Source organism: Erythrolamprus reginae, chromosome 4 (genome assembly GCF_031021105.1).
Source record: "Erythrolamprus reginae isolate rEryReg1 chromosome 4, rEryReg1.hap1, whole genome shotgun sequence".
NCBI classification, from domain to species: domain Eukaryota; kingdom Metazoa; phylum Chordata; class Lepidosauria; order Squamata; family Dipsadidae; genus Erythrolamprus; species Erythrolamprus reginae.
Window position 1 is genome coordinate 110367614 of NC_091953.1, and position 72089 is coordinate 110439702.

At 40.2% G+C, this 72089-nt stretch overlaps 1 protein-coding gene across 1 annotated transcript; it reads left to right on the forward strand.

Moving 5' to 3' along the window:
• Positions 1–23194: 23194 nt before the first annotated feature.
• SLC10A2 (solute carrier family 10 member 2) lies at positions 23195–50519 on the forward strand. The gene is made up of 6 exons (XM_070751854.1): positions 23195–23703; positions 30039–30157; positions 42691–42779; positions 44407–44582; positions 47588–47745; positions 50107–50519. Exons 1-6 carry the CDS (start codon positions 23267–23269, stop codon positions 50277–50279), a joined length of 1152 nt encoding a protein of 383 aa, XP_070607955.1. The 5' UTR covers positions 23195–23266; the 3' UTR covers positions 50280–50519.
• Positions 50520–72089: the final 21570 nt, after the last annotated feature.

The following is a 72089-nucleotide window of genomic DNA, read 5'->3' on the forward strand; positions in this document are numbered from 1 at the left end:
AAGAGCCTTTTAATCTCAATCTTTCTCTCTCTCTCTCTACCTCCCTCCCACTCCCTCCTCCCCCTTTCCCTCCTTCCCTCTCTCTCTCTCTCTCTCTCTTTCTCTTAGATTATTATGGCGGCCTTCAGAGTTGAACATGACCCTCGGAAGAAGGTTCTTTACTAACAGCTAAAAGGAAATTAATATGACACGAGGGAAGCATGCATAGGTTAATTTGCACACAGGGCATGATTTTCTTATTGCGGAAACAATTTAGCCATTGCTCAAGCGAAGCTACCTTCAACCATATCAACTGTATGTTCTTCACTTGACTGGCTAACAGATTAAACATGATAGAGCTGAAACAGTGGGAGCGTGTGTTTTTTAACTAGGCTCGGCAAAGTTAATGTTACACATTTTAATCTTTATAAAGCACATAATTACCTATCACACAGTAAGCAGTTTAAATTAAGCAACAGGTTGCCTGTCAAAACAGACAGCTGGTAATCAGACATCATCACCGTTTCTCTCGTAAGAGAACGTTCCTGTCATTTTACTAGTTTGTATTCATTGCCAACCGTTTGCTTTTAAATTTTTCTTCTTTAAACTAGAAACAATGTTTTGGACTGTTCATTGCCTCAGTGATTAGAGTGTAATACTGTTGGCTACTACTGCTGGCTGCCTGCAATTTGGCAGTTCAAATCCCACCAGGCTCAAGGTTGACTCATCCTTTCATCCTTCTGAAGTCGGTAAAACGAGGACCCAAATTGTTGGGGGCAATATGCTGACTATAAAGCACTTAGAGAGGGATGTAAAGCACTGTGAAGTGGTATATAAGTGATATGGCTATTGTGCCTCTGCTTTAAGAAATATAAAATAATTCCTCCATACATTTTATTGGAAATGAATCCACATCCATTTTCATTGAACTTTACAGACGGTTGAAAGCTAGAAACAAAGTTTACCAGCATTAGTCAATTCAAAGAATTTTGTTGTATGGGTATACTTTGTATATACATACAGTGATAATAATAACCTATTTAAATAAAAATGAGAGGGTGCAAATTAGGTAGACCACCTCCTTTATAATGTGTCACCTTCTTCTCATTGTTCAGCATAAATACACCAAAAAAGTGTTTTTGTGTCAGAACAAAAAGTACTTTAATCCAATTCTATTCATAGAAGAGATACGCTATCTAACTCTTCATTGGTCTTGCAGAATTTTATCTAACAATTGTTACAAATTCAGCTAACCAGGGGCCCTGCAAAGCTAATTCTGATGGCAAGATTACTATTCTTTTACTTAGAAACATAGAAGACTGACGGCAGAAAAAGACCTCATGGTCCATCTAGTCTGCCCTTATACTACTTTCTGTATTTTATCTTAGGATGGATATATGTTTATCCCAGGCATGTTTGAATTCAGTTACTGTGGATTTACCAACCACGGCTGCTGGAAGTTTGTTCCAAGGATCTACTACTCTTTCAGTAAAATAATATTTTCTCATGTTGCTTTTGATCTTTCCCCCCAACTAACTTCAGATTGTGTCCCCTTGTTCTTGCGTTCAATTCCCTCCTGGACCTTATTTAACCCTTTAACATATTTAAATGTTTCGATCATATCCCCCCTTTTCCCTCTGTCCTCCAGACTATGCAGATTGAGTTCATTAAGTCTTTCCTGATACGTTTTATGCTTGAGACCTTCCACCATTCTTGTAGCCCGTCTTTGGACCCGTTCAATTTTGTCAATATCTTTTTGTACGTGAGGTCTCCAGAACTGAACACAGTATTCCAAATGTGGTCTCACCAGCACTCTATATAGCGGGATCATAATCTCCCTCTTCCTGCTTGTTTTACCTCTAGCTATGCAGCCAAGCATCTTACTTGCTTTCCCTACCACCTGACTGTTCACCCATTTTGAGACTGTCAGAAATCACTACCTCTAAATCCTTCTCTTCTGAAGTTTTTGCTAACACAGAACTGCCAATACAATACTCAGATTGAGGATTCGCTTTTCCCCAAGTGCGTTATTTTACAATTGGAAACATTAAACTACAGTTTCCATTGCTTTGACCATTTATCTAGTAAAGCTAAATCATTTACCATATTACAGACACCTCCAGGAATATCAACCCTATTGCACACTTTAGAGTCATCGGCAAATAGGCAAACCTTCCCTACCAAACCTTCCCTCATGTCACTCTGTTTTTAAATTGGTTTCTATCATTTCAGATAAACACCTGGATGAATACGATTATCTGGATTTTTTAATTAGGTTCAACTGGGTGTCACATCTCAGACTGCTATCCCCTACACATTATTAACTAAAGACATATAAAGAACAATCTTCAAAGAAGATGTGAGGGACACTTTGCATTCATAGAAGGACAACCCCTTCCTACTTTACTTTGATAACTGAAATTACCTTAATGCTTCAGCAGATAGTGGGTTAATAAAGTAATATTAATAAAATCACAAATATTAGCTGCAGTTCTGCTGAATATTTTATCAAGGAAAGTTGTATAGAGAGGTATCTGTAGGTACCAGTGCACTAATTCAAGTAGCTCCATCCCAGGCAACACATGTGCAAAAGGTGTGGTTGTTGTGTCACAATGGCAAGGTGCTTCTTCAAACATTTCACACACACATACATGCCCACACACAATGTGTGTACGCTATGTATATCAAGAAACATTCCTTTGAAAATAAATGAAATTTTCTTGCTAAAATAATTTGACAAGTGCAATAATAAGAAAATGTTTCAACATTGACATAGATTGGATTCAGACTGATCTACACATCCCTAATGAGGTCTAAACATCCCCACCATCTCATAACAATCAGAGAATGTAAACATTTCATTCTTCAGACATTCTTAGATAAATGAAGGAAATAAAACCACTGGCAACTGGCAAGAAATGCTATATACATGGCATTCTCAAAAAACCATCTGCATAATAGTGTTCTATTTCACAAATGAAGCCCTGAGAGATTACAGTAGTGCATCTTCACTTAGAAATGGGGAATGACAAAACAAATCAAGCGGTAAATCCATGTTAGACAATGATAAATTGATTCAGAAATCATGGTTGGTTTGTTGGTTTGTTGGTTTGTTTTACAATCGGTTAGTGCTACAGTGATAGATAGCTTGAAATTTCCATTTGGATCCCAGATCCTAGATACACAGTGATAAGAATAATTCAATTCAATTCAATTTATTAGATTTGTATGCCTCCCCTCTCCGAAGACTCAGGGCAGCTCACAACAGTAATAAAAACAGTATAACAAAGGAACAAATCTAATAATAAAATTACATTAAAACCCCCCAACAATTTAAAAACCATACAACACATACATACCAAACATAAAATATAAGAAAGCCGGGGGGAGATGTCTTAATAAGAAATCCATTTCAATACAGATTTAGAATAGAATAGAATTTTTATTGGCCAAGTGTGACTGGGCACACAAGGAATTTGTCTTGGTGCATATGCTCTCAGTGTACATAAAAGAAAAGGATACATTTGTCAAGAATCATGTGGTACAACACTTAATGATTGTCATAGGGGTCAAATAAGCAATGAAGAAACAATCAATATTAATAAAAATCTTAGGATCCAAGCAACAAGTTACAGTCATACAGTCCTAAGTGGGAGGAAAAGGATGATAGGAATGATGAGAAAAACTAGAATAGAAGTGCAGATTTAGTAAAAAGTCTGACAGTGTTGAGGGAATTATTTGTTTAGTAGAGTGATGGCGTTCGGGAAAAAACTGTTCTTGTGTCTGGTTTTCCTGGTGTGCAGAGCTCTGTACCGACATTTTGAGGGTAGGAGTTGAAACAGTTTATGTCCAGGATGCGAGGGGTCAGTAAATACATTTAGGTTATATACTCTCCCATAACACTTTACAGAACTCTACGGCAGGGGTCCCCAAACTTGGCAACTTTAAGACTTGTGGACTTCAACTCCCAGAATTCTCCAGGCAGCAAAGCTGGCTGGAGAATTCTGGGAGTTGAAGTCCACAAGTCTTAAAGTTGCCAAGTTTGAAGATCTCTGCTCTACAGTTTACAATGTAAGCATTATTTGCATATAGCCCCTAACAATCTGGGTCTCAGAAAGATGGAAGGCTTAATCAACCTAGTGCCTCATAAGGTTCAAACTCCAGACTGTGGGCAGAATTTGCTTGCAATACTGCACTTTAAACCACCATGCCACCAGGGTTCCTTTATCTTTACCTTTATTTTTCTAAAGGAAATTCAACCCACCTTATGCTGTTATCTGTGGGTGCAGGTGTGAGAGAAAAAATTTCAAAACCAAGTATGACATTATGTAATTATATCACTGTATTTTATTTTGATTCTTTAAACATTAAATGAAAGTTACTAACCGTACCTCAGAGATATTGTAAGTTTGATTCCAAATCACTGCAATAAAGTGAATAATGGGATAAAGTGATCCACGTGAATTTTTTGGGTTTCTCGGGGGCATATAAAAGTTATATTTACACAATGTTGTGTCCATTAAGTGCTCAACAGCGTTATATCTTTAAAAAATCCAATGTGCCTACCTTAATTAAAAAATACTTTATTGCTAAAAAAATATGCTAATCATCCTCTGAGCCTTCAAGTCATAATATTTTTTGCTGTTAGAGAGTCTTATAAAAAATTGCAATATGCAAAGCACAATAAAGCAGAACGCAATAAAACAAGGTATCCCTGTATTGAAAACTTTTGTGAATTACATTCTCCAAATGTTACAGAATTGTTAGCATGAATTTTTTTCTCATATTATTATTGTTTGCTTTATATTGCTTAATAAATGGGTTGAAAATATAGCTATTAAACTCCAGGGTTTTTTATAGAACACAAAAGCAATAAGCTATTTGTCATGCACATAACTTTATATAAAGTATATGTTGGGGAAGTCTGGCAGTTTAATAGAATAAAATAAATCCAATAAACATAGGAGATTCGAGCCAGGCAAAAGATAAAACCTTTGTACATAATGCATAGTATAACTTTGGAATTCAATATCATGGGATATGATGCTGACTATCGGCTTCAAAAAAGGTCACAGACAAATTTATAGAAGTCATGGAGATCAATAGCTATTCACGCAAAAGCCACGAATTGGGGCCTCTGAGTAGTGTAGATGGTTCCATGCAGTTTAATTTCTAAAAATAAATACTTGAGTTACGACTGCAATTGAGCCATTCATAGATACGAGTTTAATTCGTTCCAGAAGGGAGCTTGTATGTCGAACAACTCGTATCTGGAACAAATGGCTTTTAGACTTTGTTTTTCCCCTCCGAGATAACCAGAAGCAAGGATTCCTGCGCCACCTGGTGGACGCTCGGTTCGTATCCCGAATTTGAACTCGGGTCTGGAACAGAAATTTCTCTCCCCTTGTGGTTCGTATCTTGGAATACTCGCATGTGGAGCAACTTGTATCTAGAGGTACTACTGTAGTTATAAGTCATGACATAAAGTGGCTCACCACGTGACTGGATCCAGTTTTGCAACCCTTTCTGCAGCAGTTGTAAAGCAAATGCGATGGTTCTTAAGCAATCCCATTGTTCACTGTAGGGTGTGTTTTGCCAGAAATCAAAAATAAACCTTGGTTTCCAGTAAAAATGTCTTAAATCAGGATCATGTGGTGCAAATGGCTGTGATTGTGGGCTTGTTGCCAAGCACCCAAAATGCAGCCACATGACTACAGGACAGCCCAGATATCAGAACTTTGAAACCAGTTCATAAATCCTTTTTTTCAAGGTCCATCATAAATTTAAATAGGCGCCAGGCAGGCAGTTATAAGTTGAATGCTTTAAAGATATGGCTCTCCAGCCAAACCTGTGTAGAACAAAAGCCATTCTAGAAGAGAGGGTTTTTATATCCACTAGTATTTTTCCTTACTGTTTTTAAAATTAAATTTAATGTTATTGTTTTTAAGAAGTGATGCCTTTATTATGATTGCTTTATTCAGATTTTCTACTATTCTCTAGTACGTTGCTCTAGGCTATTTTGGAAAGAAAGTACATGAAAAAAAAATACATTTATTTTTAAGGGGGGAAAATCAAGCTACTTGGACATTTCTAGGTCAAGTTATGAATGTCCTAATTGGGTGCACTCGCTTTTAAAAGCCTTAAGGCAATGCTTCTCAACCTTGGAAATGTTAAGATATGTGGACTTCAACTCCCAGAATTCCCTAGCCAGCATAGCATTCTAGGAGTAGAACTCTGTGTATTTTAAAGCACCTGAAGCTAAGACACATTTCCTTAAGGTACATCTTGAATGTAATACAGTGATACCTTGTCTTACAAACTTAATTGGTTCCGGGACGAGGTTCTTAAGGTGAAAAGTTTGTAAGACGAAACAATGTTTCTCATAGGAATCAATGGAAAAGCAATTAATGCGTGCAAGCCCAAAATTCACCCCTTTTGCCAGCCGAAGCGCCCGTTTTTGCGCTGCTGGGATTTCCCTGCTGGGATTTCCCTGCAGTCTATGGAGAGAGGCGGCATACAAATCTAATAAATAATAATAATAATAATAATAATAATAATAATAATAATAATCACAAAAATACGGAAGTCCAGAGGTGGGGTTTCCCATGGAGGGGAGCCTCAGGAGAATCCCAGCAGCGCAAAAACGGGTGCTTTGCTGGCAACGGAAGTCCGAAGGCGGGGCATCCCAGCAGCAGCGGTGGGTTTGTAAGGTGAAAATGGTTTGTAAGAAGAGGCAAAAAAATCTTAAACCCCGGGTTTGTATCTCGAAAAGTTTGTATGATGAGGCGTTTATAAGATGAGGTATTACCTTTCCAAATTTACATTTTAAAAAACCTATAGTAGAACTTACTTAAAGCATCCTCTTTACTCCAGAGCTGATTTTGCCAGAACGTATGAATTTCATAGATATAGAACTAAAACACATTCATTTGTAAAGACAAAGGCTACAGATTGTGCAGGCTGGTGCTTTTACAGTTTGTAATCTAATAATTCTAGAGTATGACAAGTCAAAAATTCTGTTGAGATCTTTCCCAAAATATCTAATGCATTTAACCAACTAAATAGCAAAATAAATGCTAAATATTTTGTACAGCCAGTCTTATATTAGAATGGTTCATGCAGTCCCATGATACATCTTGAGCTACTAATAGACAGAAATTTGGAAAAGTGTGAATTGTAATTGCAGATGTTTTGTTATGTTGTTCTTGTGCTGATTTTTAAAAAATTGTGATGGGTTTTATTTGACTATGCCCAAGAGCCCTTATGATTATATTTTTATGCTATCCAGTCAATCTCTCCATCAATCATGTTCCAGTCAGCTGTAAAATATAGCACATTTGATTTTTAGGCTGTCAGAAATGTAACAGCAAGTATGTGTTACCTTACCAATCTTATAGACACAGAGCTATAGCAAGCTAGGAAAGGACATTTGTTTTCCAAGAATTAAGGCAGTGTTGAAGATTGCACATTTATCTTAGGAAAATATATATATGAATGCATCAGAGTAATGGCTTTTTGATAGTGTATTTTGATTTATATACATTCATAAACAGTGACTGTGTTCCAAAAGAGAAAAATTCATACAAGTTCAATTGTTTTTGAATTGCAACTATTCTTTTAGCAATCATTCAAAATTACAATGGCGTTTTAAAAAAGGGATTTGTGAGCAGTCCTCACTCTTACAACTGTTGCAGTAATGTGATCAAAATTTGGTTGCTTGGCCATGGCCCTGTATTTACGATGATTGCAGGATCCCAGAATCATATGATCACCATTTGCGACCTTCCCAGTAGCTTCCAACAAGTGAAGTCAATGGGAAAAGCCAAATTTGCTTAAGGATTTCTTGACTCACTTAAAAATTGCAGTGATTCACTAAAAAAAAAAAACCATGACGGAAAGATCATAAAAGTATGCGTGGCTCAGTTAACAATTTGCATTGCTTAGCAACAGAAATTCTGTTCCCAATTGTGGATGTGAGTCAAGGACTATCTGTATGACATTCCAGGTTACAACCTTGAAGAGTGAAAAGTGTTTTTGTCAACTAGGTTCTAATTTGAAATCTGTCATGTATGTACCCAAAAGAGACAACGAAGATTATTGAGTGGCCCATCCACTTTTGCATTGTGCATCATTTTCATGCTATTTATATATTTTAAACATTTCCAACAAGGCCTTTAATAGATTCTACAGCAATGCTCAAACTATTATAAAATTTAAATACCATCACCTTACAAAATAAGAGGCTTCTACAACTATCCCACCAAATTAATTTAAAAAAGGAAACACTTAACATAACCTGATTTTAAAAACCTAAGAAAAAGACTAGGAAATAATCAACTAGATCTCTAATTTTGTTATATTTATTTATCTAATTTTATATTTATTTTTTAAAACACTTGACACATCCTTGGAATACTGCATCCAATTTTGGTCACCACGATGTAAAAAAGATGTTGAGACTCTACAAAGAGTGCAGAAAAGAGCAACAAAGATGATTATTGGACTTGAGGATAACACATATAAAGAATGGTTTTGCTGGCACTGGATTGTTATTGTTATGAAAAATTTTATGAAAAGAAGGACTAGGGGAAACATGATAGCAATGTTATTTTTGTTGTTGTTGTTATTATTATTATTATTATTTATTTATTTTTAAATTGGATTTGTATGCCGCCCCTCTCCGCAGATTCGGGGCGGCTAACAACAATGATAAAAAACAACATGTAACAATCAAATTTAATAAAACAACTAAAAACCCTTATTATAAAAACCAAACATACACACAAAACATACCATACATAACTTGTAATGGCCTAGGGGAAGGAATATCCTAACTCCCCCATGCCTGGTGACAAAGGTGGGTCCTTGAGTAATTTGCGAAAGACAAGGAGGGTGGGGGCCATTCTAATCTCTCAAGGGTTGCCACAAAGAAGAGGGAGTCAATGTATTCTCCAAAGCACCTGAGGGTAGAACAAGAAGCAATGGACGGAAACTAATCAAGGAGAGAAGCCACTTAGAACTAAGGAGAAATTTCCTGACAGTTAGAACAATTAATCAGTGGAACAACTTCCCTCCAGAAGTTGTAAATGCTCCAACACTGGAAGTTTTAAAGAAGATATTGGATAACAATTTGTCTGAAGTAGTGCTGGGTTTCCTGTCTAAACCGGGGATTGGATTAGAAGACTTCCAAGGTCCTTTCCAATTCTGTTATTCTATTCTATTCTATTCTATTCTAACATAAGAACATAAGAAGAGCCATGCTGAATCAGGCCGAAGCCCATCGAGTCCAGCATTCTGTGTCACACAGTGGCCCACAAATTGTCCATGGGGATCTTGAGCAGAAAGAGGAGGCAAGACCCTCCCTTTCCCCTGACCCCCAACAAATGGTACTCAAGGGAATCCTGCCTACCTCAACCTACATAGAGGCGGCACATGGACATCCATTTCAATAACTACCGATACACTTGGCATCCATGAATCTGTCTAGTCCTGCCTTGCAGCTATCAAGGCTGACAGCTGTCACGACCTCTTCTGGAAGTGAAGTCCATAAACCAATGACCCTCTGGGTGAAGAAATATTTCCCTTGCTTTGTCCTCACTTTCTTACCTATGAGCTTTAGAAAGTGCCCCCTTGTCCTAGTATTGTGTGATAGAGAAAATATTTTTTCTCTATCCACCTTTTCTATCCCATGCATGATTTTATACACTTCGATCAAGTCACCCCTTAAACGCCGTCTTTCAAGGCTGAAGAGACCAAGGCGTTGCAACCTGGTTTCATAAGGGAGGTGCTCTATTCTATTCTATTCTATTCTATTTGTAGGTTTTTCAAAACCTGCTCATTTTCTTTGGCTTTTAACAAAATGTTTTTTTAATCCTGCATTTAATTATTTAGGCTGTTTCCATTCAGTTTTCAACTTTCACTTGCGCTCTGTGTGTGTGTGTTTATTTTTTTCACATCATATACCTTGCATACATCTCAAAAACATGCCTAATTCTCTATTTCAAGTCATTCTATATTCATGTTAATACCTCTATCTTATTACTGAATTATCAGTCTGCATTCAAGTCTCTCTAACTCCCCTCCTGCACTCTCCACCTCTCCAATCTACCTTTCACTTGCTTTGACTGATTCCTTCATGAGATGTTATGAGCTTGTAACTATAATAGATTTTAAATGGCAGTCTTGAAGGCAATTAAGAAATGTATTAAGACAAATCAGCAGAGCTTTGGACAAATATTCTTTGCACTTGGTCATGTTAGTTAAGATTGATGGAAGAAGCCACGTCCAAAATATCTAATGGGTATCAGATTCACTACCCATGATGAAATAAATAGCCAAAAGCCAAATTTTGATTTGACAGCAAAGAGACAGCAAAGACAGTTCCAAATGATTCACTGTACCCCATCAGCACTTATACAGTTATACATTATGAATCTTCTCCTGGTGATTTTCAGATGTGAAGGACTTCAAATTCAGTAATCCTATGCTGGCTGGTAATCATGGGAACTGAAATCCATTAAATATCAAGTCCATGATATAGATACCATAGAAACCACCATTCATTTTTTTTCTGCATTGCCAATTATACAGCACTACTGTACATTACATTCACCACCAGTTGATGACCCCTCTTTTTATTTTATCTTTTTCTGGGGCAATCTCATATTATTTATTTATACTATGTATTAAGCAATCAAGGTCAATTTATTTCTCTAAAACAAGCAAATGTTTCCTACTTTATATCTTGTTGTTAGGAGATAGTTTTGTATTGTTTGTTTTCTTGAATGTACTTTTATTGGTCAATGATCAACATTTCTATTTGTCATCTCAAGAGTACCAGACTGTAGGAGAAGGAGGGGGGAGTTAAAAGAGGGAACAGCTTTGCAATCTCTATGTAGCCACAAGTGGTCTAAGTCCAACAACCTTTGAATTCCATTACCCTTATCAACCAGAAGCCAACCATTAATTGAGAAGATTTAGGTGCTTAGATCTTTTAGCAAAAGATTAGTTTAATTGGGTCTTCATGTGTGGAATCTAATCTTTCATACCTGGCATAGACTTATTGTATTTTAAGTAGATCCAATGCAATCTAATGTTTACAAGCAGTAAACAATATCCCAATCAAGGAACTACCAATTCAGACAAACTATCAAACAGTAAACAATAGCCTAATGAAGAAACACTGCCACCAACATGGACAAGGCAAGGCACTTGCATATAAACAGAGAAACACACCCTTCTAGCACTGATAATGTTACCTAGTTGGGTAATGAAACATCTACAAGGCAACCACCAAGTTCAGACAGCATTGAGGACTTCACAGTTCAATCCTGAGCTACAACATTCTCTTTTATTTGTACAATCTAATAAGCTTGTCACCGGTCACAGATCTCCATCTTCCCACACTGCTCCATTCTTGGGGATCATTATAGCATGTGGAAAAGGATCACGATTTGTCCTTTCTTATGAAATGAACTTTCATGCCTTCCTTAAAGAACTGAGACCTTCTGAATTAATCCTGACTTATATTTTCTTTCATTCTGCTTGCTAAAATGATGACAGGAAATTCTGTCAAGAAACAGGGTGTGTTATTGAATATAATTAAAATGTGGAAGTTTCATCAATACGTTACGATTTACCAGGCATGGATAATGTATCTGTCGTTATTTCAAAACTATTACCCTATATTTTAATGGCAAGACATAAGTTGGGAAGCTAACTGTTGTCGGATAACTATTGATTTCAGAAGTTGCTATTGATAAGATCAATTATTAAGCCAATTTTCTCTTCAGCTTTCAATTCTGTTTTAAATTTAAATAGACTCAGTCAATAAAAAGCATTTACTGTATAATAATCCCTGAAGGAACAATCTAGGTTTGGCACTTAAACAGAAGACAAGTCAGGGATTTTTAAATTATTCAAAAACAGATAAGAAGATGGAGATTTTCATTAAGAACATTTGAGAACATAATCTAATTTTGTCTTCTTCACTTTAGATCTTCTAAATACCATTTTCAAGCATCAGCACTTCAGGAAAATAATTATCCCACTTTTTGCAAGCTAATCTTTGCCCCAAACTTGTAAGATAGAAACATAGAAACATAGAAGACTGACGGCCGAAAAATACCTCATGGTCCATCTAGTCTGCCCTTATACTATTTTCTGTATTTTATCTTAGGATGGATATATGTTTATCCCAGGCATGTTTAAATTCAGTTACTGTGGATTTATCTACCACGTCTGCTGGAAGTTTGTTCCAAGGATCTACTACTCTTTCAGTAAAATAATATTTTCTCATGTTGCTTTTGATCTTTCCCCCAACTAACTTCAGATTGTGTCCCCTTGTTCTTGTGTTCACTTTTCTATTAAAAACACTTCCCTCCTGGACCTTATTTAACCCTTTAACATATTTAAATGTTTCGATCATGTCCCCCCTTTTCCTTCTGTCCTCCAGACTATACAGATTGAGTTCATGAAGTCTTTCCTGATACGTTTTATGCTTAAGACCTTCCACCATTCTTGTAGCCCGTCTTTGGACCCGTTCAATTTTGTCAATATCTTTTTGTAGGTGAGGTCTCCAGAACTGAACACAGTATTCCAAATGTGGTCTCACCAGCACTCTATATAGCGGTATCATAATCTCCCTCTTCCTGCTTGTTATACCTCTAGCTATGCAGCCAAGCATCCTACTTGCTTTCCCTACCGCCTGACTGCACTGTTCACCCATTTTGAGACTGTCAGAAATCACTACCCCTAAATCAATTTCTTCTGAAGTTTTTGCTAACACAGAACTGCCAATACAATACTCAGATTGGGGATTCCTTTTCCCCATGAGGGAAAGATAAATTTCTAACATTTAACTTGACAATCATTTCCAAACCAGAACAAGACTATCATCTGGCAAATGTAAAAATATTCCTCACCATAAACTGACCACATCATACATACTGTAGATCAGCCTCTTCAAATTTATTTATTTACTAAATCAATTTATATAGCTGCCCAGCTCACCAACAAATGAGAATTTCCTTTTTCTAGATAAAATCAAGGGTAAATGAAACTGCCTACTGCTGCACCAGCCTTCAAGACAATGAGGGACATCATGTTGTTGATGTTGTTGAACATCAACTCCCAGCCGTTGTGGTTAGCTCTGGCCCAGCTCCTGCCCCAAGGACTGTGGATGTGGGGGAGACATCCACATGCTGCAGGCCTAGTTTGCCCCCGGTGGAATCTGAAGATGAAGGCTCCTCTGACCAAGAAGACATGAGTGACAGGGAGGAGGAGAGTGTGGCAGACAGCTCAGAAGGAGATCAATTATCTAGCTCCTCCTTGGATTCAGAACAAGAGTTAATGATACAGCCACGCATGCGGAGAGCGATGCATAGGCAACAACAACTGAGAGATTATTATCAAAGAAAATGAGGCCACCTGTGGTTGGGTGGGGTTGTGGGTGGGGTTGTGGGTGGGGTTGTGGTGATTAGTGAGGCTGCTATAAATAGCAGCCTGTGGGTTTGGCCATTGTGGAGGATTATCTGATCCTTGTATTTCATGACTGCTTTACTGACTGACTTTTTGTGTGCTGATTTTTCCCTACTTTGAAACTAAACCAGGGCAAAGTGTGTTTCACTTTGTGAAAGAAGAAGGACTGTGAATTGCCTCACAGCTGCAAGCTAAGTATCACAGGACTGATAAGGGACTTGTATAAATTAGCAGTTTGTTTGGAGACTAGTGCTCTTTGCCATACCAAAAGAGGGCTTAGTTTAAGTGAATTTTCATTAAAAAGAACATTGTTTTGAATGTTCAAATGTGTGTGTGTCTGAAATTTGTACCTGTGAATTTTTGGGAGGAGTCTACCAGAGAGCCCGACAGAACACCAGCACTCCTCAGTACTGACTGGGCCCAATGGATTTGTTGAGAATTACAGTCCAGTTATAACCAGTATCACCCAAGCACTAATGCATATGGCTTAGGAATGCTTCCTATGTTTTACTGTCAAATCTAACATACATGACAGGTTTTCAGAGAGAACAGGTTTGAAGATGATGGAATGAAAACACCTACTGGTAGTACTTTGACTCATAATGTGATGCATAGAACTGATTTTTGCCTCTAATGCACTACATCATTAGTATTAGCATTAGCACTACCTGAAATCTCTGCATCATTTGTATCTAGATCAGTGATGGCAAACCTTTTTTCCCTTGGGTGCTGAAAGAATGTGCATGTGTGAGTGCCCTCACCCATAATTCAATGCCTGGGGAGAATGAAAACAGCTTCCTCCACCACCACCACCCCGGAGGCCCTCTGAAGGCCTATTTCTCAACTTCTGGTGGACCTAGTAGGCCATGTTTCACTCTCCCCAGGCTCCTGGAGCTGGGGGAGGGTACAAATGCCCTCCCCCAACTCCCAGGAGGCTCTCTGGAAGCCAAAAACACACTCCCAGAGCCTCTGTGCAGCCAAAAATCAGCTGGCCAGCACACACAGGCACATTGGAGCTGAGCTAAGGCAACGGCTCGTGTGCCAACAGATATAGCTCTGCATGCCACTTGTGACACCCGTGCCATAGGTTCTCCATCACTGGTCTAGATGGATACTACTACCAAACGACAGGTAGAACAAATGGGAAACATAATTAAAACAGTAAAATACTAATTCACATCCCGACCATAGAAGCGGTTTTCAAAGACTTTGTAAGAGCCACAAGAAGCTTTTCCCTTCAATTTCCAAAACTGAGAAACACCTTCAGACTAACCAGCTCTCCAGCCATTGCCAAATAGTTTGGAACTACCCAACTACACTTAATAAAGCAGATGAAAGCTGGAAAATAAAGCACTCTCAGAAGTAACTTGGTCTGTTTCAGTTTTCAAGATAATCATTGGTATTGTATACAGGTAGACCTCTACTTACAAGTGAACCTTATGACCATTTGTTCTGTCTGGGTTCCCCCAGACGTCAACACCAACTAAAAAGAGTAGTCAGACACGCTGGTAAAAAGCAAAGTCATTTTATATCTTTGAAAACAAACACAGATAACAAAAACTGTTCTTACAAACTGGAATGCTATGAAGCTTCACAGAAAAGTCATGACAGCCAGACAATACAACAGGCTTCTTGCTGGCACACACACCACTGTAGATAATAAAACCCATGCCTCTCCCAAGTTTTCAGCCTTCGAGGCCACAAGCCACAATCAGAGACGCCAAGGATCGAAGCAAGGTCACAGGACTCCCAAACGATAACTCTCCACAATACAGGAAGGGCGGGCCTGCCTTTTCAACCTTTCTGAGGAGAACCACACCCAAACCCAGCTGTTGCCTATTAGGGATGGAAATACCTGGCTAATTGTCCCCTTCGTTGTGCTGCCCTTCTCTGCCTCATATCTCTGATGGCTTGTGCGTTCTCATCTAATGACTCCAGGCTACTCGCTGGGGAGAGCTCCCCCCGGGGGTCTCAGGCTGTTCTCCCTCCTCCTCGTCCTGACATTCCATTTCCCCATCTGCCTGGTCCTCCTCCTCCTCCTGTTCCTCGTCCTCCCCCTCTGAGCATGGAGCCGGCAGAGTTCCAGCCGTTCCCTGAGGAGCCTCAGACTGAATCACAACACCATTTTTCCACTCTTATTACCATTGCAGAATCCTCAAGGTCATGCGATCAAAATTCAGATGCTTGGAAATTGATTCATATTTGCAGTGCCCTGGAGTCATGTGATCCCCTTTTGTGACTTTCTGACAAGTGAAGTCAACAGGGAAACCAGATTCACTCAACAACCATGGTACTAATTTAATAACTGAAGATGTTGTCTGAAGCCAGATCCATTGAACAGCCATACGTGGCAAAAAATGGGGCCAAATTCACTTAACAAATCTTTCACTTAGCAACAGAAAATTTAGGCTCAATTGCAGTCATCAGTTGAGGACTATCTGTATTTTGATGATCTTTTTAAAAAGCAGAGGTTTATGTAATAATTGAAACAGAACCACTACATTACGATCACTGGCCCAAAAAGGCATCAATTTTAATACAGATATCATATTTCTTCATAATCCTAGAGTTTAACCCCATTCACTATAACTTCAGTTTGTTTGAGAACTGACAGTAATTCCTTATAGAATGCATCAAACTCGAAAACTGTATTGATGAAAGATCAAAAGAGGGCATATTTAGTTGGACTTTCATTCTGTATTAACTTGTCCACTTCTCAACCTGTCTTGTCTTCTGTTGCCCACCTGCGTTTCATTTCTTTCTTGTTTACTTTCCTATTCCCTTTAAAGTTTCCAGAATTAATTATAGTCATTCAGGTTAAAGATTTGAATGAAGCAGAATTTGCTCTAATTGAATTGTGGAGAGATTATGTACAATTAGTTTCAAGCTACCTTGCAAAATAACAAAATCAAGGTCTTAACATTAAATTACAGTGTGTTCAGAGAACACAAAAAGCCACTATACAAGCCAATTTGTCTGGTAAAACAGTCTATCAATGAGATCTAATTGAAGCTAGTAACTCAGATTAATTGGATGTATCTTGGAAGAGGCATGATGGATTTATTTTAATTACTGATGAAGCTAATGTGTTTGCGTGTGTGTGTGTGCGTGTGCATAAGCGTAAGATTTTGTTTTCATATTAACTTATTAATTAGAATTTTATGTTCTTCTATTCTAATATCATCATGAAAGCAAAACACTAATCCTTTTAGAAATAAATCAATACCTAAACACACAAAAAATGTAATAGTTCCCCCCAAAAAGTCATGAAAATCTAGGATGCTCACAGAGGGCTGACATTTCTAGAATTAATTGATTTTTTTCAAAAAATTTAAGACTTATTTGTGAGCCTCAAGAAAAACTGTTCTACTTACATGTACAGTGGTATCTCTACCTAAGAACACCTCTACTTATGAACTTTTCTAGATAAGAACCAGGTGTTCAAGATTTTTGTGCCTCTTCTCAAGAACCATTTTCCACTTACAAACACGAGCCTCCGAAACTGTAACCAGAAAAGGCAGGTAGAAGCCTCCGTGGGGCCTCTCTAGGAATCTCCTGGGAGGAAACAGGGCCAGAAAAGGCGGGGAGAAGCCTCTGTGGGGCCTCTCTAGGAATCTCCTAGGAGGAAACAGGGCCTCCACCCTCCCTGTGGTTTCCCCAATCGCACGCATTATTTGCTTTTACATTGATTCCTATGGGGAAAATTGCTTCTTCTTACAAAATTTCTACTTAAGAACCTGGTCACAGAACGAATTAAGTTAAAATTAAAAAATAATGAAATACAGTTAAAACAGGAGACTTTAATTCAGCAGCGAAACCCCTAATTTCTATCATTGTTGTATGAATTATAGGTATCATTGGTGGAGAGGGTGCAAATAAAATTGTATAATTGTGGTACTACTTCATTAAAGTCAAGCAGGAGGAAGGGGAGGGGTTAGCTAAGAGATTTTTCAATTCATTTTCCCCCAGACATGTGATAAAAGAGTGGGGGGAGCAATGTTATTAAATCCTCAGTTTGGGAATAACCTCAAGGTCAGTGTCTTTATCTAACAGGAATTTCCTAGTTTTTACCCTTAGTCATTGCTGTGGATATGATCTTAAAGCTGTAAATGTTTGCCTTTTAGAAAGTTATGTTGACCTAGCTTTTTTATGGGCCAAATTCATACCTGCCATACCAAGTCAAGAACCTAGATGTCATGATAAGATTCATAACCCTCTTAATTCTTAAAGCTTCAAATCAACTCTTCCTCGGATTCTAAAGGAATAATCCTGAGAGTGAATACTTACCCAAATACCTTTAACTCACATAAAAGAGATTTACTTCTAGCTGAACTAACAGATCCAAGCATTGTATGACAATCCAAGGACTTTTTTTTTAGAGAGAGAAGATTGTTTTGTAAACATTGATCAGTACCTTTATTATACAGGTACAGGGATGAGCCTCTGAGGGTTCTCAGGGGTTTGGGGGAACCTCTAGTTAAGATTCTGTGCAGTTCAAAGAACCCCCAAATCCCACGCCTGGATGGCCCCACCCACCCCATCTGGCCCTCTCAGGAGTCCCCATGTGGCCCATTTTGGATACAGGTAAATGCAAGGCACACATGGAGGCTCAGGGAGAGCAAAAAATGGACCTAATGGAAGTTCAGGAAGGCTGTAAAAGGGTTTCTGACTTCCAAAGTGCCTCCAGACCTTGGAGAGGCCACTTTTGCCCTCCCAGAGATTCGAGGGAAGCCTCTGGAGCCTGGGGAAGGCAAAAAGCCCTCCCTGTCATGATGCAAGAGGCTGACTAGGCCATGCCCATCATGGCATCTCTCACTCATCAACAGGGCAGAGAACCCCTTGCTAAAATTTTTGAAGCCCAGCCCTGTAGATACAAACTTCAACTGAAAATAATTGAAATTCTGTTCATAGAATTATTTAACTATAATATTTATATTTGAGGGTGTGATGGCACAGAATTAAAAACAGTGAACTTGTCTGAATCCTCAATGCTGCGCGATGGGCCGAGCTCCCACTATTTACTCCAGCTCTTGCCCACTTAGCAGTTCAAATGTATACAAATGCAAGTAGATAAATAGGTACCACTTTGGTGGGAAGGTAGCAGCATTCTATGTGCCTCGGCCTAGAGTCATGCTGGCCACATGGCCACTCCAGGGATGGGTTCTAACTTACCTTGCTGCCAATTCGCTTCCTCTTGAGCCATGTGGCATGCCGTGTTTTGTGTGCATGTGCCGTATTGAGAATTTTTTTTTAAAAAGCCAAAATCAACATGGCAATGCACATGTAGTGCTGGAGATTCTGCCACTGCGCATACTCAGAAGAAAAAAACCAGAAAAAAATTCCTCCCCCCAAAAAAATTTTTTTAAAGATGGTGGCATCCACCGACCAGCACCAACCAAACCGGTTCTGTGACATCATTGTGACATCACCTGCAGGTTGTTACCAGTTCGGGCAAACCACTCCGAACCGGGAGGAACCCACTTCTGGATCACAGAAATGTCTTTGGACAATGCTGCTTCCCTTGGCTAAGAAACAGAGATAGGCACCACTTCTTAGTTGAAAATGACTGGGTAGGGCAAACCTTTGCCATTAATATTTCTATAGTGACCTATCTTTTAACCACTTCTGAGTGACTTCTAAAGATAAGCAAGAGTATCAAGGGGAAATCCAAAGTATTTAGTAGAAGTGATTTTGTAAAGTTTCTGAAAGTCTTGCATAATAGGTATTTCACCTCTAGAGATTTGTTCCAACAGCCTTTACAAACTCCAAAATGTATAATTCTATGTTTGGGTGTCATCCAAGTAGATTTCTGGGTCTATAGGTTGTTTGCTTTCATTTGTTTTGGAGCTAGTTGTGTGTACTGTTTAGAGCTAGTTGTGTGTACTAGCAACATAGCAGAAAGATCTAAATTTAATATATCGACTCCAGGGGTGGGTACCACTTACCTGGGGGAATTATTGACCCCCTCGAAGAGGGTCCGCAACTTGGGCGTCCTCCTCGATCCACAGCTCACATTAGAGAACCATCTTTCAGCTGTGGCGAGGGGGGCGTTTGCCCAGGTTCGCCTGGTGCACCAATTGTGGCCCTATCTGGACAGGGACTCACTGCTCACAGTCACTCATGCCCTCATCACCTCGAGGTTCGACTACTGTAATGCTCTCTACATGGGGCTACCTTTGAAAAGTGTTCGGAAACTTCAGATAGTGCAAAATGCAGCTGCGAGAGCAGTCATGGGCCTACCTAGATATGCCCATGTTTCACCAACACTCCGCAGTCTGCATTGGTTGCCAATCAACTTCCAGTCACAATTCAAAGTGTTGGTTATGACCTTTAAAGCCCTTCATGGCACTGGACCAGAATATCTCCGAGACCGCCTGCTGCCGCACGAATCACAGCGACTGATTAGGTCCCACAGAGTGGGCCTTCTCCGGGTCCTGTCAATTAAACAATGTCGGTTGGCGGGCCCCAGGGGAAGAGCCTTCTCTGTGGTGGCCCCGACCCTCTGGAACCAACTCCCCCCGGAGATTAGAACTGCCCCTACTCTCCTTGCCTTTCGTAAGCTCCTTAAGACCCACCTGTGTTGTCAGGCATGGGGGAACTGAGACATCTCCCCCGGGCATATACAATTTATGAATGGTATGTGTGTATGTATGTGTGTTTAGAAAATGGGGTTTTTTAAATGTTTTTAGTAGAAATTTAGATTTGTTGTAAACTGTTTTTTCACTTTGTTGTGAGCCGCCCCGAGTCTGCGGAGAGGGGCGGCATACAAATCTAAATAAACATAAACAAACATAAACATAAACCTTCCCTACTGGTTCGTATCATGACAGAAGTGCTTGATTCGCTCACACGCATCCCTGCATCACGTTGCACAAAGCACCCGAAAAATGACATTCTGTGCATGTACAGAATACACAGGGGGGGGGTTTGCAAGCTGCGGCAACCACAGGACCAGTTCGGGAGCATGAATCGCCAGTCATCACTGCCAGTTTGGTGAGCAACGGTAAATTTTCAACCTGTCTGAACCAACAGCAACCCACCTCTGATCTATCCCCAACAAAGTTGCCTTGCCTACTTACTGAATATCAGTCTGTTTTTGTGATCAGTAACATAGAGGTTTTGGTTGCAAGGATTCAGCCAATGCATATGAACGAACTGTCAGGTTTATCTCTACGGTCTGAGAGATATTGCTTTGTTTGAACATTGTAACACTGATTCAAGGACCATCTTGATATCCACAATCTTTAGAATAATTCACCTCTCGTTGTCCAATTACCTTTGAATAGCTTTGAGTGGAGAAGAGAGACAATGTATCTCCCTTGAGGATGGTAGTTTAATGGTGATTCATGCTCTGCAATCTAAAGAAAACTAAAATCTATGAAATAAGTTAAGGATAAACTATGAATACTGCAAATAATGATAATATAATGATTACACTAAAAGATTCATTTTGAGCACCACATGCATAATGGCCCAATTATGCCCAAACTCAATACATGCCATAACAGTTCATAGTGATTATTTAGATCTGCTTTAAAGCACAGTTAGAATAATTTAACTCTGTACAGTAACTAAATGCAGAAGTTCCAAACAATGCAGAAAACTCTAATTTTTCTGCCATCTTATTATAGATCATACTTTTACATTCCAGTTGCAAATGAGTAGCATTATATTTAATAAAGGAGCCTATTTAGCATCAGATTGTCAGTTTAGTAAGCGTCACAGAGATGCTATCAAAAAGATCTAATCTGTTTGTCCCCATTTGTGTTAGTAATGACCTATAAAGCCCTACATGGCATCGGACCAGAATACTTTCAGAACTGTCTTCTGCCGCACGAATCCCAGTGACCAATAAGGTCCCACAGAGTTGGCCTTCTCTGGGTCCTGTTGACTAAACAATGTCTTCTGGCGGGCCTCAGGGGAAGAGCCTTCTCTGTGGTGGCCCCCGGCCCTCTGGAATCAACTCCCCACAGAGATTAGAACCGCCCCCACCCTCCTTGCGTTTCATAAGTTACTAAAGACCCACTTATATCACCAGGCATGGGGGAACTGAGATACCCCCCAGGCTTATACAGTTTGCACATGGTATGATTGTGTTGTATGGTTCCAATGTTGGTTTTAGAATGTTTTAATATTAGATTTGTTACACTGTCACTATTTTGTTGTGAGCCACCCCGAGTCTGCGGAGAGGGGCAGCATACAAGTCCAATAAATAAATAAATAAATAAATACATTTAACTAACACTTATATGAGGCAGCCAAATAAGTTTCTCTCGTATGTTCAGTGGTATAGTTTAAGACAGTCTTTCAAGCAGTCTAAGCCAAAATTGCTCACTCAACACTGTCTCTGCTAATTTAAATGGAGAGATTATATATCAGTAATGGTGAAACATTTTGGTTTCACGTGCCAAAAAGGGGGCACAGGGGTGGGGGCGCATACGTGCATGCATGCCCACACCCATAATTCCATGTAGGGGGGCCACACACATGTGTGCATGATACATACACACACTCCTGGCACATGATGGCACCCCCATTTTTCACTCTCTCCAGGCTTCAGAGCCTTTCTAGGAGCCTTGGGAGGATGAAAAAGGCCTTCCCCCACCCCTCCAGAGGCTGAAAACAGCTGTTTGCCGACTCCTAGTGGGCCCAGAAGGTTCAAAAATCAGCTGGACAGTGTGCACATTTGCATCAGACCTAAGCTCACGTGCCCACCGATATGGCTTTGCATGCCACTCGTGCAGCGGTGGGCTACGAGCTGGAACGCTAAATTACGCTCGCCATTGTGGCTCATGAGTTCTTGCAGAACCAATCCAATTTTGCTGCTGCACCTGTGGAGGTAGCAAAATCGTGCATGGAGCCGCAGGTAAAACCTCGCCGAAACATGGGTGCAATTTTGCTACCTCCACAGGTGCAGCAGCAAAATCGCGCTGGTCCCGCAAGAACTTACGAGCCATGGCGGGGAGTGCAATTTAGCGTTCCGGCTCATAGCCCATCGCTGCACTTGTGGCACATGTGCCGTAGTTCACCATCATAGTTATATGCCATCTGAATCCCAGGAACATCTCAATTCCATTTGTGATCCTGTTTCTAACATGGGATTTCAATTGGAAACCCCGCATCTCACAAAGGTCCGTATCACTGAAAGAATTGCCAGCCCAGAAATTTTCCATGTCAGATCACACATACAATTTAGCAGTTTTTAAATTAAGTTGAACTCGGCCTTTGGACTAGTAAAAAAGTATACACTGAAACTTACTTTAGAACAATATTTTTATATTTTTATACATTCCAATGGACTCAATATTTAGCTCAAAATGATGTGCCAAAATTAAGATATCAAATGCTTTTCTGAAAATAAGCAAGAGTAAATTTTCTTTTACTGGCCTGATGTCATGGATTTTAAAAATTGATTCAGCAGTTGTTGATGAAGGTTATACAGTAACACTATAACTCTCAAGAAAAGGCTAGGATAGGTTTCACAGTCAATAAGTTGTCAAAGTCCAAGGATATTTCTGGAGAAAAGGAATGTGCTTGCTTTTATTACAGTACTCTAATCCAAATATTAATTTGGTGTGAAACCTAACTTATTCTGAAAATAAATGATTGATTCGCAGTGAAAAAAACCCTATTTGTACTGGGGGAATATTATGTATGACTCAGCAACTCAGCTCTAAACCTTGGCAACAGACAAATTGCAGCATTATCATCTTCTTTATTGCCCCTAGTAGTTTATAATGAGATACTCAAGAAGACTAGTTTCCATATAGTACCTGAGAGCCTGGACAGTCATTTCTTCTCCTTCAAAATGCAGGAGGACCATTTAGGAAGATCTGATATTTTAACCTCTTTTCCAACAACACAATCAACATGGAATTTTTCACAGTGTTCTGAAAATGCCACCATCTGCAATGGGACCTCCTGCTTAAAGCCCGAAGATGATTTCAACAAAATTTTGAGCGTAACCTTAAGTACTGTCCTAACTATTATGCTGGCATTGGTGATGTTCTCCATGGGCTGCAATGTGGAACTGAAGAAATTTTTAGGGCACATAAAAAGGCCTTGGGGTATCATCGTGGGTGTTCTTTGCCAGTTTGGAATCATGCCTCTCTTGGGTTTTACACTGGCATATGCTTTTGATGTGCTTCCAATTCAAGCTGTTGTAGTGATCATAATGGGATGCTGTCCTGGTGGAACAGCATCTAACATTTTAGCTTACTGGGTGGATGGTGACATGGACTTAAGGTAAGAGTGATTTGCTTTTTCTTAAGAGTTTAAATTTGTGTCACTTTAAAAAAAAAAGAACTTTAAAACTGCTACTTTGTGCATGTTTATTTGCCAGACAACCCACTGAAATCAATAGAAAGTTATAATTTAACAAACATAATGCAGTGTATCTCTTGATAAAACATTCTACTTGAAAATATTGCTCTGCACCTTCCGCCTTATTAGAAAGCACTCCTAAAAGAATGGCTTATCAATTGCATTTGCAGATATGCCCACTTTAAATCTTGGCAGAAGTGCCTCTTGACCTGCAATATTCAATCTGCTGCCATCCATCTCTTCAAAATAAATAGTTATACAGACAGAGAGAGAAAAAGAGAGAGGACATCAAATCAAAGTGTTCAAACGTTTTTTATTGGGAATAGCAGAAATACAGTGAATTTCAACTGGAGGAAATGAATTTCTCTGTCCTGGGCATAAAATACAGAGCAATGAATTAGATTAAAGTGAAAGTGTGAGTAGGACAAAGTTGAAAGGGTAAGAAGAGAACTTTTTCAAGTCACATCTGCTGTTCATTGATCAGCATAAGAGCAGAGATGGCAAGAAAGGTAAATGGAAATTGAAGGGTAGAGGAATTCCAAACTTCAGAGAAGAAGGAAGCATTTTGGGGATTCTTTGAAAGTGTTAGGCACCATTGAATTTGGGAAGAATAAAACAAAACAAAAAACTAAAGCACCACTGGATCAATGAAGAGAAAGAAGATGAAGAGAGAGAAAAGATTAGAAGCACATTTATATATTTCAGTTCTATTTTTTTACATATTTTGATCAAAGGTTCTGAAAAGTTGGAGGTACTTTCCTGAACTTGGTGTATGACTCATTCTAGGGTTGTGGCTTTAATGCTGTGTTATTTTTCTTTTAGTCATTAATATAGATTAGTAGCATGTGAAAGGCAACAGAATTAATCTTATTACACAGATAAAAGGAATGCAGTCCAAAGTCAGATCCTGCTTGCTGGTACCAATACATGTGTATGATCTGATCCAGTACAATGGTATATAAATTCGGAATCTTAAATCAACCCAAAATCTGTACTAGCACAAGTAAAACTTGGCAGAATGTAATACAGTGATACCTTGTCTTACAAACTTAATTGGTTCTGGGATGAGGTTCTTAAGGTGAAAAGTTTGTAAGACGAAACAATGTTTCCCATAGGAATCAATGGAAAAGCGATTAATGCGTGCAAGCCCAAAATTCACCCCTTTTGCCAGCCGAAGCACCTGTTTTTGCTCTGCTGGGATTTTCCTGAGGCTCCCCTCCATAGTTAAACCCACCTCCGGACTTCTGTGTTTTTGCGATACTGCAAGGGAATCCCAGCATCGCAAAAATGAGCGCTTCGCTGGGAACGGAGGTGGGGTTTCCCAGCGAAGGGAGCCTCAGCGAAATTGCAGCATCGCAAAAACATGGAAGTCCTCGAAACCCCACCTCCAGACCTCTATGTTTCTGCGATGCTGCAATTTCACTGAGGCTCCCCTCGCTGGGAAACCCCACCTCTGGACTTCCGTTGCCAGCGAAGCGCCTGTTTTTGCGATGCTGGGATTCCCCTGAAGCATCACAAAAACACAGAAGTCCGGAGGTGGGGTTTCCCATGGAGGGGATCCTCAGGGGAAACCCAGCAGTGCAAAAAAGGGTGCTTAGCTGGCAACGGAAGTCCGGAGGTGGGGCATCCCAGCAGCAGCAGTGGGTTTGTAAGGTGAAAATAGTTTATAAGAAGAGGCAAAAAAATCTTAAACCCCGGGTTTGTATCTCGAAAAGTTTGTATGATGAGGCGTTTGTAAGACGAGGAATCACTGTATCTGGTTTGAAAGTTGTCAGCAGTGCCAAATTATTAAATTGCTTTTGAAAGCTGGGCTCAGAAGAACCAGTTCTAAAATATATGTTCATTCCATTCAACTATTCACAGGTCACCTGCAATATTTATCAGATTGCATGTATTTAAGGTTCTATATGTGGGTACAAATGGATTGGCATATGAAAAATGCCTGCAGGAACAGACTGATGAATAGGGTATTCTAGCCCCCGCACAAGAGTTGTATTCTTTGCATTAAATCATAGGAATTTTGCACTACACATGTTGCTATTGACAACAATATCATGTTCCAAAATAAACTAAGAATAGATATTGTGTGGGGTCCTTGATGCTTTCTGAACTCAATTGTTTTCTTGTACATATTTCATTACCCAAAACTATGTAACATCATCAGTGCTAGGGCTAATAGGTATTGTTTTAAAATGTAAATATTTATTTTTATTTTTAAAAGGTTATCATCCATACATGTTAACCATACTTATACATTACTCATGTTCCACTTTGTTTCTGTAAGAAGTTATTGGGATATGGCTGGCTGGAGAATTCTGGGAGTTGAAGTCAACAAATCTTAAAGTTGCCAATTCGAAGCCCTCTGTTATAGGGCATTGCGCACCAGAACAACTAGAACAACTAGAACAAAGATAGTTCCCCCTGCCCATGCCATCACTCTGCTAAACAACTAATTCCCACAACATTGTCAAACTATTTACTAAGACTGTATTACTATTATTCTTCTCATCCTTCCTATTATTTATTTCCTTTTCTACTTATGACTTTGTTGCTTGTATCTTTATAATTTATATTGTTTATTAGTTCCTAGTATGATTTATGTTGATTACTTATTTAGTATCCTGTGACTATCATTGTTGTATCTTATGATTCATGATGAATGTATTTATTTATTTATTTATTACTTAGATTTGTATGCCGCCCCTCTCCGAAGACTCGGGGCGGCTCACAACATGTAGAAACAAATCATAAGTGAACAGACAAATTTAAAAATATTTAAATTTTTTTTTTTAAAAAAAAAACCCATATGCTAACAGACGCACACCCAGACATACCATGCATAAATTAAACATGCCCAGGGGGAGATGTTTCAGTTCCCCCATGCCTGACGGCAAAGGTGGGTTTTAAGGAGTTTACGGAAGGCAGGAAGAGTAGGGGCAGTTCTAATCTCCGGGGGGAGTTGGTTCCAGAGGGCCGGTGCCGCCACAGAGAAGGCTCTTCCCCTGGGGCCCGCCAACCGACATTGTTTAGTTGACGGGACCCGGAGAAGGCCCACTCTGTGGGACCTAATCAGTCGCTGGGATTCGTGCGGCAGGAGGCGGTCTCGGATGAATGTATTTATGATGACTATGATCTTGATTTATCACTTATATCTTTTATGTACACTGAAAGTTAATGCACTGAAGACAAATTCCTTGTGTGTCCAATCATAATTGGCCAATAAAGAATTCTATTCTATTCTATTTTATTCTACTTTATTCTATTCTATTCTATTCTACTGTAGTCTAGCCTACTCTAGTCTACTCTACTCTAATCTACTCTACTCTATTCTATTCTTCAGCTCATGATTTCTCAATTTTTAATTTATTTCCATTATCATTATCCTTGCAGTCTCTCTTTATATGTTTAAGTTCCTATATTTAAGAATCCTTCCTATCAGTTCCTAATCCTACTACTTAAAATATTTTTGGGCATTGCCTTTGTACATATTCTCTCTCTCTCACTCTCTCTCTCTCCTACTTCTCTCTCTATCTCTCTGCCCACTCTCTCTCCCTCTCTCCCTCCCTCTGTGTGTGTGAGAGAGAGTGTGTGTGTTTTATGCATTGAAAACAGAAGCAAAACTGGAAAATACTGAAACATTAGATATTAGATGACATTGGAATGCCTCTTCCCACAATTATTTTTAAAAGGCAAAGTGAATGCATGATAAAGGTTTCTTATTTATTTATTTTAAGGGTCTACAAAGCCACCAGTTTAAACAACGTGATTTCTGGGTGACTTCAACAGCAAACAAGCATAATCAATTACAACAGTCAGCAATAAACAATAATAGCTGACCCACATTCATAAAATATCCCAATATTCTCCCGCATCCTGGTCCCCACACCTAATGCAACAGGCAAGGTTTCAGACACTTTCTAAAGGCCAGCAAGTGCCAACTGAACATCACAGGGGGGAAATGATTTGAGGATTTCCTTATGATATGCCTGTTATTTTACAAAACTGCTATTTAGAGGCATTATACTATTACAGGTAGTCCTCAAATTATGTCTGTAATGAAGCCTGCCCATTATGCTTGTAAGTTATAATGGTTGTAAAACTACTAAATTTACATATCTTTTTCAACAGTCATTAGATAAATACCACATTTACATCCCCTATGAACACCACAGTCGCCACAATTTCCATAGCTGTTAAACCAACCTATTCTTCATTAAATGCCACTTTTCAGCAAACCACCATAAAACATGATCAGTGACTATGAGATGCTTCAAATGGCTGTAATGCGTTGCCAAGCTTCCAAATTGTGGTCATCTGGCTTGAGAAGAAGGGGCAGCTAACTGTTGAGACTTTGGAGCCAGATCATTACTCCCCTTTTTCAAGTAGGTCATAACTTTCAACCATTGCTAGGTGGCTAGAAGCAAGTCAGGGACTACTTGTAATGGTAAGAAGGCGAACATCATCCTTAAATGTATATCTGGAACCCGGAAATAGAAGACCAGCCGCTTTTGGCTGGTCGGCAGTGGCGGCGGGATCAGGCAGCATGGACCACCGCCCGTGCTGCAAATGATTCCTGGGTGACCGCACCTTTGGCATGGTCACCCGTTATGCCGCATGCTGGGCATAGGGGCATTATGTAAGTTTGAGGGTGGGGCGGTGAGCTCACCGCCTTCCGCCCTCTTTTCCCTGCAGCTCATCAGCACGATCGCAGGCTGACGAGCCAGCGGCGGGGGAAGCACATGGTGCTCCCCCACTCTCCTCCTCGATGGCGCTAAGGAAGAGAAAAAGGACGGGGCCATTATCAAGCCCCTGGGATTGAAGCGATAACCAGGGGCAGATCAGGTTTGTTTAGGTGGGAGGGGGAAGGCGGATAGGAGGGCCAGGCTATGCGCAGTGATGGGAGGGGGATTTGACCCATTCCTTGAGCTCACAGGAAGGATCGAGGCCAAGTTTATGACCAAAGTCAAGGTCAAGGCTCATTCCTTTGCTCAGCAGGGAACTTCGCCCATGGCTGCCCAAGTATGTTGAACTTGATTTCCACCCCATTTATTTTACCTCTACAGATCCTGATATAATGAATAAAGTGACCCATTAAATCCCAACTTTCTTTTGGGCATAATAGATCAAAAACTCAAAAAAGATCATTACTATCTGATTCAGCACATATTCACAGCCACAAGAATTACAATAGCACAGAACTGGAAAAAAGAGGAAACACCATCAGAAAGAGAAATTATTAAAAAAATATACGATTGTGCAGAAATGGACAGACTTACCCAAATACTCAAAAACAAAGAAGACTCAAAATACTACGAAATTTGGGGAAAATTTTATGAATGGGTAACAACAAGGAAAAAAGACAAAAAATTAAAATAACAATGATAGTGAACAAACAATAGATTCTGAAAATCTTCAATTGATTCGATATTAAACTCAGTCCAAACTGACCTTAGATAAAGTGTATGACAGAATAAAACCTTTAAAAACCGTGGCCGCCATATGCCGCATACCAACAATTAAAGAAATTTGGAACTGTTACAAAACAGTTCAAAGGGGGGGGCACGGGCGAATGAAGGGCAATAGTGTATAAAGTATTTAGAACTGCCCCTACTCTACCTGCCTTCCGTAAACTCCTTAAAACCCACCTTTGCCGTCAGGCATGGGGGAACTAAGACATCTCCCCCTGGGCATGTTTAAATTGTGTATGGTATGCTTGTGAGTGTGTATGTATTATATGGGGTTTTCTTTTTAAATCTTAAATGTTTTAAATGTATTCAGATTATTTATGATTTGTTTTTCTCTGCTGTGAGCCGCCCCGAGTTTTCGGAGAGGGGCGGCATACAAATCTAAATAATAAATAAATAAATAAAATAAATAAAATAAATTTATATAGAAAGTTTAGAATTTAATCTCAATGTTGATATAACAATGTTTTCGCTTTGAAATGACATGGAATATCTGCACAAAATAATTAAGAAGATAAGCACAATGATTATACAACCATAAGTATGTGTTGAAACAGTGATGTAAAACAAAATATATTTGCTCTTCTTTTTTAACCTTTGTAATATAATAAAAACTATTTTTTTAAAAAAAAAAAAATAAATCCCAACTCTGTGGTCCATGTGTTTACCCATGTGTTTACTCCGGCGTCTGTCGCAAATAAGTACATGTTTGTGAGAAACCACAATTTAGCATCCATAAAATATTAGCAGCTAACATGATAACAACAGTAATGACAATTGGTTCTTTTTCAGCATCAGTATGACAACCTGCTCGACCCTGCTAGCCTTGGGAATGATGCCGCTTTGTATCTTTGTCTACACCATGATTTGGACAGATTTCAATTTCATTCACATCCCCTATGACAGCATTGGTAAGCTAAATGTGCCTCTTCTCCCACAATCATTCCAAGATCCTTTTTTTTTTTTTAACAGCCAAAGTCTGCAATAGAAAAATCACTCATAAATTCCATAGTTTTATACTTGGGGTTAATTAATATGACGTTTTAGGACTTCTCTCAAAAGAGATGCTTGGCATCTTTTAACACAACTGACAGAATTGGGAATGGCATAAAGGGGAGACAATCCCCCACAGAAAACACTCGGTTGCTGTTCTGTCGGGCTCTCTGGTAGACTCCTCCCAAAAATTCACAGGTACAAATTTCAGACACACACACGTCTGAAAATTCAAAACAATGTTCTTTATAATGAAAATTCACTTAAACCAAGCCCTCTTTTGGTATAGCAAAGAGCACTCATCTCCAAACAAACTGGTAATTTATACAAGTCCCTTATCAGTTCTGTCATACTTAGTTTGCAGCTGTGAGGTAATTCACAGTCATTCTTCTTTCACAAAGTGAAACACACTTTGCCCTGGTTTAGTTTCAAAGCGGGGGGAAATCAGCACACGAAAGGTCAAAGTCAGTAAAGCAGTCACGAAACACAACAATCAGATAATCCTCCACAATGGCCAAACCCACAGGCTGCTATTTATAGCAGCCTCACTAATCACCACAGCCCCACCCAACCACAGGTGGCTTCATTTTCTTTGATGATAATCTCTCAGTTGTTGTTGCCTATGCATCGCTCTCCGCATGCGTGGCTGTATCATTAACTCTTGTTCTGAATCCAAGGAGGAGCTAGATAATTGATCTCCTTCTGATCTTTCTGCCACACTCTCCTCCTCCCTGTCACTCATGTCTTCTTGGTCAGAGGAGCCTTCATCAGTAGATTCCACCGGGGGCAAAACAGGCCTGCAGCATGTGGATGTCTTCCCCACATCCACAGTCCTTGGGGCAGGAGCTGGGCCAGATCTAACCACAACAGTTGCCAGAGAAACATATGGTGCATTTTCAACAGTGACACACAAGTCCAGTTGGGAGTTGAAACGACCAACATTGTTCATCCGTCCTTCTCAGTGAAAATCTATATTTTACAATTACAATTACAATTGTTGGCAAGGATAAAAATCATAAATTTAAGGCATATTAATAAATATGGATGTTGGGAAAGACTGAAGCCAAAAGGAGAAGGGGACTGTATAGAATGAGATGGTTACTCCTTTACTATTGAGGGAGGAGACAGGGTTAGAGAAAATAATAAGAGAAAAAAGTGAGGGTATAAAGGCGCAAGTAACCAATATATATAAATTGCTAGTGCAGCCAGACGGGGACACGATTGAAGGATTGACTAAATGGTGGCAAAATGAGATACAAATAGAGGTACAAGAGATGGAAAATATAGTAGAAAATATAAGGAAAATTAAAAATACAAGAATCAGGGAAATGAGAAGGAAAATATTACATAAGTGGTATTTTACTCTCGTTCAGCTCGCACACTTTTAGCAGAATGTCAGGGGGAATTGTTGGCATGGGTGTCAAGATAAAGGAGTGTTTATGCATATGTTTTGGGAATGCCCGATAGTGCAGGAATTTTGGCAAAAAATGAAAGAGGATATCAATAGAATGCTAAATATGCAATGGACAATCACTAAGGAAATGGCAGTACTAGTTAAAAGCAATGCGATGGGAGAATTTAGAGAAATACAAAAAGCAGCAATAGAAAGCGCTCAGGCAGTAATAGTCTTTGGTTGGAAGGATGCGACAAAATGGACAATGCAAAATTGGTATAGGTGCATGGTGGACCATATTCAATTTGAAATTATGGATAAAAGGATAAATTCGGAAAATGAAACTGAGTTGGGACAACTGATGGGACGATGGGACAAGGTAAGACGATATATGACGAGCAGAATCCGAGACCAAGCTACAAGAAATAAATTGTAATCACTCTATAATATGTAAATAGATATACAGTGGTACCTCAAGATACGAACCCCTCGTCTTACGAACAACTCGTGATACGAACCCGGGGTTCAGGAAAAATTTGCCTCTTCCTACGAACTTTTTTCGTGTTACGAACGCCAAACCCGAACTTCCGGGTTCAGCGTTCGGAGGCTGCTGGAAAGCCGCCCGGCTGTTTTAAAAGGTGACAGCCGGCGGCGGGGCTTCTTTCCGGGTTCGGGAGGCCACTTTGGGGTTTTGTCTGGGAGAGAGGGCAGGAGGTCCGGCGCTGGGGGAGGGAGTCAGGAAGGTCCTCCTGCTCTCCCCCCCCCCCAGCGAAAAACACAGAGACGGTCTGACAGGCAGGGAAGAGCAGCCTGGAGCAAAGGGAGTCTGAAACCGCCGGCGGCTTCAGCTTCCCATTGCTCCACGGGCGGCGGCTGACAGCCTTTGTATATTTGGCTGGGGGGGGAAGCAGGAGGCGCAGGATCGGCGGGCATGGGGCGAGGCAGCAGGTCTGCATCCTGGGCGGGGGGCGGGCGAGGAGGCGCGGCCGAGCGGGCCAGCGAGGGTGCATCCAACTTGAGGGGCTGGCGGGAGGAAAGGGAATGCCACGGGGCTGGGCTCGGCTCCCCCCTCGGCTCCCCCCCTTACCAGCCTCGCCGCGGAAGGCTCCATTCTGTTCCCTGAATGGAGACCGCCGGCCGCTCAAACGGGTAAAGGGGGGAGCCGAGGGGGGAGCCGAGCCCAGCCCCGTGGCATTCACTTTCCTCCCGCCCGCAGCCGACTGACTGTGGGCTCCTTCCCGACCTCGGAGAGCTTCCTGGTTTTCGTGAGCTTTCATGCCCTGGAAGCTCTCCGAGGTTGCGAAGGAGCCCACGATCAGTCTCGGCTGCGGGCGGGAGGAAAGCGAATGCCACGGGGCTGGGCTCGGCTTCCCCCTCGGCTCCCCCCCTTACCAGCCCCGCCGCGGAAGGCTCCATTCTGTTCCCTGAATGGAGACCGCCGGCCGCTCAATCAGGCCGGTAGGGAACAGAATGGAGCGTTCCGCGGCGGGGCTGGTAAGGGGGGGGAGCCGAGGGGGGAGCCGAGCCCAGCCCCGTGGCATTCGCTTTCCTCCCGCCCGCAGCCGAGACTGATCGTGGGCTCCTTCCCGACCTCGGAGAGCTTCCTGGTTTTTGTGAGCTTTCATGCCCTGGAAGCTCTCCGAGGTTGCGAAGGAGCCCACGCTGGGCTCGGCTTCCCCCTTGGCTCCCCCCCTTACCAGCCCCACCGCGGAAGGCTCCATTCTGTTCCCTGAATGGAGACCTCCGGCCGCTCAATCAGGCCGGCAGGGAACAGAATGGAGCGTTCCGCGGCGGGGCTGGTAAGGGGGGGAGCCGAGGGGGGAGCCGAGCCCAGCCCCGTGGCATTCGCTTTCCTCCCGCCCGCAGCCGAGACTGATCGTGGGCTCCTTCCCGACCTCGGAGAGCTTCCTGGTTTTCGTGAGCTTTCATGCCCTGGAAGCTCTCCGAGGTTGCGAAGGAGCCCACGGTCAGTCGGCTGCGGGCGGGAGGAAAGCAAATCCCCCGTGGGCTCTGTTACATCTTCCGCTGCCAGCCAGGCCTTGCTGGCGACAGCGGAACAATCGCCTTCCTCCCGCCCACAGCCGACTCTCCCAGGCAAAAAGTTGCCGGCATTCTGGGATGATGCGGCCGGACTTCCCAGGCGGAAGGTGTGCCCCTCTCCCCGGCATCTTTTTGCCTGGGAGAGAAGATGAAATGCCGCTCGTAGCAGCTGCTAGGAGCGGCATTTCACTTTCTCTCCCAGGCAAAAAGTTGCCGGCATTCTGGGATGATGGGACCGGACTTCCCAGGCGGAAGGCGTACCCCTCTCCCCGGCATCTTTTTGCCTGGGAGAGAAGATGAAATGCCGCTCGTAGCAGCTGCTAGGAACGGCATTTCACTTTCTCTCCCAGGCAAAAAGTTGCCGGCATTCTGGGATGATGGGGCCGGACTTCCCAGGCGGAAGGCGTGCCCCTCTCCCCGGCATCTTTTTGCCTGGGAGAGAAGATGAAATGCCGCTCGTAGCAGCTGCTAGGAGCGGCATTTCACTTTCTCTCCCAGGCAAAAAGTTGCCGGCATTCTGGGATGATGGGGCCGGACTTCCCAGGCGGAAGGCGTGCCCCTCTCCCCGGCATCTTTTTGCCTGGGAGAGAAGATGAAATGCCGCTCGTAGCAGCTGCTAGGAGCGGCATTTCACTTTCTCTCCCAGGCAAAAAGTTGCCGGCATTCTGGGATGATGGGGCCGGACTTCCCAGGCGGAAGGCGTGCCCCTCTCCCCGGCATCTTTTTGCCTGGGAGAGAAGATGAAATGCCGCTCGTAGCAGCTGCTAGGAGCGGCATTTCACTTTCTCTCCCAGGCAAAAAGTTGCCAGCATTCTGGGATGATGGGGCCGGACTTCCCAGGCGGAAGGCGTGCCCCTCTCCCCGGCATCTTTTTGCCTGGGAGAGAAGGTGAAATGCCGCTCGTAGCAGCTGCTAGGAGCGGCATTTCACTTTCTCTCCCAGGCAAAAAGTTGCCGGCATTCTGGGATGATGGGGCCGGACTTCCCAGGCGGAAGGCGTGCCCCTCTCCCCGGCATCTTTTTGCCTGGGAGAGAAGGTGAAATGCCGCTCGTAGCAGCTGCTAGGAGCGGCATTTCACTTTCTCTCCCAGGCAAAAAGTTGCTGGCATTCTGGGATGATGGGGCCGGATTTCCCAGGCGGAAGGCGTGCCCCTCTCCCCGGCATCTTTTTGCCTGGGAGAGAAGGTGAAATGCCGCTCATAGCAGCTGCTACGAGCGGCATTTCACTTTCTCTCCCAGGCAAAAAGTTGCCGGCATTCTGGGATGATGGGGCCGGACTTCCCAGGCGGAAGGCGTGCCCCTCTCCCCGGCATCTTTTTGCCTGGGAGGGAAGGTGAAATGCCGCTCATAGCAGCTGCTAGAGCCGCCGGCATTTCACCTTCCCTCCCAGGCAAAAAGAAGCCGTGCTGCTGCTCCAGTTGCCCGGTCCTCTCCTGCCTCCCGCGCCGATGTTCCCCATTGCGTTGGGGGCCGCCACCCTGAATCGGACGCAACCTCGCCGCTACCGCTGCCGCCGCGCCCACTGCCGGCCCCATTCTTGCTGGAGGTCTAGCCGGAGCCAGGTCCGCTCGGCCACGCCTCCTCGCCCTCCGCCCAGCCGCCCAGGATGCTGACCTGCTACCTCACGGCGCGCCCACCGCCAGCCCGATCCTGCGCCTCCTGCTTCCCCCCCCAGCCAAAAATATAAAGGCGGTCTGCCGCTCCCGCGGAGCAATGGGAAGCTGAAGCCGCCCGCGGTTTCAGCCTCCCTTTGCTCCACGCTGCTCCGCCCTGCCTGTCTTTGTGTTTTTGGCTGGGGAGGGGAGCAGGAGGACCTTCCTGACTCCCTCCCCCCAGCACTTCACCCAGGACAACAGGCAGGGCAAAGCAGCGTGGGGCAAAGGGAGGCTCAAGCCTCCTTTGGTGGTGGCGGCCGGCTTCCCGGTTTCTCAGTTTTGGGCTTTCACGCATTAATTGCTTTTCCATTGATTCCTATGGGAAACAATGTTTCATCTTACGAACTTTTCACCTTACGAACCTCCTCCCGGCACCAATTAAGTTCGTATCTTGAGGTATCACTGTATTGCTCTTGGGTCAAGTGAACTATACAAGAACACCCCCGATTTGGTGGTGGGGAATGTGGTGTGTCTGGGTGGTGGGCACATTTCACTATGCACTGTTTTGTGTTGTGTGTAATATAAATTTGTTAAAAATTAATTTTAAAAAAGAGAGAGAATGAGATGGCTAGACAGTATAATCAGTGAGCATGAGTTTGGGTTAAAAAAAATTATATTTATTTAATTTTTAATTGTTTTTTATAGTAACAATATATCAATAAAACATTCACACAACACATAACAATGTGCTCAGTGTTCAAAGTGCCCGCCACCAAACAACATTCATACCCCTTCACCAAAATGGGGGCATATTTTCTATAATCATTTTAACTCAAGAGCAATATATCTATTTACATATTATAAAGTAATTCTAATTTATTCTTTATACCTTGGTCTCTAATTCTACTAACCACCTATCATCTTACCTTATGCCATCGTCCCATCAGTTCCCGCAGATCAGTTTCATTGGCCGAATTCATCCTCTTATCCATAATCTCAAATTGAATATGATCCACCATGTACCGATACCAATTTTGTATTGTCCGTTTTGTCGCATCCTTCCAGCCTAGGACTATTACCACCTGAGTGCTTACTATCACTGCTTCTTTTACTTCTCTAAATTCTCCCATCTTGTTCCTTTTAACTAATAGCGCCATTTCCCTTGCAATTGTCCATCATATATTTAACATCCGATTAGTGTCCTCTTGCTTTTCTTTCCAAAAGTTCTGCACTACTGGACATCCCCAAAACATATGCATAAGCACCCGTTGACACCTGTGCCAACAAGTATTCTTAACATTCTGCTGAAAGTATGCAAGTTGAGCGGGTGTGTGTGGTACCACTTATGTGGTATTTTCCTTCTCATTTCCCTAACCCTTATATTCTTAATTTTCCTTATATTCTCCACTATATTCTTCATTTCTTGCACATCTACATGAAATTCACTTTGCCACCATTTAGTCAATCCTTGAATCACATACACATCTGCCTGCAATAACATCTTATATATATTACTTGCTTGCGCCTTGGTGGCATCACTTTTTCTCTTATTATTTTCTCTATCTCCTCCCTTACTAGTGCTTCTTTATTCTCCCTTTCATTCAAATATTTGCATATTGCATTTATTTATAGTCATCTTCCCTTACCCAGCCACCATTCTATACAATGAGTTTGGGTAAATTCTGGGAGACAAGAGAAGGGGTGGCAGAGCAGGTAGAATGCTGTATTTCAGGCCACTGAAGTTGACTGTAGATCTGTAGGTCAGCGGTTCAATTCTCATCACCGGCTCAAGGTTGACTCAGCCTTCCATCCTTCCAAGGTGGGTAAAATGAGGACCCAGATTGTGGGGGCAATATGCTGGCTCTGTTAAAAAGTGCTATTGCTAATGTGAGTCTAAGCAGAAGGGCGGCATAAAATCAAATGAATGAATGAATGAATGAATGAATGAATGAATGAATGAATGAGCCAAGGAGGCCTGGCGTGCTGTGATCCATGGGGTTGCAAAGAATCAGACAAAACTTAGTGACTGAAAAACAACAAAAACACGAACCTATATGAAAGTCATGGGACAAACATCTCTGTAAAATGTGTCTTACTTTCAAATGAAATATAAGGCTTATGGGGTTCTCCCTTTCAAAGAATGTTAGGATTTGACTGCACCAAGATAAGTTCGGACAGCAAATTCTGCAGTTTAAACTGCTCTATTATTTTGTGTTAACTGGAGAAACCTGTGTTCTGAATACCTTCTCTAAGGCATTGCAAATCCAATCAATTAAGAATAATAGGAAAACCAAAAAATGAACAATGATGATAAACTAATTGCATACATCTCCACTGTTATAAGGGACATAACTGTATTGCATTGTATGAGTAGATCGTGAAAGTGCCTGTTATGAGATGATTGTCTAACTGGTAACCAAAGGAATTATGCAGTGATGACTGTAATGTCAAGATCCTCAGACCATCCCAAAAGCCTTTTTTAGTAATGTGAAATCAAAATAAGATAGCAATACAATTACAACTATTAATAGGAATCCCTAATCCCATCCATAAAATAACATGTTTGGAGGGCAACAGTTATAGATCAAACATTTTTCGAAATGCTACTTGCAATCTTTTTTATCCCTATTCCCACATAAAATATGTACATATATACAGCATATTTGTGCCACTTATACCTTTTGTATCAATTGTGAGGTTAATGTCCATGTTTCACCTGCATATGTTAGAGCAGGTAGCACACACATTGAAAATCTTTCTCTTCAAGCATAGGGGGAGGTTGTACTTGAAAGTTACACAGCTTGGTGAATGTCTGTCAATATGCCATTCAGGTTCCTTTATTGTATCACCTTCCATTGAGCTCCATTGACCAAGCTATATGTAATGGTATATTAGAAACATAGAAACATAGAAGTCTGATGGCAGAAAAAGACCTCTTGGTCCATCTAGTCTGCCCTTATACTATTTTCTGTAATTTATCATAGGATGGATATATATTTATCCCAGGCATGTTTAAATTCAGTTACTGTGGATTTATCTACCACGTCTGCTGGAAGTTTGTTCCAAGGATCTACTACTCTTTCAGTAAAATAATATTTTCTCATGTTGCTTTTGATCTTTCCCCCAACTAACTTCAGATTGTGTCCCCTTGTTCTTGTGTTCACTTTCCTATTAAAAACACTTCCCTCCTGGACCTTATTTAACTCTTTAACATATTTAAATGTTTCGATTATGTCCCCCCTTTTCCTTCTGTCCTCCAGACTATACAAATTGAGTTCATTAAGTCTTTCCTGATACGTTTTATGCTTAACACCTTCCACCATTCTTGTAGCCCGTCTTTGGACCCGTTCAATTTTGTCAATATCTTTTTGTAGGTGAGGTCTCCAGAACTGAGCACAGTATTCCAAATGTGGTCTCACCAGCACTCTATATAGCGGGATCATAATCTTCCTCTTCCTGCTTGTTATACCTCTAGCTATGCAGCCAAGCATCCTACTTGCTTTCCTTACCGCCTGACTGCACTGTTCACCCATTTTGAGACTGCCAGAAATCACTACCCCTAAATCCTTTTCTTCTGAAGTTTTTGCTAACACAGAACTGCCAATACAATACTCAGATTGAGGATTCTCTTTCCCCAAGTGCATTATTTTACATTTGGAAACATTAAACTGCAGTTTCCATTGCTTTGACCATTTATCTAGTAAAGCTAAATCATTTACCATATTACAGACGCCTCCAGGAATATCAACCCTATTGCACACTATTACATCTAGTTCTTCTTCACATACAAAAAATGAAATGTAAATGGGCTGGTCACATAGCAAGATGAACTGATGGCATGTGGACCAACGCAGTCATGATCCCACTTGATAAAAAGTGTCCACAAAAGAGACCTAAAACAAGTTATATTAATGATATCAGCAAGTATTGCAGGCACAGGACTGTATAGGTTGGAAACATGTAGAAGAAGTCTTCATCCTTCAGTGGATAAACAATGGCTAACATGATGAATAATGAGACATATTTACATGCATACGTTTACCATTTTTCAAGGTTGATGGTTAAACAAAACCTTGGTCTGTAGGTACTCACCATTAGTATACAACAGAGATTCTTGAAAACTCAAATATTGGACTGTGCATATAATATAACATTTCTGACATTGACTGGCATAATCTTCATCCACTCTAGTTTTGGAGGTCGATAGAGTTTTATCTTTTTGTCTGCAGTTGTCACCTAATTCTATCCAAATAACAAAATAAGCTTAATTATAAGGTTTAATCACAACTTAGTTTTAAAACTCATATTCCTATTGCCTGGAAATTGGCCAGGATTTATGCCTGCTGCTAAACATAAAAACTACAGCATTTGTGAATTTTCTGTTTGTCCACAGGAGACATGAAACTTCATTTCTCAAATCCCACTTTGGATTCAAGCCACAACCCAAATCAAACAGCCTCTGATACTGTTTACATTTAATTAAGCACTGTTTCTAAATCACTAATGTGGGCACAAACTAATTTTTGGAGTCAGTGCGCAATCCTAATAAAAGCCAAGAAAAGGGGGAAATAAATGGAAAGGGCTGGAAACAAAGAAGTTCAAAGAAAATCTGTCAGATAAGAATATAAATAGAATGGCTTTGTGGGAGAGGAATGTTAAGACTGGCCTGTTAAGAGAAAGGAATGTTAAGAGAAAGGAAGAACAAAGGAGGGTGAAAATAGTTAATGAACTAAAAAGCTAGAAACTAAGAAAACTATTGAGATAAAGTCTTGGAAATTAGATAAAGAAGAAACAATGAGAAAATTAAAAGAGTGTGTAACCTTGTTTAAAGAATGTCTTGCTATGAGCTTAGAATAAAACAACCCACTAGAGGTTTTAAGTGTATTATGTTTTGATGGTACAAAATCCCAAATATTTTATAATAATAATAATAATAATAATAATAATAATAATAATAATAATAATAATAATTTATTAGATTTGTATGCCACCCTTCTCCGAAGACTCGGGGCGGCTCACAACAATAATAAAAAAACAATATTATAGCAAAACAAATCTAATATTAAAAAAGAAGCATATAAAACCCTATCATATTTAAAAACCAAACAACACATACATACCAAACATAAAATATAAGGAGCCTGGGGGAAAGGTGTCTCAACTCCCCCATGCCTGGCGGTACAGGTGGGTCTTGAGTAGTTTACAAAAGACAAGGAGGGTGGGGGCAGTTCTAATCTCTGGGGGGAGTTGATTCCAGAGGGCCGGGGTCACCACAGAGAAGGCTCTTTCCCTGGGGCCCGCCAAATGGCATTGTTTAGTCGACGGGACCCGGAGAAGTCCAACTCTGTGGGACCTTATTGGTTGTTGGGATTCGTGCGGTAGCAGGCGGTTCCAGAGTAATTAATTTCCCCAAGTGAGCAATGGGAATTTAAAACAAGTCATTTTAACTACATCTTTGCTACCTGCATTCAATCTCCATGTTAAAAGGACAATATTTAAAACATCTCCATGGCAAATAACTTTAAAGCACACATTTTTTAACATTTTTCAAGCAAATAAATGTAATAAATAATAAATAAATAAACCAGCCCTACAAAAACCTATAGAACTCCCCAAAGAAGCAGCTACCCAGCAAGGAAGAAACAATATATTCATTTCAACATACTTCATGTATGACATAACAAAAATACACTTGAATGGCTTACTACCATGAAAATTACTTCTAATGCATATTCACTTTTTTTCTATTTATTAAGATAGGTTTGTCTCAATAAACAAAGAAAGCAAAATAATTTCTCATTTGGTCCGCTGAAAGCTCAACAGAATGGTAAATCTATTTGTGATGGACATGCACAGTATTCTCTTTTTAGTTTAGAACCTGTCTAGGAAAGAATAAATCACAGATAACAGCATTATTTTACAACCCATAAACTTTCAATAATGATGAATAAAAACAGTAGTACAGTACTTAGGCATTAAGCAAACAGCAGTCAACTTGTGTCTCTCTCCTCTAAATATGTTGCCATTCCTCAATTTCATCCACCTCCTCTCTTCAACTAGCTGTAACTACTAGTTGAAGAACTGGAATTTGTGCCTACTATCGTATTGATTAATACACTCTAATCCCCCAAAATGTGGAGGAATAGAAATAAGCACCTTCCGAATAATGTGTAATAAAAGAAATTATTTTATCACAAGCATGGGAAAAGGAATCCTCAGTCTGAGTATTGTGTTAGCAGTAACTTCAGAAGAGAAGGGTTTGATTCCTGTCACATCACCTTTTTCCTTCGGCAGCGACTTCCTCCTCCTCTTCTTCCTCCTCCTCCTCCCACCCAAATTCTGAGCTTTTATTTCTTCCCTAATGGGTTTGCACACATTATTTGCTTTTACATTTCCTTTGGGAAAATTTGCTTCTACTTACAAACTTTTCTACCTAAGAACCTGGTCACGGAACGAATTAAGTTCTTAAGTAGAGGTACCACTGTACTTGAAAGAAAGTTTCCAGTGTGCAAAGTATGTCATTCATTACCCCCTTCCCCAAAAAATGGAATATAGATGTTGCAGTGCAAGCTTCATCTGTAAATTAAAGCCACCTCCTCTGACAATTGGGTCAAAAACAAGGATATTTTTCACCAAGTAAGCTGTGTTTGGGAATGTCAATGGAAGTCCATTTTGCCATTTTCATGCAACCCACAGTTAATTAAATAATTGATTTTATTGAAAAGTATGTCAATTAGTAACTTAATTAACATAGTTAATTACGTTATTGGGTGGTACATATTGGATGCATACATGTCTGTTTAAGAAGAAATTGATGGATTCATAGAATCGGAGAGCTGGAAGGGACCTTGGAGGTCTTCGACTCCAATCTCCTGCCCAAACCAGGAAGGTACTAGATGGAGAAATGATACTCAAAAGTGTAACTTTGTGCCATATAGTGCTTCCTTTTAGACAGGAGGTTTTTTTTCCATATTAACTTTAATTTATAATTTCGTTTTTAAATTACTTATTGAATGTATGCAAGATTCATTGGGTTTTTTAATACAATGTTTGGAAATTTGTGCAGGACTATAGTAAATAATATTTCCCCTTTTATATTTGAAATAATAATTAACACTACAAACTTGAAATACAACAGCCTGAAAAACTTATCTTTTTTATTTATTTGGACATGCATTTTATTGCTATGAGTCCTGACTTGGAGAATCACTTAGAAATAACTTACTAATTTATGTAATTAATTTCTATTTAGTTACTGTAAGTAAACTGACTTGTATAACTTGGCATACATTGATTAGTGGATAAGAGCTTTGAGATTTTTTTTTCATCCTTTTCCTTTTTTAAATGAGTTCATTTTAAAGAAAGTCTATTTCTTTCAACCTAGGTGCCTTTTCCCCAATTTAACCAGTTGTTATTTTTTGCAGGTATTTCATTGGTTGCGCTTGTCATTCCTGTTTCCTTTGGGATATTTTTTAAGCATCGATGGCCCAAGCAAGCTAAGATTATTCTTAAGGTAAGGCTGAACAATTATGAATACTTTTTCAGAGGATACTCAAAACATGATTGGGGCTGATTGTGATCTGAAGGTATTATATGGTGGGTTATTTTTCTTACCTTGGCTGCCTTCATACATTTTTAATGTTGTATTGTCTGTTGTGACTATATTTTTATGTGCTGTTGGATGCCTAGAGGCAGCTGCAGCAAGATTGGTGACCCTAAAAATCTAACAAAGTAATACATTCATACACAAACAAACTTGCTTCCTTAACTAAATTTGAATGTTGGAGAAATAAACAAAGAAATGACAACTTAATTATATAAGAGATTTGTTTGTCACTCATTCCCCTTAAGGACTATCAGAGATAATATCAAACCCAAAAGTAGGAACTGCAAATTTACTTATTTCTTTTTTTACGCAGAGACAGTTCAAGTCATTCTAATATATGAAACAGAAAATATCACTATGTTAAAGAAAATATGGTCCAATAACTATAGTCCAATAAACCAATAATTTCAATAAACTGACCTACTGACCAATTGTCGTTAATAATATTGCCACACCTGGGCAGCTTGAGTTAACTTCATTATCATATTTATTTATTTATTTATTTATTATTTAGATTTGTATGCCGCCCCTCTCCGCAGACTCCTGATTCCACTGTATAGGGTAAAAGATTTCGAGACTACAATTTGTGCTGGTGATATATTAAAATGCACGACCGGCGGCTTAAAACCGCCGGTCAAAATTACTTACAGAGCCGGGGGACGCTGCAGACAGCTCTCCGGAGCTCCGTATTTCCAGGTTCCTTTGGAACCCAGAAGTTTGGCTTCTGGCAGCGCGCCAGGAAAAGCGCGCTGCCTGCTGGTCCAAGGGAGGTCCAAGATCGCCCTATTTAAGGGCGATCCGGATAGGACCTCCCCCTTGCTGGTTGAGAATTGAAGCGAACACCCGCCCCCCCTCCGCTATTATCAGTGTGTCCTGAGGAGGTCGCCTCAGGGCCGAATAGGAATTTTTTGCGGCCTCCCCTTTAGAGGCGGCCATTTTTTCACCTATTCCACACTGGCGGTGCGGACTGGATTGGTTACGGGGTGCGGCGCACTTAGATATCTGTATAGGCCTCCCTTTGGTCATTGGGGTTTGGCAGGTTAGGGGCGGAAATGGGCAATTAGAAGCAACTGCGCATGCTCCTTTGGGCATCCTGAAAGGGTGATGGACCGCCTCTCTCCAGGAACTAGAGGTTGGAACAACTTCGAGGATTGGAGAGGGGATGTCCATGGGAATCACCGGATCCAATTTCCCACGGGGATTGGAGGGTGAACTCCTCCCACACGACGAAGGGGCGTGGCTTGGATCCAGGTGAAGGTGGTACCTTCACCTGGTTCAGCAAGGACTTTTTGCCCATTGTTGCCAAGGAATTTTCTGGTAGGAATTTCCGCCCCATTAGTTTTGCCTCTGCAGGTCCTTAGTTCGTTTTGATTTAAATATTTAAATTGGCGTATGCAAATTTATTTAAATTTATGTTAATTTGTGTTAATTTGTGTTAATTTAATAAAAATGACCCTTGTTTAATCCACAATATGTCTCAGCGTCTTTACTCCGATTCCGTGGGTAATATGCATTGTCTCTTTTTTCCCCACAGATTGGTTCCATAAGTGGTGGTATTCTCATAGTGATCATAGCCGTGGTTGGAGGAATATTATACCAAAGTTCCTGGACAGTTTCTCCTGCACTCTGGATTATTGGGACTATTTTTCCAGCTGCTGGTTATTCTCTAGGTTTTTTCTTGGCTCGCATAGCTGGCCAATCCTGGCACAGGTAAGATTTGTTCCACGACTAATATTAATCCTATCTTGTATAAACCATATTGTATCCCTTTTTTAAAAAATTAATAAATTTTTAAACTAATTAACCATAGAGTTATAGGCTGCATTTACTTATTCTGTTTATAGCTCATAGTCATTCTCTATTTCCCTTTTTTAAAAAATGGATATTTCCAAACTATAAATAACATTTTGGAAATCTTTCTGCTTTGAATAAATGAACCATCCTTTCTTTACACAAACATTATAACAACTCTACTTGATTCCCAACATTCAATTGTTCACTCTTATCCAATGTCATCTCAGATCCAAAACCAATTTAAATCAGCTTATACTGAAACTTTTGATGCATTATAAATTTATAGTTCTCTGTTAAACAGAGAGGTGGGAGCTAATCTACGTCACTGTATCTACAATACTTATCATTAATCCCTGTATAATTCAATAAATGCATAAAATTTTCATGATGTAGCCTGAGATCTATTTAGGGAAGAAAATTCCCCCACAACATAATAAAAAAATAGATTTGCCTACACCTACAAACATATAAAGTAATAACTAGTAGTCAGTATAGGTTTGTTAGAAACAGATCGTGACAAACCAATCTTATTTCATTCTTCAACATAATGATTAAATTACCATATTTTTCAGAGTATAAGACACATTGGAGTATAAGACGCACCTAGATTTTAGAAGTGGAAAACAAAGAAAAGAGTATTCTGAATCAAATGGTGTAGTAATATATTATTTAACAAAATACCAGTGTAGCAGAATACTTTTTCCAAACAGGTATACTTTTTACAAACTTCAAACTTGACAGCTTTAAGACTTGTGAACTTCAACTCCCAGAATTCCTCTTCCAGTCATGCTAGCTCAGGAATGGAAGTTGAAGTTCATAAGTCTTAAACTTACCAAGTTTGAAGACCCTTGTACCCCTAACCCCTAACTCAGGGGTCTTCAAACTTGACAGCCCATCTAGCATGACTGGAGGAGGAATTCTGAGAATTGAAGTACACTAGTCTTAAAGCTATCAGGTTTGAAGACCCCTGGGTTAGGGGTTAGGGGTACAAGGGTCTTCAAACTTGGTAAGTTTAAGACTTTTGGACTTCAGTTTCCATTCCTGAGCTAGCATGACTGGAAGAGAATTTCTGGGAGTTGAAGTTTTATTGGTTTTGCACATTTGAAAATAACATAAAACAAACATAAAACAGTGCATGTGCCCATCACCCGACTGACAATCCCACCACCACCACCAATTGCAGGGGGTTCAAATATTTACTAGTTTATATTCTTTTATTTCCTTAGCTCTAATTTGCATTTGTTTACTATTCCAAGAGTGTTTGGAGTTTATTTTTCACATTTTCGTCACAAATTCTACTCAGCATATAATCTTTCACCTTATTCCATCGTACCATCAGCTTCTCCAATTTATTTTCATCAAAATTGTTTAATCTTATTTCCATGATTTCAAAATAAATGTGATCCACCATGTACCAGTACGTACCAATTCTGTAATGTCCATTTTTTAGACTCTTTCCAACCCAATACCACTACCGCTTGAGCGCTTTCCAATGCTGCAGTTTAGCTGTTAACAACACCTCATATCCTTTCCTGGAGAACATTTGTAGCTCAGGCCTGAAATGAAGAATCCAAATCTTTGAACCTGACTGTTTCCTTGCAGATGTTTCATTACCCAAACTAGGTAGCAATATCAGTGCTTGTTCCTTGTTGAGGCTTGTATTCTTTTGGGGAAAGCAATTAAGGGCTACATACTCACATCTCACACTACTCACAAGAGCCTACAAAACTTTTGCCAGACCCATCCTAGACTACTGCTCATCTGTCTGGAACCCATACCACATCTCAGACATTAACACCCTTGAAAATGTCCAAAGATATTTCACCAGAAGAGCCCTTCACTCCTCCACTCGAAACAGAATATCCTACGAAAATAGATTAACAATCCTGGGCTTAGAAAGCTTAGAACTACGGCGCCTAAAACATGATTTAAGTATTGCCCACAAGATCATATGCTGCAACATCCTACCGGTCAATGACTACTTCAGCTTCACCCACAACAACACAAGAGTGCGCAACAGATTCAAACTTAATACGAACCGCTCCAAACTTGACTGTAAATAATATGATTTTAACAATCGAGTTATCGAAGCGTGGAACTCATTACCAGACTCAATAGTGTCAACCCCTAACCCCCAACATTTCTCCCTTAGACTATCCACGATTGACCTCTCCAGGTTCCTAAGAGGCCAGTAAGGGGCGTACATAAGTGCACTGGTGTGCCTTTCGTCCCGTGTCCAATTGTTTTTCCTTTCTCTCACATATCATATATATTTTTCTTCCTTTCATATATCTTCTCCTCTAAGTTCACTCTTACCCTTATATATATTACTACATGTTTATTTTTCTTCCTATGTATTTGTGTATTGGACAAATGTATAAATAAACAAAATAAAAATAAATACTGGCAGTGAGAATCCAAAGTAGACTTTATGCAAGTACTATAGACAGACATGCGGTACATACGTATACATTCTCTCTACCCTGATCCAGGGATAACACAATAGGGCAGAATGGATCATCAGTTCATGCTCAAGCACAATAAAATAATGATGCTCCATGCCAGACATTTAGTCAATGACGTTGAAGGCTAGTAGCTAGTTCAGGGATTTTGTAAGCAAGATATTATCAGATCCTGATAAGAAAAATCTGATAATAAGGATTTTTGTCCTTGGGAATGAGCAAGACTTTGTTTTGTAACAGAAATAAAGCTGTTGTGGAAATTATTCCAGCCTTTGGCTGCTCTCTGCAAGAAGCTTTGTATCTGGCAGCATCTGGCCTTCAACCAAACAGAACCGACTTATCAGAACTGATTGCAGAAGTCAAACTACTCAGGAATTGATCATTATTCCCAATCAGACCAATTCTTACTAAGGCAATCTGGTGATTATTTCTTTTTCTACCCTTCATTACTTCTTTTAGATGCCGTACAGTTGCTCTAGAAACAGGAATGCAGAACTCTCAGCTGTGTACAACCATTATTCAGCTCTCCTTCAGTCCGGATCAACTGGCACTAATGTTTATTTTTCCACTCATCTATTCCGTTTTCCAACTTGCTTATGCAGCAATAATTCTGGGAGGTAAGCTACCTCGACTACGATCCATTTGGATCTTTTGTTTTTAAAATCAGGAAATCATTTCAAAGGCTTTAGTGTTTATTTGTGTAGCACAGATTATTTTATTTTCTGCAATTATCTCCCAAACAAAAACAAAAAGATAATGGTGAACATGACTACATAAAATCTCTGGTTTGGTCAATATTAACCACAAAAATATAAATCTGTCTGAAAAAACTGCCCTTGAGGAAAGTGGCCAGTCGTAAGATGTTCATTTATGAGAAACCAAACAAAATCATCAACCATCCTCAATGTTATGTTGTAAATCAATGTTTGTCACCTCAGTAAAATTAAAATGCGTGGACTACAACTCCCAGAACTGCCCAACCAGCATGCTGGCTGGAGATTTCTGGGAGTCAAAGTCCACATCTCTTAAAGTTGTTAAGCTTGAGAAGCAATGTTCAAAATGTGGAACTCAGAGACCTTTCTGGAAATGCCTGAAGCTGCTTTGAAGTATGCAAGCTTCTCATTCTTTTCTAATGAAGAGAAACCACAAAATTAAATTTGGTAAGACATAGTGTATATGAACTTGACAAGTGTCAAAGAATATGTGGGAGAAACACAAGGGCATTTCAAAGTACTACATTCAAGCGAACAATTAAAAATGCAGCAAAGTAAAAAAACAAACAAACAAAGGAAGTAAAGCATTGAGAAGTATCTCCAAAATAAAGCCAATCAGGATTGTAGTTATGATGTTATGGTGAAAGCTTCATCTGTTTTTTATGCATTTTGCACATTCAAAACAAATGGGCAGAATTTTCTCGCACAGACATAACTCCTATCTTAACTTTTTTTCCCATCATATGCAGACACGTACACCCATACGAGTGAAGGGCTGCAAAAAAATTACTACCACACTGTGGGCATGGCTTATTTTGTGGGTGTGGCTTGCCTGCCATGTGACCAGGTGGGAATAGCTTGACGATCATGTGATGGGGTGGCTTAAAGGCCATGTGACTGGCTTAAAGGGGGCCAACTTGACATCACTCATGTCAAGGGTTTGGGTTAGGATGCCTGGTGTCTCTTCGCCTCAAAGAGATACAATTTCCCTATCTATTTACTATTACTGAACATCCAAAATATACTATTTAATTCTATGTATGTATGCCATATGTGTACATACATATTACACACAAGCACACAAACATATACATTATCTACTATATAAACTATGTGTATGGCATAGAAATCAAATAAATTAAATTAAATTATTTATTTATTTATTTATTAATCAGATTTATATGCTGCCCCTCTCCGCAGACTGGGGGCGGCTCACAGCAATAATAATACAATGTAAACAAATCTAATATTTAAGTTAATTTAAAACCCCAATTTAGAAATCAATCATACATACTAGCATACCATGCATAAATTTTATAAGCCTAGGGGGAGGGAAAGTGTCAATTCCCCCATGCCTGACGACCGAGGTGGGTTTTAAGGAGCTTACGAAAGGCAAGGAGGGTGGGGGCAACTCTGATATCTGGGGGGAGTTGGTTCCAAAGGGTCGGGGCCACCACAGAGAAGGCTCTTCCCCTGGGTCCCGCCAAACAACATTGTTTAGTTGACAGGACCCGGAGAAGGCCAACTCTGTGGGACCTAACCGGTCGCTGGGATTCGTGCGGCAGAAGGCAGTCCCGGAGATATTCTGGTCCGGTGACATGAAGGGCTTTATAGGTCATAACCAACACTTTGAATTGTGACCGGAAACTGATCGGCAACCAATGCAGACTGCGGAGTGTTGGTGTGACATGGGCGTATTTAGGAAAGCCCATGATAGCTCTCGCAGCTGCATTCTGCACGATCTGAAGTTTCCGAACACTTTTCAAAGGTAGCCCCATGTAGAGAGCATTACAGTAGTCGAGCCTCGAGGTGATGAGGGCATGAGTGACTGTGAGCAGTGACTCCCGGTCCAAATAGGGCTGCAACTGGTGCACCACACACACACACAGCTCTTCTAAAATTATACACATTCAACCTCATTTACTGCGATAGGAAAAACATAGCTAGAGCCCAGAAGGGAAAAAAAGAAAAAAATCAAAACTTTTCTACCAGTTCTGTATACCTGACCATTCACCTAGGAGCCCATCACTGACCCATACCATTTCCAAATGAACACTTCTTTTTTTCTAGAATTCTAGTCAGAGATGGAAGAGTTCAATCCTCTTTGATTTTTGAACACAAATAGTAATCAAGAGTGCAAATCTATACTCAGGGGTTAAGTGTGTTTTTTATGTAACGATTGAACATTGTCCAAGTTCCAAAGCAAATGTGACTTTGTCAGCGATTGTTACTTCAATTCCTAACATGTCAGGCCATTGTCCTCAGTTTACCAGATCTACAAAAGATATTTTTCGGATCGAAAGAGCGTTTTGATAGCGAAAGAAAACCAAACTGAACCCGGGCCAGTGTCAATTCATGCAACAACAAATGGAGGATTTAAGATGGAAGAAGGAAAAGAAGAAAACCACAAGACAGTGATGGCAAATGGAAAAGTATAAGAAATGTGTATTTTCTAGAACTGTTGCTGTTTTTTAAAAAAATGCTCCTTAAAGAGAAATATTTTCAGATATTTGGAGTATACTTTTGTACAGATATCCTTCCCTTTAAATTATTCGTTTGCAATTGTATCCTTTGATCTTTCCTCTCACTTCTCTCTTTCTGAGGAAATAGAAGGAAAGTTATTTTAATTTTCTGAGGTAGAAAAAAAATGTATAGGACAATAAAGCATTATAAATCTTCGTTAAGGTTGTGTTGTGTTTTGTGCTGAAGTATATTAATCGTGATACAAGTTGCTCAGAAACCAAAGGAGACTATCAAGCAGCTATAAATATTTCTTTAAGCTGAAGAAATTGAAAAACAACATTTTATTATTTCAGCCAATCTAAGGCTAGTTCTGGGATAAATTCCCCCCGTTTTTTGTGCCAGCATACTAACGCCCAGAAGGAAACTGAAACAAGTTTTTTAGAGAATTCATCCCCCTTTAATGGCAGTTTGCCAAGCCACTAGATGATCCTGAGAAACGCAACCAATGGGAGGCTGGCTGAGGCTGATTCCGGCAGCACCTCCGCGGGCATTTAAATGGTCTTCTGGAGCCTGGTAAGGAAAGCGAAAGGGAGCATAGCACTCCACGTTTGTGCGCCCGGCATGATCCAGGATGGGGGAAACACGGGCGGCGAAGAAGCAGCATAGGAAGAGGGGGGGAATGAAGGAGAACAATTCCTCTCCCCCCCCCCAGCCATAATAGTAAGCAGCAGCTAGCATTTCTTACTATCCTCCCACCGGTCTCCCAAGAGAGAACCGTGGCCGGCAAGTGAATGAAGGGGGGGGCGCCAAACTTGGATGGCTGTGCTGCCCCTCAGGGTTTATCCATCCCCTCCTCTGCATGGGCTTACCGTACTTATGCCGCATTGGGAGCACGAGAGGAGGAGAGACCCTGCCGACTCTCAAGGCCCTGCCGGACCGATCGGCTTGGTACTGCTGCTGATTATGTCTGATGTCCAGAATCCTCTGATCCAGTGATAGCCAGTTCAAATGATCGGCTTGGTGGTGCTGCTGCTGTTTAAGCCTGATGTCCAGAATCCTCGGATCCAATGGTAGCCAGTTCAAATGAAATGTTGAGAGAGTAATGCGAAAGTTAGGCCTAAGCCTGTAGTCCAGTGAAAGAGAAAGCACGCGTCCTAAGTCACGGACTGAATCAAAGAGGGGTTGGTCTTGGGGGTCTTCCCTTTTAAGTAATTGATTCAGTCCTATCACGTCACAAGACCATCATAACCCAATCTATTGGAGGATAGCTCCGCCCACTGGAGAAACAACATTTTATTATTTCACTGTCCACTGATTGCTTGCAGGTGGACACTTCCAATGATGTCTTACTAGAAGGCAAGAAATAATAAAGTCAGTGGTCATTATTGCAAGAATATAAGACCCAGGAACATGTGGTTAAGTAGCACTTCCTAGCTGACACATGGAAAAGATCAATTTTCCTAACACTAGATGCTGTGACTGAATGTAATGTTATTCTCTCTGAATTCTACTGCAAATACCTGTCTGGACAACATTGCTTAAATGCAGAATTCGAAGCTCTTGGTATACTTTTCTCCATGGCAAATTGAAAAGAAATGATAATGACAAAGGCACTCTAGACCTTTAAAATAAATGTTACATCATTGGCTCATATGTGGCTCGAATTCGAAGCTCTTGGTATACCTTTCTCCATGGCAAATTGAAAAGAAACACAATGACAAAGGCATTGTAGATCTTAAAAATAAATGTTACATCATTGGCTTGTATGTGGGAGAACTATTCATGAACAATCTTGGATAAGTATTCAACACTGAGAAGAACTTGTCCTCTTAAATTGTACTGCTTAGATGTCTCAGAGCAGTCAGTATGAGAAACCAGGAGCTGGGATATACATGTTAATAGGCACACCCTTTTTAAAATAATTTTTATTAATTTTTATAATAATTTTTATAACTACATATAACACAGTGCTCAGTGATCTGTGCACCCAGCACCAGACAACATTCAAACCCCACCACCAAAATGAGGGTATGCTGTATATATAATATTTTAAACCAATCAATCTTTAATAGACACATCCTTATAAAGCTAGCCCAGCTGTAATTGTATGAGCATTTGGAAGTAAATTATCTGAACCCACCGAAACTGATACACTATGTAGAAAATTGAGAGAAAAGTATGTGCATATATATATACTGGAAAACTTGGATTGATATATACACTGGGATTTTCAAATATATATACATCAATCCAAGTTTTCTAGTTCATGTATTTAACATTGCTGTTTTCTTGGTGCCTAATGTATTTAATGCCTTTTGATAGAGACATGTTTTTTCTGGATGTGAGATAGCAACTTCCAAAGCCAATTTAATACTGAATAAATAGATCTTGACATTTTTTTATGATCACACCCACAAAGACAAAGTTAGAGTTAAGATCTAGGTTGTATATCCATAGCTGGATGTAGACAATCATTTTAGCAACATTAAAGATGTGACGACACAATTGTTGTTGATATGTTTCTTATGTTTCTTTGATTCACAAGAAATTCCACTAAGAAAAGAGCTTGGCAAGCATGCCTTTTTAAATAAAAGAAAGGAAAGTTAACCAAGTTGAAGATTTGCTTCACTCCTTTCATAACTGTTTGTCCTTCATAATAGCTGTTCACCTGGTGCTTTAAAAAAGATTCAATAACATGTTCCAGGATAATTTAATTTGTTATATCTCATTATTTCTCTCAAAATAATGAGAATTATTTAGAGATATAATAATATCTCTCGAATTTGTATCGGTGATGATCTTGGTATTGCCAGGTGATGAAACACACAGTAAAGAGAGTTGACAAACTTGTAGTCCTCAGAGAATTATTGATCCCAATTGTCTAAAATCTCTGACAGCTTGGTGAAGGAGGCAGAATGTTGGGAGCTGTCAGTCATCAATTTCTTGAGGGCCATTTACCAGCTATGCTGTGGGACAAAACAAGCTATCTTCCAGTGAAATCTGTTCACCTTTATTGATACTTCATTGAGGAAAAAACAAATAAGTTCCCAAGGTACCCTTCAAAATGGGTTTCCTTCAAATGATCTTGGTAAGCCACTTCACACTTTCTACCTTAGATATTGCAAATTCCTCATCAATGGGCCAAGATCTCACCAGGATTGAAACAAATATATAGGGTGTTTTTCTATCTCTATGGCTTCCATGATTATTCTTTTATATACGTGTTCTGTTTTGGAGAGTAATTTAATTTTTTCGAAGTCAATTTCATGTCCTAAAACTAAATTACTCTCCAAAACAGAACACGTTTATAAAAGAATAATCATGGAAGCCATAGAGATAGAAAAACACCCCCTCTGTATGAACAAACGTGATGACACGTCCCACCTACCAGAAATTTGGAAACCAGCCCTAAACAAAAAAATATATCATAATCATCACCATGTCAATCCTTCAACTAAATGTGATTCCACCAACCAATCAAATCATTAAAACATAGCCACCCAATCTATTTTCTACATTCAAACCAAATCTCCACCCCCACCACTATTTATAAGGAACAAATGGCAGTTGCAAACAAACCATATTTACAGCAGCACGAAGCTTATAACTTCAGCCTGATGATGGTGAATGTGATTTCACCGCATAGACATGCAAAATATTACATGGGGCAAAACCCAAACTCAGAACAATCTACATACATATACCCGTGAAAATCTACGAAAACATATATATGTGTGCAGAGCTGAATGGATTGGATACTGTAACCTGAGGATAATTCTCTGCCTTGCAAGGCAAAGGATGCAGGTTCAAGTCCCAGTGGGTATGGCTAGCTGCTGAGGCCAAAATAAGGCCGAAATAGATCTATCCTATTTTGGGGACAGCAAAAGAATAATAATGGAAGCCATCGAGATAGAAAAACATCCCCAAAATATGAACAAGTGGGATGATACCTCTCGCCTACCAGACATCTGGAAACCAGCCCTCAAACGTAACCCAGCCATAAAAACAGAAACTAGACTCAGAACACATATTGCAAAACAATCAAGTAGCCTGCAAGCTCCAACTACTCAGGATATCATGCCTAATCAACAACCATTAACTAATCAGCATACTTCAGCTACATCAACGACCCCAGATGTTTCCCCACTGACTCACCAGGAAGTTTCTACACAGCAGGCAATTGCTGAGCCATCAAACCACACCCAGCCACCAGTATTTATAGAAGGAAGGCAGCTCAGGTCTCGCAGTGTTCGCCTTAGAACAAGGACAGAAACACCAGCCTGAAGATGATGAGTGGGACCTCATCGAAACGTCGCCAGAAATTTCCAAATCCTACACGGGAAGAAACCCGAATATACCAAGACCGTCATACCTGTACCAGTGAAAATCTACGAATATATATATATATGTGTGTGTGTGTGTGTGTGTGTGTGTGTGTGTGGACGCCCTGCATTTTCTTTCAACATCTTTCAGTGCAAATTTGGTTCTATGCGGTGGAGCTCCATTTTTGCTACCCCATTGCATTCCCCCCATATGGGCAGCAGCCCACTCCTGCATACATACATACATACAGTACATACATACAGTATGTACACATACACATATGCATACATACACACACACACATACATACCCACATAGGAATAAATGCATGAAAAGTTCAGTACATCTGTGGATCAAAACAGTTTCTCGATGAAGAAGCCTTGACTAGGAAAATAAAATAAGTTAACCAAATTTGGTGGGAAACATAGCAAAATGGATTTTGCTTGATCAGGCAGCAGTGAATTGTGGCTGAGTATCCATCATTGTCCACTGAAATATTCTCACAAAGAAGTGCATCTTTAGCAAGGACATATTCAAAAAGAAATATAAGCTTCACTCATCTGTATATAAAAATATGCATTGGAGATAAAAATTCTGTATTGCAAGACACATTGCATAAAAAGAAGTTCATGAAGAAGAAAAAAGGCCAATGGCAATACAAATTTCCCAGCACTGGGGAAAGACACGTGCAGCTCTTCCAATGAATTGAAATTGATCTGCTCATACTATTGCCAGTCCAAAAGACTTTGTACAGATGATTATGATTGTGATTGTGGTTGTGGTTGTGGTTGTGGTTGTTGTTATTGTTGTTGTTGTTGTTGTTGTTGTTGTTGTTGTTATTATTATTATTATTATTATTATTATTATTATTATTATTATGAGCCAGGGTGGTGCAGCAGGTAGAGTGCTGTACTGCAGGCTACTGAAGCTGACTGTAGATCTGAAGGTCAGCGGTTCAAATCTCATCACCGGCTCAAGGTTGACTCAGCCTTCCATCCTTCCAAGGTGGGTAAAATGAGGACCTGGATTGTGGGGGCAATATGCTGGCTCTGTTAAAAGGTGCTATTGCTATCATGTTGTAAGCCGCCCTGAGTCTAAGTAGAAGGGCGGCATAAAAATTGAATGAATGAATGAATGAATGAATGAATGAATGAATGAATGAATGAATGAATGAATGAATGAATAAATAAATATCATCATCATTATTATTATTATTATTATTATTATTATTATTATTTAGATTTGTATGCCGCCCTTCTCCGAAGACTTGAGGCAGTTCACAGGATACAAAAGCAACACAACAACAAATCTAATTAATTAAAAATTACTACTAAAATCCCATATATAATAAAATCAGTCAGCCAATTCCATTCCCCCCCAACTGATTTTCTATGTAAGAAAAATAAAGAAGTAGTTAAAAATACAACAAAAATGCAACACGGATGGGAAAAATAAAAATTCCATTACATTATAGTATAATGTATAATGTAATGGAATTCCCCCAAATATGAGGGTCTTCTCAGAAAATTCTTGGAATAGGTCAAGCTCAAGGTCAAGGGAGTTCCATGAGAAAAGCTTTGATAGGAATACCTCCCAAGATGCAGGTGCAACTTGAGGGTTAAATGTAATAGCACTTCTTTATCTGGTTGTGCAATAAATGCCTACTGTACCCTTTGATAAAGCAAAGGGAATATTGCTATCTACGTAACTTATCTGATAAGATGTAAGGATAAATTATCCTTTAAATTATGTGCTGGTCTAATTTCTCTTTGATTTCAATGTAAATGTCTTATCTTTCATTTTCAACCTCTGTAACACTTATTTTGAACATCTGAGAAGAACCCTGAAGCAATTAGTGTAAAGCAATTACAAATTTTACAGGGTATGCAATTTAAAAACTGTAGACTTGCAAAGGCAAATGTTGCAATTACATTTATGGAGCATATGCCTGAATTATGTCATTGGAACCCACAATCAAGAGGGCTTGACTGCCCTGCCTTGTGTTTTAACTTCCAATACTGCATAAAAATATTGGTCAGCTTTTTTATATGCATCATTCTCATTAAAATGGTGGAAAGGCAATTGATTTTTTTTTTAGTTTTTTTTTCAGAGGAGGAAGATAAGCTTTATGAGATGCTATTGTCTAATCTCCAGGTAAGTCAACTCTTAAAGGCATAGTTAGAAAACTTACCACAGGACTAGCTTGTAAATAGCCTTTAGTCTTGCAAACATTGTCAAAAAAAAATTCAGTTGAATTTTTCCAGCCCTCGTCACCTCGAGGCTCGACTACTGTAATGCTCTCTACATGGGGCTACCTTTGAAAAGTGTTCGGAAACTTCAGATCATGCAGAATGCAGTTGCGAGAGCAATCATGGGCTTCCCAAGGTATGCCCATGTTACACCAACACTCCGCAGTCTGCATTGGTTGCCGATCAATTTCCGGTCACAATTCAAAGTGTTGGTTTTGACCTATAAAGCCCTTCATGGCATCGGACCAGAATATCTCCGGGACCGCCTTCTGCCGCACGAATCCCAGCGACCGGTTAGGTCCCACAGAGTTGGCATTCTCTGGGTCCCGTCGACTAAGCAATGTCGTTTGGCAGGACCCAGGAGAAGAGCCTTCTCTGTGGCGGCCCCGACCCTCTGGAACCAGCTTCCCCCAGATATCAGAGTTGCCCCCACCCTCCTTGCCTTTCACAAGCTCCTTAAAACCTACCACTGTCATCAGGCATGGGGGAATTGAAATTTCCCTTCCCCCTAGGCTTATAGAATTTATACATGGTATGCTTGTATGTATGAGTGGTTCTTTAAATTGGGGTTTTTTAGATTGTTTTTTAATATTAGATTTGTTCATATTGTCTTTTATATTGTTGTTAGCCGCCCCGAGTCTTCGGAGAGGGGCGGCATACAAATCTAATAAATAATAATAATAATAATAATAATAATAATAATAATAATAATAATCTGTGCTTCTTATTTGCATGAATCTGTCACAGAAATAAACCAACAGATTCATGTTTTCACTTTTGAAAATATTTGTTTGTAGGACCCTTAACAAAATCGATAGTTCTTTTTTATTTTTAACATTTTGACTTAAGCCAACTCTTTCTCTGTGTGTTGAATTTTGTCACAAATACAGAAACCCATCACTCCAGTGGGCGTACTGGTTCTTAGCATCTTTTCACTCTATATATCTGAATGAAAAATGATAGAGGCATCTCTATCTGAACAAACAGTAATTGAATCAAATACTATAATGCTGGGACTATGTCTTTTGTAAAAAGACAACATGTAAGGCAAGCTAACAACACATTTAGAAATGGAATGCAATGGGAGGGAATATTCCGTGATGGTAAGAAGTCATATACAGTGGTACCTCTACCTACGAATGCCTCTACATGCGAACTTTTCAATATAAGAACCAGGTGTTCAAGATTTTTTTGCCTCTTCTCAAGAACCATTTTCCACTTATAAACCCGAGCCTCAGCAGGGAGCCTTCACCCAATAGTTGCCCATGAATGTCTGGAATGGATGTTCCATCCCCTTTTGGTTACCTCTGCAGGTCCAGGTTGAATTAATAAAGTGACTCATAAATCCCAGTTCTATGTCCGTGTGCTTACTCTGAATCCAACACAAAGCGAGTACATGTAAGAATGTGTGTGGCTAAATAAGTTAGTTTTCACATTACACATTTCATCTTAGGCTTATCCTATTTTACTTATGTATTAGGCTGATTATATTTTCATATGAGGACCCTCCAGTAACTCAAGTGGAATTGTTTCTCTGACCATCAGTCAGAGGGGTGAAGCTTTGGAGAGATTCTGGACATTTTGGTTCCCATTGGGTGAACACTTTCCTCACTCGCCCTCCTGACCTCTGAGCTTCAGTAGTCCAAGTAAGTCTTTTGGGAACTGTTGGCTCAACTTAGCAATGGAGAAATTGACAAGAGGCCAGACAGTTTTTCCCGTCCCAGCTGTATGAAGAAGCTCGTATGGAAATAGCCAGTTTACAATACTTGGATAAAATATAAGACTACTAGACTCAAGCAGCAAAAATCCAGGCAACCAACAGATGACAGAAAATAGAATGTTTAGGGTCTCTTTGTTGATATCTGAATTTTTACAGCTCAGGTAAATGGATGCAGGAAAATTGAGGCATTCCAGTGAAGGGAAAATGGTGAGTATGTAGAAATGCCCTTATCATGAGTTCCAATTTCCCCAGACTACTAAAGAATTTGCTTCTCCCTTTCCTGTTTCAATCACCATGCAACCTGCAGTGATGGCTAAAGGAGATGAAAAAAGCATCTGGTTGTAAAAATTGATGGTGTGATAATGATATCAGTTTTACAACTCTCAGTGCTATTTTTAATGTAGGAATAATGTTGGCGTGATATTCAGGCAATTTCATCTTATTGGCAAATACCATTTCATCTTTCCTATAAACAACCCCCCCTAAATATTTAGGATTGCCTTTAAAGGAATTTCCTGTGAACATTTTTGTGCATTTTTCCCCCAAACAACGGGACAAAGAGCTATTACAGATACTAAAATCACACAAAAACAGTATATGTGCTAGCAGCTTATTTCCTTTCCTTGTGGTATGTAAGGGAAGTTCACACTTGGGTAGGGCCTTTCTTTACATGCTGTATTGACCAAGCAACTGGTTGGGCTCATATTTTTCAGCATATTCATAGTATTCCTGGTTCTAAAGTGATGCTAACTCACAAGACTATTTCAATTGCTTTGAGAGCATTCAGATAAACATGGTGCCATGTGTAAATGCCCTTACAAAGTGTTTTCCCATCTGATATAGCATGTAAACATGAATTTGATTTTCATCTCAGGAGGCCACACAAGCAACAGCAGAAATGCAGCACAGATAACAGATAAAACAATGTCCCATAATAAGAGTTGAATGATGAAACTGAAACAGGTTTCTGATGGACTCCATTCCAAACAAAACCATCCAGGATGTGCACTAATTGGACCATTTCAACCAAGATGCTGTTAATGAATTAATAAAAAGTTGATAGTAATTTTGATGGGAAAGAATTCTAGAAACTGAGTTAAATATCAGAAAAGTTCCAACAGGAAACTCAAGAGAAGACTTTTGACACTTGACACTCCTAGAACTTTTAGCAATGTCTAGAAAAATGCGACTCCTTTGAAATAAAACAACTGTAATCCCTGGTTATCATTTTATTTACCGAGACAAATGCCAAGATATAAATAATAAAAGAGCAACTGGCATGCATATTAGCATTCAGATTTGGAGTCTGCAATAAGAACAATTACATTTTATGAAGTTACAAATGCCAAGATAGAAGAAGACCAAAAGAAGAGGGGGGGGGAGATAGTTTCTCATGGTAATTGAATAGCCTTTATTGTCATTGTACATCATATATAATGAAATTGATCAAGAGATGACTCTCTGGTATCAAAATCAAACAGCAATTCAGCAAATTATATGTAATTGAATTGCCATTATAAATTGTGAAATAACTTTGTACATGGTTATATTTACATAAGAACTTAAATAAAGCAATTCTTCTGAGTCAGGAATATCTTGGATACTTCCTTATGGAGAATTTCAAAAGTCTGTAAGAGTTCTTTCCGGGATTTATTCAACAAATATGTATACTACACAGCTCCTAGTAAAACCAGACTGCTGTGCTTAGCAATGGGAACTAATTAACCACAATAATATCCAATTAAATTACTTTAAAGACAAATAATAATAAACAAACAATTCACAAAGACAAAAAATGTTATCATAAAGTTAGAGAACCTAGGAATCATCAAATTCCTATAGGGCAGAGGGGTGAAAAATGCTCACATTGTGGGCCTTATTGCGATGAATCCCAGCGACCAGTTAGGTCCCACAGAGTGGATCTTCTCCGGGTCCCGTCAACTAAAGAATGTCACTTGGCGGGGCCCAGGGAAAGAGCCTTCTCTATGGCGGCCCCGGCCCTCTGGAACCAACTCCCCCCAAAGATTAGAATTGCCCCCACCCTCCTTGCCTGTCGTAAGCTGCTTAAAACCCACCTCTGGCGTCAGGCATGGGGGAATTGAGATACACTTTCCCCCTAGGCCTTTACAATTTTATGCATGGTATGTCTGTATGTATGTTTGGTTTTTATATAATGGGTTTTAATTGTTTTTAGCATTGGATTATTGTTATACGCTGTCTTATTATTGCTGTTAGCCGCCCCGAGTCTCCGGAGAGGGGCGACATACAAATCCAATCAATCAATCAATAAATAAATAAATAAATAAATAATATTTTTTGCCTTTGTGGAGCCAGGGTGGGCATAGCAGCACAGGCCACTATTTTGACAAGCCTGCTTTAGGAAAAAGTGTAAAGCATATAGACAGGGGTTTTTTTTAAGTTCTTTTTAAAGTAGTTCAAAAAATGGGCAGATTTTATTTCTCTTGATTTCATTCCAGTTTATTTCTTATCTATGTTTCAGTGTCTCACAGAATGTTATAATTCCATATTTTCTCCAATTGTTTTCTGAGCAAAAGAAAGAGTAACTATAAAGAAAATACTATATATCTAGGCTTAATGGTACTTCGGTACTGTTGTATTCCAGTTCTATAAATAGGCTGCCATATTTCATTAGCTAGTTTAATATTAAAGCACCCTTTACACACCTCAAATATTCCAGACAGAAGCATTCTGGAATTACGTCTTCGGTCTATGCTTTAAATTGTCATTTATGGTTTACCTAATCTCCTTCAATCTTATTATCATGTAAAGATTAAGTTCTTTTATTTTATGATCTCTTGAGCATAGAGATCCCCATTTGTCTTTGCTCTTTGGAATTTTTCAAAGATATGCTCATTTTTTTTATTGTGCCATATAAATAAAATTATCTATTGATTAATATTTCCTATCAAGATATAAACCCCAATTTAGATATTAAATAGAATATAGATAAATACAAGGTATATAAAATCTGTTTAAATATTGCTACTTTTGCTTTTAAATTAGTTTAATACTTTCTAAAATAAAATTGACTAGGTGGCTTTGTCGGTGTCAACTCTTAGCCACCATATAGATAAATTGGTTCCATGAGGATTTATCCTTACTTTTGTCTTTTAGATCTTCCAACAGTGCACTCATCACTGCAGTATATAAGACCGTGTGCCTTGCTTCTTCTCATCCTCTTCTTAGCAATAGCATTTAAACTTATATACCGCTGCATAGTGCTTTGCAGCCCTCTCTAAGAGGTTTACAGAGATTAAACACATTGCCCCCAACAATCTGGCTCCTCATTTTACCGACCTTGGAAGGATGGAAGGTTGAGTCAACCTTGAGCCTACTCAGATTCGATCTGCCGAACTGCTGGCAGCCGGTGATCAGCAGAAGTAGCTTGCAGTACCGCACTCTAACCACTGCACCACTGAAGCTGTTCTTCTCTTCCCTTCTTCCTTTCCAACCAATACAGCCTTTCCCAGAGAAATGGGTGTTCAAAAACTAAGAGCCTGGACATTTGTGTATTGAGTGAGAACTCTGGTTGATCCAAAATAGGGTTCCAACTATATTCAATGTTTGGAATATATGTATCACTAGGGTTTAGAAGGTTTAATATAAACTTTATTTATAGTGCTGGAAGAAAAAAAATCCAGGTTCAGTTCCAAGCCGGGAATAAAATGGAAACTGATTGAAAAGAAAGATTCTATTTATTGGTGAACAGAACCAACGCACACACAATGTGCAATTCTGGGACAGTTGATAAAATGGAGTTGAGAGTGGCTAGGTTTTCATACATTCTTTGGGCTTTGTATTTGAGATTCCTGTTCCTGTGCAAAAACATGTCCTTTAATATTCTAATGGCTGTTGTCAGATTCCCATGGGTCATGGCTGGCTCTTTGGGAAAAGGGAAAATGCAAATACTAGGTCAGTGATGGCAAACCTGGTATGCAAGCCATTGCCCTAGCTCAGCTCTAATGTGCATATGTGTACCAGCCAGCTGATTTTTGGCTCACGCAAAGACTCTGGGAGGGCATTTTTGGCTTCCAGAGAGCCTCCAGGGGGACGGGGAGGGCGTTTTTACCCTCCTGCTGCTCCAGGGAAGGCTTTGGAGCCTGGGGAGAGTGAAACATGAGCCTACTGGGCCCACCAGAAGTTGTTGTTGTTGTTGTTGTTGTTGTTGCTGTTGTTATTATTATTATTATTATTATTAATTAGATTTGTATGCCGCCCCTCTCCAAAGACTCGGAGCGGCTCACAACAAGAAAACAGTACAAATCCAATAGTTAAAAACAATTTAAAACGCCTTAATATAAAAAACAGTCATACATCTCAGACAAACCATACATAAAACGGAAACGGCCCAAGGGAATGAATTTCCCCATGCCTGACGGAAGAGGTGGGTTTTATGGGGTTTGCAAAAGGCAAAGAGGGTGGGGGCAATCCTAATCTCTGGGGGGAGTTGATTCCAGAGTGTCGGGGCTGCCACAGAGAAGGCTCTTCCCCTGGGCCCCGCCAGATGACATTGTTTCATCAACAGGACCCAGAGAAAGCCAACTCTATGGGACCTAACCGGTCGATGGGATTTGTGCGGAAGTTGGGAAACAGGCCATTTCCAGCCTCCAGAGGGCTTTGTGGGGGAAACTGTTTTTGCCCTCTCCGGACATTGAATTATCGGTGTGGGCATTCGTGTATGCACAATAGCATGCGTGCACACTCTTTCAGCACCTGAGGAAAGAAATATTCACCATCACTCTCAGAAGTATTTGTCTGAGCTAATCTTGTCTTGCTTAATTGCTTATCTGGAGTTTCTGTCTGACCCAGTCTTTCTGAATGGATTTACCAAATCTGCATTTCTAAAAGCTGGCCTTCTCAGTTTCTGTTTGGGGCAGGGAAACTGGGGCTGGTTTCTGCCTCCTTTAAGATTGTTTTACCCATTTCTTCTTCAGGGGAAATAGTCTATCCTGCCTTTTTGATATTCCCCAAAGTATTTCATTCTTGAGGAAGGTGGGTGGGTGCTGACTTTCTACAAAAGAAAAAGTATGAAATAATTACAGCCGTATTAGTTTTTAATGATACAGTGGAATATACTAGTCTTTAGAATAACTTTGATTCATTTTTTATACACTCATTGAGTCTGTCATCTGCACCTCTATAACTGTCTGGTTTGGTGCTGCAACCCAATAGCCCCAATAGGGGCTACCTTTGAAAAGTGTTCGGAAACTTCAGATCGTGCAGAATGCAGCTGCGAGAGCTATCATGGGCTTTCCTAAATTTGCCCATGTCACACCAACACTCCGCAGTCTGCATTGGTTGCCGATCAGTTTCCGGTCACAATTCAAAGTGTTGGTTATGACCTATAAAGCCCTTCATGGCACCGGACCAGAATATCTCCGGGACCGCCTTCTGCCGCACGAATCCCAGCGACCAGTTAGGTCCCACAGAGTTGGCCTTCTCCGGGTCCCGTCAACTAAACAATGTCGTTTGGCGGGACCCAGGGGAAGAGCCTTCTCTGTGGCGGCCCCGTCCCTTTGGAATCAACTCCCCCCAGATATCAGAGTTGCCCCCACCCTCCTAGCCTTTCGTAAGCTCCTTAAAACCCACCTCTGTCATCAGGCATGGGGGAATTGACATGTTCCTTCCCCCTAGGCTTATAAAATTTGTGTATGGTATGCTAGTGTGTATGATTGGTTTTTAACTTGTGGTGTTCTTAAAATTAATTTAATATTGGATTTGTCTTGTATTGCTGTTGCTGTGAGCCGCCCCGAGTCTGCGGAGAGGGGCGGCATACAAATCTGATTAAACTAAACTAAACTAAACTAAACAGACTTCAGAGGACAATCAGAACTGCAGAAAAAACAATTGATGCCAACCTGCCTTCCATTGAGGACCTGTATACTGCACGAGTCAAAAAGAGGGCGGGGAAAATATTTACTGACCCCTCACATCCTGGACACAAACTGTTTCAACTCCTACCCTCAAAACGTCGCTACAGAGCACTGCACACCAAGACAACTAGACACAAGAACAGGTTTGTCAGACTTTCTACTAAATCTGCACTTCTATTCTACTAGTTTTTATCATCATTCCTATCACCCATTTCCTCCCATGTTGACTGTATGACTGTAACTTGTTGCTTATATCCTAAGATTTTTATTAATATTGCTTCTTCCTTTCTTATTTGACCCCTATGACAATCATTAAGTGTTGTACCACATGATTCTTGACAAATGTATATTTTATTTTATGTACGCTGAGAGCATATGCACCAAGACAAATTCCTTGTGTGTCCAATCACACTTGGCCAATAAAAATTCTATTCTATTCTATTATTTGTGCTATGTTTCCTATCTTCTTACATGTTCTGCATTTCTTTTTATTTATATCCTTCCTTTTTAAAAAAAAATCTGAAAAAGAAGAAAAAGATACAAGGGAGGGTTACTAACTTAATCTAGAGTTCTCCAACCAATGTTATGCCAACATTATAATAAATAATGAAGGCAGGTTTTCTATCACTTCAGTTATGGTTGAGTTATGATGGAAGTAGAGAAACTGCCAAAACAGGAGTCCATGCTGTAAAATATTTGGCTGCTTAAAGTTGAAATTAAATAAGATGCATTTGGAAAGATGTCTCTCTAGATAATTTAAGACCATATTTGGAAATGGCAAATTAGTGCCAACTATGCTTATATTCGATTTGCAAAGGTTTTTCACTACCAATTATACATATGTTGCAGAGACTTCAATGATGGACAGCCAGCTATCCCTCAAACCTCCCCGTATTTTAATAAAAGGTTTAATAAACTTCTTGGAAATACTATATCTTCAGCTTTTCGATAGGATTTGCACAAATAAACATTGATAATTAGCATATTAATGTGAATGCTATTGAGCAGGTGCACCCTTTCTAATACTCTTCAGTTTGTTCTGTTTTGTCCTCGGTTGAAGAGAGAATATTTCTTATATCTGGCAAGTATTGCTCAGCATAAGCTGCTTTAAGCTGTTTTAGAATGCAACCTCAATGCATTATTGAGGTTCCCAATTAGCACATCTTACTTTAAAAAGGGCAGCCACACATCAGCCATGAGTTAAACCACTTATTTTAACTGACTTTTTTTTCCTGCAGTGCAACCATCAGAACATGGAGAGGATGGTTATTTGAGGAGCCTCAATTCTATAGTTGTTCTTTCTCTCCACAGTGATCCTCCCGCCATGTCACTAAAAGGCCAAACCACAGTTCAATTAGTCAGGAGAGAAGTGATTTCTGTAGCAACAGAGAATAGTCCAGGGCAACAGCAGTGCTAGTCAAACAGCTACTGTTTTTCTCTCTTCACCATCTGTTCTTTCTGCTTACCATCATAATTGTATAGTTTGGCTATGTTAAAGGCTTTACTTGGGGAAGAAAAGGAGTAGGAAAATTACAACTGACATGCAAAGCATAATATCGTGAAATATGCTGCCTTTGTTTAAGTCACATGCAGTTTTTGCACATTTATTTAAGAATGGGCTGCAAAAGTTGGTCTAACAGCATAACAAAATTTACTTTGGCAACAATAAGGCATTCAAAACAGGACATATGGAAACTGACCAATTTCTGAACAACTTACATGGCATGAGTATAGACTAGCTATCATTATACGACCTCTACCATTGATGTAAAGAGGGCATGTTCCCTTCACAGTTCCCAATAGGTAATTGGAGTGGAGCAGTTGACACACAAAGAAGTGAAACATAGCCAATAACAGGGGAAGCTGGAACAAGCTGGAAAATCTATTGCAGGAGAGGCGGAGTGACGACACGGACACAAGAGCTGGATTTAAAACTGGGTCATTTTATTAAAATAATTTTGCATAATTTATTTAATTAAATTAGCATAATTAGCATAATTAACTATGACCCTAACAAGGACCCGCAGGGTCAAACAATTGCTTCCAGGGTGGAAAATGACGTAGAATAAACTTCCAGGGCAACTTATGGGCGTAGCTTCATGCTAATCCAGGTGAGGGACCACTCCCTCACCTGAGACCTTGCCATGCACTTGCATGTGGGAGGTCCCGCCGGCTAACCCCTAGAAGGGGAATTAAATGGGCGGGACCCAAAGACAGGTTCCCCCCAACTGCTCAGGTCGCCAATACCACAAGCCTTTGGAGAGAACCTGTCAATCATCCCCAAAGATGCCCAACGGAGAACACGCAGTTGCTAAACCACCACCCAGTTTTCCGCCCCTAACCTGCCTACCCAAATGACCAAAGGTAAGCCAATTAACCTAAAACAGGTGCAAGCACCCCCTAGCCGTTTATCCATCTCCACAGTGTGGAATAGGCGAAAAAACGGTCCTGGCTAAGTGGCCGGACCGCCAAAAATTCCTATTCGGCCCCCTAGGGCGACCCCCAGTGGCACACTGAAAGATAGGAAGGGCGGGCGGGTGTCTGCTCTGATGGAGTCCGGGCGAAAAGGCCGAACTCCGAGCCTGTCAGCCCTTTTATAGGACTGGCAGGCTCCGCCCGGACACGTCATCAATCAGGCCACTCTGGCCTGATTATCAGCTGAGATCTCGTGAAGCCTCGCGAGATCTCGGCCAAATCCAAGATGGCGGCTACGCCATGTGTCCCTGTCTCCCGGGCCTCCAGCAAAAGGCACCGGGGGATGAAGACCACCGGCGCTATTTTTGATTTAGAAAACAGAGGTAGAAGATGCCTCTCCTGTTGGTTATGGGTGGGTCAAAGATAACATTGTTTGTTTCTATCTCCAACCAACAGTAGGTGGTCCATTCTCATACTTGCAACCTGGCAAGTAGGATCAATCTTGAGAAAAGAAATGGTGGCCAGAGCAGGAGGGTTCTAAGCATAACAAAGCTTTCAATTTTTGGCATGATATTTCTCTGGAAATGTTCACTAAACTTCACTCTGCCTTCACCAGAGGGCAGGACGAGAAACAATGCTTGGAAACTTATCGAAGAGAGAAGCAAACTGGAATTAAGGATAAACTTCCTCAGTGAGGACAATTAACCAGTGGAACAGCTTGCCTTCAAAAATCATGGGAATCAGGGGAAGAGCCTTCTCTGTGGCGGCCCCGACTCTCTGGAACCAGCTCCCCCCAGAGATTAGAACTGCCCCTACCCTCCTCACCTTTCGCAAACTCCTTAAAACCCACCTTTGTCGTCAGGCATGGGGGAACTGAGATATCTCCCCCGGGCCTATACAATTTATGTATGGTATGCTTGTGTATATGTCTGTTTAATAATGGGGTTTTTTAATATTTTAAATTGTAAATTATTAGATTTGTTATAAACTGTTTTTATTGTGTTGTGAGCCGCCCCGAGTCTACGGAAAGGGGCGACATACTAATCTAATTTATTGTTATTGTTATTATTATTATTATTATTATTATTATTATTATTATTATTACTGGAGATTTTTAAGAAGAGACTAGACGTTCACTTATCTGAAATAATACATGTTCTCCTGCTTGAGCAAGGGGCTGGACTAGAAGATTTCCAAGTTCCCTTCCAGTTCTGTTCTGTTCTGTTCTATTATTCTATTCTATTCTATTCTACTCTACTCTACTCTACTCTACTCTACTCTACTCTACTCTACTCTACTCGCTAGATGTGATGGTTGCTAAACAATCTTTTGGCTTCTAAGGATATTTCATAAAGTCCTGCACAATGTTTTGAATGTAGAGAAAGTGAGGGGTTTTTTTCTGAACCTGATCTTAAGGAACAAGAGCAATCATTAGTGTTGTACCTTATACATAATCGCATCACTGTCCTATTAGAGTGTAAAAATGGATATAGATGTGTGGGTATGAATGTCTTTGTGGATATGAATATGGATTTATTCAGTCTTGGGTTTTCTTTTTAATGGAAATTAGTCACGTATTTCTAAATCAGTAACACGAGAGACATGAGATGTGCTGCTAATATATTATGAAGTGCCGTAAACTCCATCTTCAACATTAAAGTAATATCAGTTGCTGATGCTATATGATTACAGCTCCTTTGATTTCTGTGCTTCCATTAGCAAGTCAGTTCTTCTAAAATAAGTATCTTTGAATCCTTTCTCCCCATAAACTGATCTGAGAGACATAAACACACTCGTTGAGACTACTTTTTCCCCAGAAGTAATTATCTTGTTTATCAATCTAAGAATTCTTTGCCAAAAAAAACTCTTCACAAAGAACATTTTTCTTGGGCAGATAAAAACACGTCCTCTCATCTTTATTCTTTATTTAGACTAGCTCAGTGGGAAGCAAAGTTGGCTCTTCTATGACATGTGGACTTCAACTCCCAGAGTTCCTGAGCTAGCATGATTGGCTCAGGAATTCTGGGAGTTGAAGTCCACAAGTCATAGAAGAGCCAACTTTGCCTGTCCCTGGACTAAGCTCATTGAAAGCCTGCTTTATAACAGAACTGAAAAGTCCTCTTCAGAGGGCTACTTGAACAGGTGAGGCTGTACACAGCACTGCACACCAAGACAACTAGGCCCAAGAACAGTTTTTTCCTGAACGCCATCACTCTACTAAACAAATAATTCCATCAATACTGTCAGACTTTTTACTAAATCTGCACTTCTATTTCTACTAGTTGTTTTTTTCTTATCATTGCTATCATCCTTTTCCTCCCACTTAGGACTGTATGACTGTAACTTGTTGCTTGTATCCTAAGATTTTTATTAATATGGATTGTTTCTTCATTGCTTATTTGACCCCTATGACAATCATTAAGTGTTGTACCACATGATTCTTGACAAATGTATCTTTTTCTTTTATGTACGCTGAGAGCATATGCACCAAGATAAATTCCTTGTGTGTCCAATCACACTTGGCCAATAAAATTCTATTCTATTCTATTCTATTCTATTCTATTATATTCTATATATGCATGCATGCATGCATACAATTGAGCTCATCCTGATTGGAAATAATTATGGAAATTTTTATCATGTACAAGTAATCATAAGTTTATGACCAGAATTGGAATCACAAGATCCCTTGCTCAGCAAGGCAGTTGTACAGAGAGCCATGACCAATTTTACAATGTTTTTTTATCATGATTGTTAAGCAAATCATCACAGTGAAGTGAATCACACAGTCATTAAGCAAATATGGCTTCCTCCATTGGCTCTGCTGATTGGAAGCTATCTGGGAAGTCACAAACAGCAATCACGTGACCTTGGAATATTGCAACTGTCATACATAAATGCCAATTGCCAAACACCCACATTTTGATCATGTTATCATGAGGACGCTGCAATGATTGTAAGTGTGAGAATTAGTCACAAATCACTTTTTCCCGATGCCATTGTAACTTTTTATTATTATTATTATTTTATTATTATTTATTGGATTTGTATGCCGCCCCTCTCCGAAGACTCGGGGCGGCTAACAACAATAATAAGACAGCATATAATAATAATCCAATACTAAAAACAATTAAAAACCCATTATAATAAAAAAAACCAAACAGACATACAGACATACCATGCATAAAATTGTAACGGCCTAGGGGGAAAGAGTATCTCAGTTCCCCCATGCCTGGTGGCAGAGGTGGGTTTTAAGTAGTTTACGAAAGGCAAGAAGGGTGGGGGCAATTCTAATCTCTGGGGGGAGTTGGTTCCAGAGGGCCGGGACCGCCACAGAGAAGGCTCTTCCCCTGGGTCCCGCCAAGCGGCATTGTTTACTTGACAGGACCTGGAGAAGACCCACTCTGTGGGACCTAACTGGTTGCTGGGATTCGTGCAGCAGAAGGCGGTCCCGGAGATAATCTGGTCTGGTGCCATGAAAGGCTTTATAGATCATAACTTCATACAATAACTAAACAAATGATTGAAAATCGAGGACTATCTGTAATCATCCCATTTCAAGATTTTAATGGAATGGGGGAGTTCGTACCATCTTGTCGTTCTTCCTTTCTACCCTTCCTATATTTCTCCATCACTTCTTCCCTCTTTGTATACTATGAAATATTCTCTTCAGAAAGGAAAACATGCAATGTCTTTGGAATGGCGGTGCAAGGCAGAGCCTAGTGCAGTGGTTTTCAATCTGGGGGTTGGGGCCTCTTTGGTGATCAAATGACTGTTTCACACGGGTCGCCTAAGACCATGGGAAAAGACAAATTTCCGATAGTGTTAGGAACTAATTTTTTATACTGGTGCCTTGGAACATATTTTTACAATCCAACCAATCAGGCATTTACAGAGGGGGTGTCCCTCTGACCTGCCAATCATCTTAAAGCTCTGTTGGGAGAATTGGTGCTAGACATTAGGAACTGTACGAACCGCTCCAAACTTGACTGTAAAAAATATGATTTCAACAACCGAGTTATCGAAGCGTGGAACTCATTACTTGACTCAATTGGGTCAACCCCTAACCCCCAACATTTCTCCCTCTCCATTTCTCCACAATTGACTTCTCCGGGTTCCTAAGAGGCCAGTAAGGGGTGTACATAAGTGCACTGGTGTGCCTTTCGTCCCCTGTCCAATTGTCTTTCCTTTCTCTCACTTATCATATATATTCTCTTCCTTTCATATATCCTCTCCTCTAAGTTCACTGTTACCCTTATATATATTACCACATGTCTATTTTTCTTCCTATGCATTTGTGTATTGGACAAATGAATAATAAATAATATATAAATAATAATTAAGGGGCCGTGGCATTAGAAAGGTTGAGAACCACTGCCCTAGTGTGAGGCACTTTGAATATCATGAATATCACAGAAGCCTGGGTGCATAAAGTTCTTTTAGCCTTCCAAGTTGATTCTCAGGAAGGAAAGGCAACTGGCTGGCACCAATGTGGAACAGTAGGGAAGGAAGACATGGTTAATTTGGCATTGGTTGTCATTATCTGTGTTTACATTCTCAGACTGAAGCACATAGGCTTCAGTCAGGCCCTCCATTTTGGAGGGGAAATACTGACTGCTGATTGGCTAGACTGGCAGACAGAGCCTTTGCTGGGTTATAAATAGTTGCCAAATAAAGAGCTCTTATTTTGAAGCCACTTCTATCTACCTCTTTTCTTCACTCTATCTAACAATCACAAACAAGATCATGTTTTAAAATGAAGAAGTGGTTACACTAAAAAAGCAAAGTTGTTAAAAGAAGCTCTTAATCCTTTCCCCGTTGCTTCTATCTTCAGGTGGACAAGAAATCATTATTATTCATATCACAAACAGATCAGGGCTTTTCCCAGGCAAATCAAATGAATACATCTGCTTTTAACTAAATATAAAGATATAAGAAGGAAAGTGTTGATCACGTTTTAGATTTGTGCATTTTCAATCAACAGGCCAGCCCAATATTATTCGATGTTAAAGCACCAACTCTTTGCTTGTTTAGCTTTCATTTGTTTTGAGGAATCATACAAGGCACCAGCTTTAGAATAGTATATCTGACATTTTTTGATCCTTGGAATTTATTTCAGAAAGTGTTGTGGAAATGAAATTTACTTTTCTGAGCTGACCTTCTGAAAATAAATACAGTCAAATC

Coding starts and splice junctions, on each gene's coding strand:
- SLC10A2 (XM_070751854.1), top strand. CDS start 23,267: ATGCAGGAGGACCATTTAGGAAGATCTGATATTTTAACCTCTTTTCCA. Junction 30,158..42,690: donor CATCCCCTATGACAGCATTG/GTAAGCTAAATG, acceptor TATTTTTTGCAG/GTATTTCATTGGTTGCGCTT. Junction 42,780..44,406: donor AAGCTAAGATTATTCTTAAG/GTAAGGCTGAAC, acceptor TTTTCCCCACAG/ATTGGTTCCATAAGTGGTGG.